This window comes from Xyrauchen texanus, chromosome 44 (assembly GCF_025860055.1).
Source record: "Xyrauchen texanus isolate HMW12.3.18 chromosome 44, RBS_HiC_50CHRs, whole genome shotgun sequence".
NCBI lineage: Eukaryota > Metazoa > Chordata > Actinopteri > Cypriniformes > Catostomidae > Xyrauchen > Xyrauchen texanus.
In genome coordinates, this window is record NC_068319.1 from 19,296,421 (window position 1) to 19,368,509 (window position 72,089).

The 72,089-nt window shown below is 39.7% G+C and overlaps 2 protein-coding genes across 4 annotated transcripts; one reads left to right on the plus strand and one right to left on the minus strand.

Moving 5' to 3' along the window:
* The first annotated feature begins 8,333 nt into the window (after nucleotides 1-8,333).
* On the plus strand, nucleotides 8,334-25,232 carry LOC127637114 (protein mono-ADP-ribosyltransferase PARP14-like). Of its 3 annotated transcripts, none has more exons than XM_052118027.1 (17): nucleotides 8,342-8,830; nucleotides 9,000-9,118; nucleotides 9,429-9,459; nucleotides 12,752-12,955; nucleotides 14,365-14,589; nucleotides 14,916-17,371; nucleotides 17,925-18,161; nucleotides 18,377-18,586; nucleotides 18,711-18,819; nucleotides 21,212-21,361; nucleotides 21,514-21,576; nucleotides 21,705-21,887; nucleotides 22,060-22,266; nucleotides 22,344-22,949; nucleotides 23,107-23,243; nucleotides 24,092-24,266; nucleotides 24,356-25,232. In XM_052118027.1, exons 1-17 carry the CDS (start codon nucleotides 8,650-8,652, stop codon nucleotides 24,634-24,636), a joined length of 5,574 nt encoding a protein of 1,857 aa, XP_051973987.1. In that variant the 5' UTR covers nucleotides 8,342-8,649; the 3' UTR covers nucleotides 24,637-25,232. The 3 variants fall into 3 exon arrangements, with proteins under 3 accessions (XP_051973988.1, XP_051973987.1, XP_051973986.1); XM_052118026.1 differs by having other exon boundaries at nucleotides 8,343-8,830; nucleotides 21,209-21,361; XM_052118028.1 differs by lacking the exons at nucleotides 23,107-23,243; nucleotides 24,356-25,232 and having other exon boundaries at nucleotides 8,334-8,830; nucleotides 21,209-21,361; nucleotides 24,092-24,235.
* A 7,611-nt stretch (nucleotides 25,233-32,843) lies between these two features.
* hrh2b (histamine receptor H2b) lies at nucleotides 32,844-42,579 on the minus strand. Its single transcript, XM_052116832.1, has 2 exons — nucleotides 41,962-42,579; nucleotides 32,844-33,248 (listed from the first exon to the last, which is right to left on the minus strand). The coding sequence occupies exons 1-2, from the start codon at nucleotides 42,577-42,579 to the stop codon at nucleotides 32,844-32,846; spliced, it is 1,023 nt and encodes a 340-aa protein (XP_051972792.1).
* Nucleotides 42,580-72,089: the final 29,510 nt, after the last annotated feature.

Genomic DNA, 72,089 nt, shown 5'->3' on the forward strand with positions numbered 1-72,089 from the left:
ATTTTTTTTTTATTGCAAAACGTGTCCATTTGTGTCATGTAGTAATTAAGACTTCTGAACTCATAAGTACGAACTTCCTATGAAGGACGGGAACACAGCATAATAATGTGTTAAACTCAGTCCCATAAGCTTTCCTGTGTTGTCTGCCCTATGTTCTCTGTTTCACCCATCACGTTTATGTCATGTTTCCGTGTTGTCTGCTCCGTGTTTTCCGTTTCACCCGTCACCAATCCTGTTCCATGTCATGTTTTCCCTGTTGCCCGCCCTGAGTCTCACTGTCCGTGTGTAAACTACAATTCCCACAATTCCTGGCCTCTCTCACTGCCTGCACTCTTCATTGTTCTCACCTGTGTCTCGTTTAGTCTTCATTGTGTTTGTGTATTTAACCCTGTGTGTTTCTCCTTTCCCCTGTCGGTCTTTGTTGTATGTAGATGCCTGTTTCCCGTCGATGTCTGCCTGTTTCCCGTCGATGTCACCCAGCCTGTTCCATCTTCGTACGCCTTCCGTGTTTTTGTTTTACTGTTTCCCATTGTGGATGTTTTCTTTGTTCGTGTGTTTTCGTTTTGCCCCGTTGTTCCAATAAAGTATCGCTGCAGTTAGATCCTCATCCCGTGTCTTCATTCACCATCATTCGTGACAGAAAGACCGACCACCAAATGGATCTAGCAGCGGTTTTCCTCGAACTGGCCCAGGCGAACTTTCCCGTCCGCGAGTATTCACGACTCTTCTCCACGGTCGCCATCCACACCGGGTTCGACGACAACGCCCTGAAGACCATCTACTGGGTCGGATTACCGTCATCCCGGCGGGGAGAGGCGCCGGAACCCGGAGACCACCCGTGGAGGGAGTACGTGAGTCTCGTTTTGAGGAAACTCGCGCCCGAGGGACCACCCCTCGTGACCACCCCTGTCGAGCCTGAGCCTTCTTCCGCCCGGAGGAGGAGGAGAAGGAAAGCCTCCGCTCTCCAGCTCATGCCTGCCACGGTCAGCGAGCCAGCGCCCACACCTGCCACGGTCAGCGAGCCAGCACCCACGCCTGCCACGGTTAGCGAGCCAGCGTTGCCAGCCTCGACCGTCCCTGAGCCAGCGCCTGCAGCCTCGACCGTCCCTGAGCCAGCGCCTGCAGCCTCGACCGTCCCTGAGCCAGCGCCTGCAGCCTCGACCGTCCCGGGGCCAACGCCAGTAGCCATGACCGTCCAAAGGCCAGCGCCAGTAGCCAGGACCATCCAAGAGCCAGCGCCAGCAGCCAGGGCTCCGCCTCTCGAGCCTTCCAGGGCTCCGCCTCCCAAGCCTCTCGAGCCTTCCAGGGCTCCACCTCTCGAGCCTCTCGAGCCTTTCAGAGCTCCACCTCTCGAGCCACTCAGGGCTCCGCCTCTCGAGTCTTCCAGGGCTCTGTCTCCAGAACCTCCCGGGCCTCCTACGACTCCGCCTCCAGAGCCTCCCGAGTCGCCTCCCACGGCTCCACCTCCCGAGCCTCCTACGGCTCCGCCCCAGATCCTCCTACGGTTCCGCCTCTAGGGCCTCCTACGGCTCTGCTCTCAGAGACTCCCGAGCCTTCTACTGCTCCGCCTCCCGAGCCTCCTATGGCTCCGCCTCCCGAGCCTCCTACGGCTCTGCCCCCAGAGACTACAGAGCCTTCTATGGTTCCGCCAACCACGGCTCCGCCTCCTGAGCCTTCCTCGGCTCTGCCTCCTGGTCCTGCCTCGGCCCGGCCTCCGGGGCCTCCCTCGGCTCCGTCTCCTGAGCCTCCCTTGGCTCGGCCTCCAGAGCCTTCCAGGTCTCCACCCATAAAGCCTCTTACGGCGCCACCTTCCTCGGCTCCGCCGCCTGAGCCTTGCTTGGCTCCACCTCCTGAGCCTTCCTCGGCTCCGTCTCCTAAGCCATCACCTCCCTCGGCTCCGCCTCCGGAGCCTTCTAGGCCTCCGCCTCTAGGACCTCCTACTGCGCAACCTCCCTCAGCTCCGCCTCCAGAGCCTTCCAGGCCTCCGCCTTTAAAGCCTCCTACGGCGCCACCTCCTACGGCGCCACCTGCCTCGGCTCCGCCTCCAGAGCCTTCCAGGGCTTTGCCTCTAGAGCCTCCTACGGCACCACCTTCCTCGGCTCCGTCTCCCGAGCCTCCCTTGGTTCCGCCTCCCGGGCCTTCCGCGGCTTCGCCTTCCACGGCTCTGCTTCTTAGGCCACCTCAACCAGCCTCTGTCCTGTGGCCACCTCCCAGGTCCCCTGAACCGGCCCTTGCCAAGTGGCCAGCTCCGGGGCCATCTAAACCGGCCTCTGTCCTGTGGCCACCTCCCAGGTCCCCTGAACCGGCCCTAGCCTTGTGGCCGTCTCCCAGACCACCTAAACCTGTCCTTCCCCGGTCAATACCTCCCTGGCCTCCTAAACCTGTCCCTACCCGGTGGACACCCCCCAGGCCACCTGACCCGGTTCCCTTCACACATCCCCAGAGACTGCTTGCTTGCCCTCTCGGCCTCCCTGGTCTGCCTAATTGCCCCTTGTGCCCCCGTGGACTGCCTAATTGCCCCTTGTGCCCCCGTGGACTGCCTAATTGCCCCTTTTTCCCCCACTGACTGCCTAATTGTTCCTTGTGCCTCCTTGGTCTGTCTCTGTGTCCCTTGTGCCTCCTTGGTCTGTCTTTGTGTCCCTTGTGGCCCCTTTGGTCTGTCTGTTTCCCCCTTGTCCGGGCCCCCTCTCCTTGAACCTTTGTTTATTTTTTCAACTCCTTTTCTTAAGACCGTCTGGAATCCGGTCCTTTTGAGGGGGGGGCTATGTCACGTTCCTGTGTTGTCTGCCCTATGTTCTCTGTTTCACCCATCACGTTTATGTCATGTTTCCGTGTTGTCTGCTCCGTGTTTTCCGTTTCACCCATCACCGATCCTGTTCCATGTCATGTTTTCCCTGTTGCCCACCCTGAGTCTCACTGTCCGTGTGTAAACTACAATTCCCACAATTACTGGCCTCTCTCACTGCCTGCACTCTTCACTGTTCTCACCTGTGTCTCGTTTAGTCTTCATTGTGTTTGTGTATTTAACCCTGTGTGTTTCTCCTTTCCTCTGTCGGTGTTTGTTGTATGTAGATGCCTGTTTCCTGTCGATGTCACCCAGCCTGTTCCATCTTCGTACGCCTTCCATGTTTTTGTTTTACTGTTTCCCATTGTGGATGTTTTCTTTGTTCGTGTGTTTTCGTTTTGCCCCGTTGTTCCAATAAAGTATCGCTGCAGTTAGATCCTCATCCCGTGTCTTCATTCACCGTCATTCGTGACAATAACCTCTAAACCAAACCTAAACCTTACAATAAAGTCTAACACCTTACCCAAACCCTAAACCTAACCATGATTTTCACATACATCTGACATTAGTATTGCATAAAAACTAAGTAACAAAATTTGTTCACAGATATGTAATTTCTTAAAATAAAGTATTGTATAGGAGGATAGGCAAAATATGATGTGTGTATTGTTTCATCGTTAACACTTTCCAATAAAGTTCCATATGTATTTATATAATTTTTCTGTAAAGCTTCTTTTGAAACAATATATATTGTGAAAAGTGCCATAAAAATGACTTCATTTAATGTATCAATATTAGTTCAGTTTTGTAAAAATGTTGCTAGTAGTGATACGAACAAAAATATTTTGTCACACAAATATTGCAGAAGTGGTGCTCCATGAGACTCTCCAGTGATTGGACCATCATGCCAGGAGACCCCTTACATCAGCATATTTCAGCTGCCCTGAACAGATTTGTTGAGTTCATTGAAGTTTCACCCTATAGTGAGCAAATTAGAGCACAGTTTTATGATCATGAATAATAAAAGACTGAGAGTAAGCAATGAAGATGCTGACATAATCAGATCTTTAAGAAAGTAAATTCTGTGAGATTCAATGGGTTTAAAGACTTAAGAGAGAGAGAGATTTGTGAGTGTTAGGGTTAAAGTTACATATACAGCACAAACACCAACACTCACACTAACACTTAAACACACAGTGGAGTTACATAACCAAAGGAGACAGACAGCTTTTAGACCACAGTGTTTCATACCTCACTGGGCTGGAGACATTTGCAGTAACTCTCTCTCTCTCTCTGTGTCACATAGTGCTTCTTGTTGTAATATTTGGTTATGACTGCAATAACTCTTCTGCTGACTGATATAATGTGATCCAAACAGTAGTTAGTTCTAATGAGTGTGCATGTGTGTGTGTGTGTGAGAGAGAGAGAGAGAGAGAGAGAGAGAAACAACTAATTCAGCCCAGAGATTCATTTAAAGAGCAACATGCAGGTTGGACACCCCTATATAGCATAGTGTATGTTGATGATAAAACAACTAGAGTTTCTGAACTGGAGTAATATATATTTAGCCATTAACGATATTTTGAGATAAATTGTGATAAAATAACTTCCGCGTCTATAAAGCACTAACCGGAAGTGACGATGGGCGAGGGAGTCTGGTCAAGTTCAAGCTCAGGTTACAATGGATGCGAATGAAGAAACCGAGTTCTCCGGTGTGGACGAACATGCCTATGATGGCCCACAGGCCTATAATTATGAGCAAATTAAGAGTTAAAATAATTAAAAGTAAGACTTACTCTGCTAAGTCCTCGTTTTCGTTGCACAGAATGTCTGCTAACGTTAGCACTTTGTCCTCCAGTCCAGCCCGCGCCAAAATCCGGTGTAAAGTTTGACGGTGGACTTGATTCCATCGAGTGCACCGAGGGAACAGCGTCAGTAATCAGCCTCACGTGGTCCTTACTCCGAAATCCCATCCGAGACTCCAACAAATCTCCAGGTCGATAATTCTCCGGAGTGAAATGTGCGCCACAAACGACCGAGTGTGTGGTAACAGACGCGGCAGTGAAGTCTGCTCTCTTCACCTGCACAAAACGCACTCAAGACCAAAAAGCCTTGTTTTTTCTAGAAGGAAAATGATGGACACGATGTCCTGACAGGCTGGAATTCGTGCAACCAGCACAAACACAATAATTTACCATTATGGCTTCTCTAAAAATTTCTGTACTGCTCTAACTACATCAACACCCACAATGAGAGCTGACCATGAGCTCTTTTGTTTGCCTCAGCCCTACGTCATATGACGCGTTGATAGCGGGAAAGGCGTATTCCAGAGCCTAGCACATTTTCATCAAAATCTCTACATCAAATGAGATTTCATTAGTAATTTCTACATATGTGTTTTTAAAAGACCTCTGCAGACAATATAAAGTATTAATTCAGTTATAAATTCAACCTGCATGTTGCTCTTTAAGACAAAGGTCATCCTTGTGGAGGTCAGCTTTGATTCTGTGCATGTTACCAAGGCTCCATATCTGCATATAGGATGTGTGGAGATCAAGCTGAGCTTCACAAACTACTACAGTCCTCCACTCATGTCATTACTTTCTTAAACCAAAAGCAGAAACTGTGCACAGCGCTCAAGAAAACTTCACACTGACTTCCTCTTCGATCTCTGCTACAACAATGTGTACAAAATCAATGGAGCATAGACTGCGCTCTTTCTATGTGTCTCTGCTTCAATTTCTAAGGATGAGCTGGGTGTGTTTTAGTACATACTGTTGGCAAGATTGTAGGGGAGGAGTTTAATTCAATATTTCATGAAGGATTTTTAAAAGAGGGATCTGAGATGCATGCTTAGAACTTAAGGTCAGGGTTATTTACATAGGTATATTATCTATAATTAAGCTTCAACCACATTAATTCAGTTATATAATTTCCTATTGTGTTTCTATATAATGTATGTCCATATTTTAGTACACAAAATGTGTGAATTCTATTCTCCAGGCTTTTGTATATTAGTGGAGTGAAAATTACAGTAATTTCTGAAGCTTTGTTTGGGCTGGGACTCAATGCTCACAGTAATAATAATTTATTTAGATTAGATTAGATTAGATTAGATTCAACTTTATTGTCATTACACAAGTACGGGTACAAGGCAACGAAATGCAGTTTGGGTCTAACCAGAAGTGCAATAAATACTATTAGTACAAATTAAGTTGGACAAAAACTATCCGAGTAAAAGTGCAGTGGAAAGTAATTGCATATTACAGTTAAAGTACGGTTTTGCAAATGTATATGTAAACAATTGGTACTGTAAATAAACAGTCGGCAGTGCAAATGATATTCCAGTCAGATAAGTAGTGCAAGATGCATATGTAAACAGTTGTTACTATAATATAGTCAGCAGTGCAAATGAACATTATAGCAGTGCAAATAACAAAGTGTATGAGGTATGAGGAGGGAGAGGAGAGTTTATCAGTATATGAGGGGAGTGGGATCAGTGAGGGTTAGAGTTCAGTAAAGAGACAGCTCTGGGGAAAAAGCTGTTCTTTAGTCTGCTGGTCCTGGTCTGGAGGCACCTGAAACGCCTGCCAGAGGGCAGGAGAGAAAACAGTCTGTGGGCTGGGTGAGAGGAGTCCTTAAGGATGCTGCGAGCTCGGTGCAGACAGCGTTTCCTCTGGATGTGCTCGATGGCAGGTAGTTGAGTCCCAGTGATGCGCTGGGCGGTTTTCACCACCCGCTGCAGTGCCTTGCGTTCTGCAACAGAACAGCTCCCATACCACACTGTAGCACAGTTGGTCAGGATGCTTTCTATTGCACAGCGATAGAAGTTCATTTAGGGCCCGTGTCTGCAATGAAGTACTTTACAGCACATGGACAGGCATTGCCCTCATTTGCTGTTCCTCATACCTACATACAATTAGGTGAGTAGAGGTTAATGATCTTGAGAAGCTGTTAATACTTTAACTTAAACTCTAAAAAGGTCACAAGAGATCAAACAACTAATCACAGCCCAAACCTCATGAGGTACATGTTATACTAAAAGTTTGCATGTGCTTCAGTGTGATTGGCTGACTGGTAATTGTGAGATTCCTGCATTGAGGTTTAATTACAGAAGAGTGAGTGAGGATGACAAGCTTAAACTTTCAAACCTGCTCCATTTGACCATGAGAGGAACTAAAAGCCCTGTAATGTTTTATGTAATGAAAGAGAATGGTCCAAGTACCTTAACATACCTGTCTTTCTAAAGCAAAGACCTATTTACAGACATGCATACAGACAGACAATAGATATATGGATGGATGGATGGGTGGATAGATTTCAATGAACAATTTTCTTTCCAAAAGTTATACAAAAAGTGTAAATAGTATGTGTAAGGGAGAGTGGGGTCAGATGAGCCGATTTTTAAGAATGATGTCTACTATACAAGGAAAAATTAGACAGAGGTGAAATGAATAGAATTTACCTTAATTTCAAGGTGTTTATATCACTTCATATCATAAAATTATATGTGACCGTAAGCCACAAACATATTGCCTTTTAAAAAAAAAAGTGATCCACTGGGTCAACTTGTCCCAAGTTAGTAAGATGATTAATCTTCTTAATTATTTCAGTAAAACACTGAATACAATTACACAAATTATTTTTTTTATATATAAAATCTAATCTATAATCTATTTATTGGTTTATTATAATCTACTTTCCCCATCTTTCATTTAACACTGAGGATTGCTTTTGCATGTAAATTATGGAACAATTTGGATCAATCATGCCTAGTCTTTCCCAGAAAAAAAAGAGAAAAGAATTCCTTTACACCTTCTTTTAAACTTCAAACATAAACAGAACAGCTATCGGAACAGATTTGTTTGGACAATCTTGGTGAGAAAAAAATCACCTGAGACTATTTAGCAAGGCTTTGAAATCACTCCTTTAGGTCCTCTTTTTATTGTAAACATAAACAGAACAATTAGCTATAAGAACAAGTGTGTTGCAGCAAAGAGCAGTGTCTCAACTTTCCCAAGATGGTTTGGTTCATTTAGCCCCATAGTGATGATTTTGGAAAAAAGCACCTAGCTTAGTACTTCAGGCTAATATTGTGCTAATCAACTCGTGAGTATTTATACACTGGATATACACATGTCATTTTGTAACTGAATAAATTTGCTTTGGCACAACATTCAAATTTGTTTTTGCATAAATCATACTTTTCCCATGTGCTACTCTTTACAGCCTGATAGCATTGATACTTCCTGCTACAGGGTCACATGACAAAAAAATATGTACAGTTGCCTAGATACATGGGGTGGGTCAACTTACCCACAGGCGCATCTTACCCCAATCTCCCCAAATAAGTGTTTTTAAATACATTCGTACCAATACTTTTTAATATTTTCAAGGCTTATGGCTTTTGTCAGACCAAAAAGTCTTTTATCAGACAGTAAAGTACAAGTAAAGTTATACCGCCCTCTGTTGGTTTTGTGGGGTACTCTTATTGCCCAAAGCAATCTTACGTCACCATACGAAACTCGAACTATGACGCGATGGTCATGAACTACATGCCCCCTCAACCGTAAACAGTAAATAATAATAATAATAATAATAATTATAGTCACCTCACGGCGGTTAATTTGCACAACTCAAAACCCAATGGATGTTTAAAATATAGATTTTCGCATTCTTTTCTAGGGTCAAATGTAGTCTTTATGAACAATAAAAGTCCCACCCCTAACCTCTCTGTCGATAACAGGCCAGTTTCATGGTAAATTATCAAAGAAACAAAAGCGAGAATAAGCAGGAGGGAGTGATTCAAATATACATACACCGACTCGACAGTCATTTCCTCATTATTGTGAAGACGGTTCAGGATGGAGGACTATCCTTTCCCGATCATCGTAGAGGGAGACTGGCGACCTGAACACGCAAAAAGTGTCAAAAATAAACTTCAGATTTACTTTCAAAGTAGGAAGAAATCTCAGGGAGGAGACTGCGTCGTGCAATACGATCAGAAGAGCAGCACTGCTACGATTCAGTTTAAATCATCCGACAGTAAGTGCTAACTCAAACAATCATATAATGCTTATTCATTGGCTAATTTTTGTTATTTAGTTGTTTAAGCAAGCAGTTAAGGCACTAGAGGTCGGTGTATTTGAAGCTGCAATATAGAAAGTGCGACAAGGTGATGCATTTCACGAAGCCAGATTGTTTGTCTTTTAAGTTCGAGATGGTGTTCTCTCCAAAGCGGAACACGTTATTACCATTGAACAATACGAAGTGAAGTTGAAAGTGAGCAACCCAAGCGATGAAGAGAAACAGCCTGACAGAATCGAACAGCCGGTGAGTGTTGATTAGACTTCACCATCATGGTGGGAGTTTTCTTAAAAATGGGCCTCACACTTCACAAATTAACTCTCCTCTCATCTGCTAGTGAAAAGGACTGCCTTAAAATATTAAAGCATACATGGTTAAGAAGTATTTTAAATTAGACACTTCACATTTTAGAGTTTTTCTGGGACACCAGGATTCTTGTTTATGTACACTGAAAAAAAAGGTGGAGAGGAATCAAAATTACTGAAAAAAAAGTTGGAGAGGAATCAAAATTACATTTATGTAATTATACATAATCTGAAAGTTTGTATTGTTTCAGATGGAGCAGGCATGTGGATCTGAGGAACCAAGTAAGAAATCATTTGGATTTTGGCTGCCTGACTGCCTGTGTAGATGTGATCTTTTATTGGTTTGGTTATCATGTGATTGCAATGTACTTACACACATATTTCTCGATATCATAGATTTTATTTATTTGGATAGCCTTACAAAAATCCCTGTCTCAGGTCAGTTAGGATCAATATTTTATTTTAATGTGAAATGTCAGAATTATTTATTTAAGTTTTTATTTCTTTCATCACAATCCCAGTGGGTCAGAAGTTTACATACATTTTGTTAGTATTTGGTAGTGTAATGGTAGCTAGCTGGTAGATAGATGTGCAGTTTGTAAACCTCACACCCCTGGCCTCAAGAGGTACACTAGCGACTGCACCCTGAAGTCAGGGCTTTGTGAAGGTCACTTTAATACCTTGACTTTGTTGTCCTTGAGCCATTTTGCTACAACTTTGGAGGTATGCTTGGGCATTGCCCATTTGGAAGACCCATTTGCAACCGAGCTTTAACTTCCTGTCTGATGTCTTGAAATCAATATATCCACATCATTATCCTTCCTCATGATGTCATCTATTTTGTGAATTTCACCAGTCCCCCCATGCTTCACGGTTGGGATGGTGTTCTTCAGCTTGCAAACCTCACCCTTTTTCCTCCAAACACAACGTTGGTCATTATGGTGAAACAGTAAAACTTTGTTTTATTAGACCAGATCTTTGTCCACATGTGCACTTGCAAACTGTTGTCTTTTTTTATGGCTGTTTTGTTGCAGTGGCCTCTTCCTTGCTTAGCAGCCTTTCAGGTTATGATGATATAGGACTTGTTTTACTGTGGATATAGATACTTTGCTGTTTCCTCCAGCATCTACACAAGGTTCTTTGCTGTTGTTCTGGGAATGATTCACACTTTTCACACCAAACTACATTCATCTCTAGGATACAGAATGCATCTCCTGCCTGAGCGGGAGGATGGCTGCGTGGTCCCATAGTGTTTATAGTTGCATAATATTGTTTGTACAGATGAGTGTGGTACCTTCAGGCATTTGGAAATTGCTCCCAAGGATGAACCAGACTTGTGTTAGTCCACATTTTTTTTCTGAGGTCTTGGCTGATTTCTTTTGATTTTCCCATGACGTCAAACAAAGAGGCACTGAGTTTGAAGGTAGGCCTTATAATACATCCACAGGTACACCTCCAATTTAGTACACCTCCTATCAGAAGCTAACTGGCTAATTGTCTAAAGGCTTGACATACAGTACATCCGGAAAGTATTCACAGTACTTAACTTTTTCCACATTTTGTTATGTTACAGTGGTATACCACGGTTTGAAAATTGATGGGTATCATACCATGTACATTTGCTTATCTACGGTATTGAGAAAAAAATGTAACCGGACGGAGAATCTCACATGCGCATGCACATCTCCTTTATTCCTTGTCTGCTTGTCAGACTCGTCAACTTGCAACACACGCACGCATGCGCGCAGCGGAGAAAATGTCTGAGAGAATCTGAGACGTGAAAGAAATTTGTTTGAAATCTATGCAAATTTATAAAAAATAAAAAGAAGAAAATCACATGTACCAATACTTTGTTGAAGCACCTTTGGCACCAATTACAGCCTCAAGTCTTTTTTTGTATGATGGTACAAGCTTGGCACACCTATTTATGGGCAGTTTCTCCCATGCTTCTTTGCAGGACCTCTCAAGCTCCATCAGGTTGGATGGGGACCGTCGGTGCACAGCCATTTTTAGATCTCTCCAGAGATGTTAAATCGAGTTCAAGTCTGGGCTCTGGCTGGGCCACTCAAGGACATTTACAGAGTTGTCCCGTAGCCACTCCTTTGTTATCTTGGCTGTGTGCTTAGGGTCATTGTCTTGTTGGAAGATGAACCTTCACCCCAGTCTGAGGTCCAGAGCACTCTAGAGCAGGTTTTCATCAAGGATGTCTCTGTACATTGCTGCATTCATCTTTCCCTCGATCCTGACTAGTCTCCGATTTTCCTGCCACTGAAAAACATCCCTACAGCATGATGCTGCCACCACCATGCTTCACTGTAGGGATGGTGTTGGCCAGGTGATGAGCGGTGCCTGGTTTCCTCCAGACATGATGCTTGCCATTCAGGCCAACGAGTTCAATCTTTTGTTTCTCATGGTCTGAGAGTCCTTCAGGTGCCTTTTGTCAAACTCCAGGCAGGCTGTCATGTGCCTTTTACTGAAGAGTGGCTTCTGTCTGGCCACTCTACCATACAGGCTTGATTGGTGGAGTGCTGCAGAGACGGTTGTCCACAGAGAAATGCTAGAGCTCTGTCAGAGTGACCATTGGGTTCTTGGTCACCTCCCTGACTAGGGCCCTTCTCCCCCGATCGCTCAGTTTGGCCGGGCGGCCAGCTCTAGGAAGAGTCCTGGTGGTTCCAAACTTCTTCCATTTACAGATGATGGAGGCCACTGTGCTCATTGGGACCTTCAATGATCCAGAAATGTTTCTGTACCCTTCCCCAAATCTGTGCCTTGATACAATCCTGTCTCGGCGGTCTACAGACAATTCCCTGGACTTCATGGCTTGGTTTGTGCTCTGACATGCACTGTTAACCATGGGACCTTATATAGACAGGTGTGTGCCTTTCCAAATCATGTCCAATCAACTGAATTTACCACAGGTGGACTCCAATCAAGTTGTAGAAACATCTCAAGGATGATCAGTGGAAACAGGATGCACCTGAGCTCAATTTTGAGTGTCATGGCAAAGGCTGTGAATACTTATGTACATGTGATTTTAATTTTTTTTATTTAAATTTTAATTTTTTTTATAAATTTGCAAAGATTTCAAACAACCTTCTTTCGCATTGTCATTATGGGGTATTGTTTGTAGAATTTTGAAGAAAATAATGAATTTAATAAATTTTGGAATAAGGCTGTAACATAACAATATGTGGAAAAAGTGAAGTGCTGTGAATACTTTCCGGATGCACTGGAATTTTCAGGAATTTTCCAGGCTGCTTAAAGACAGCGTTAACTTAGTGTATGTAAACTTCTGACCCACTAGGATTGTGATATAGTCAATTAAAAGTGAAACAATCATGTCAAATTACAATCAAATTACTCATGCCATGCACAAAGTAGATGTCCTAAACGACTTGCCAAAACTATAGTTTGCTAAAATTAAATCTGTGGAGTGGTTACATTTTTAAAATTTTTTATTACGTCAACCTAAGTGTATGTAAATTCTGACTTCAACTGTATACATGTATTGTGTACTATCATATATGTATGTGATATTTGATAAGTAAGTATGTCACTTTTATTTTGCCTGAAGATCAAAGTGCCCCTCAGACTGAGTTGGATGTGGAGGACCCTCACGAGTCAAGTGCTGTAGTCCTGGAGAATGTTCCAGATGATGCTAAGAAAAATTTCTTGGCTCTGTTTGTGGAGAACGTCAGTAATATTCCAGAGAAAGACTTCAGCATTGAGTTAATACCAGAATTAAACACAGCAGTTGCGACCTTTAATAATCCTAGCGGTACGTTGTATTGCAACATGTGTTGTAAGGCCCTGGCACACTCTCTGCAAAGTGTTTCTTAGTTCTTTGCTCAGAGCCAAAAATATGTTTGAAGCCTCACACTGGTTGCAAACATTCAGACACCAGTCACATCACTTGGGGAGGCATTTTAGAGGTAAAATTTAATATGAAGACTTTAAGATGTGTTATCAATGACATGCTTCATTCTATGAGTATAATTCTCTCGAGATCAGTAAAAGAAGTTGTTCTAATCACTAGATGATTTAAAGTAATATGTAAAGTACGCTGTAATGTTTACCTTTTTGCATTCATGGCCTTAAGTAGTATGCACCAATTGTAATTTATAATGACACCGATACTACTGCAAATATAAGTGTATAAAAGTGTGTTAATGGGGAGAATACAGAGAAAAGAATGATTATAGGCACACCTTAATATGGGCAGATTTGTTTATGGCTTTCACTCCGATGGCACATGAATGAATGGGCACTTGGAGTATTTGAATAGATTTGATTACTTTTTAAGACTAATTAAACCAAAAAATTGCATGCCGTTCTTACAGATGTTGGTACGTTTGCACCAGCTCACTAAGAACTGTACGCCAGTGTGATTATAGTTGAATTAGCTGTCAGACTCAAAGTAGGTGGACCTCCAGGTCACACCTAACGATGGTGTGGACCAATGACAATAAGAATGTGTTTAGCAGCAGGTGTTTTAACATCTTTTTGTTTTGTTTTTTTTACAACCCCATTTGGGATGTAAAGCTTCACTTTAAAAGGGGTCATATCATATTTTGTAAGCATTTTATTTTTTTTCCTGATGTCTACAGAATTCCTTGCACCAAAAATGTAATTTAATTTAGCTTTACATGGCGATTTGCACCATCTCTCTTAGAATTAAACGGGCTGTTTTTGTAAAATTAAGACCTCTGTTTCAATGCCCTCTTTCATATTAGCCCTCTTACATGATTTACAATGCTTGCTTACTGGATTTGCTTTTGAATCCAAACAGTTAATATCACGTTTCTAACACTGGGTTCCAGGAACAGCATACCATTTGGAGATTTTCCCCATAATTTTTTTTATAAGTTAAATACCAGCTAGAATAATATTATCTTCGTCTTCAGGTCTTTATAATAATATCTTATGTTTTTCTTTTTTCAAAACCAAGACTGAGTGGGCCAAGTTGCTGAACAATGATGTCTAAATGTGGGCTGTGATTATGCGTTGTGACATCACAAAGTCACAGATTTCAGAAAGATAAAATTTTTTTTATCCAAAAGTTTTACTATTATTGCATAGTATTGAACTAATGTTTAAAATTTCTTTTTTTTTTTTTATGATATAACCCCTTTGTGTTTTTGAACATTGTTTTTATTGCTTCATTAAATGTGTCTCCCACATTGACAGCTGCAGGAAATTTCCTTGAGAAGAGTAAGACACATAGAAATTTCCAGCAGTTTAATCTGAGGGCCCATGCACTAGAGAGGAGCACATGTGTGAGGGTGGAGGATCTTCCAGCTGAGGCCAGTAAGATGCTGCTGGAACTTTATTTTGAAAAATGGGGTTGTCCACAAGAAGTTATCACTGTTCCATCAGAGAAAGCAGCCATTATAACCTTCAAGGAGGAAAAAGGTAAATATAGAAGTGCATTTGCTTGTTACGCTAGGTGATATCCAGATTCATATGAGATTCAAACTTGATTTGTGTGCTAACATGGAATTCAAGTGGCATGTTCTCTTATATCTTATATAGTATGATGTCTATTGATTCTCAAAGCATCTTTTTGATTCTCAAAGTCATCTTTTATAGGCAGTGCCTGTAAACTTTCAAGCTTCCTGCAGACCATTCTACTTTAAATAGACAACCATTCTGATCTAAGTTTTGTGGTCACACATTCTTCCTCTCTACAGTATCAGTACATTTTTCAGTTAACCTGCAGCTTTTATTCTTTTTATCAGCCACAGATAAAGTTTTGAAGATGGACCATATCATCTGCAATGTTCCAGTCAAGATATATCCATATTTTAAATCACTGGGTACAGCATTGTATGGTAGCAACAGGCCAACATGGAAGCTGCCTGAGCCCATCACAGTCAGTGTACATCCTGCAATCAGGGAGTTCCTCCTCAAGAAAGGGCTGATTTCCTCTATAAGAGACCAGATGAGCTCACAGTTCTGCCAAATAAACACGGACAAACCTGAAGTTCTGCTCAGTCCTGATCCAGAATTGCTGAAACAGAAAGGTGTAACCAAAAGACACATTGATGGCTGGAGTAAGAATGCCTCAGATGCCTTCAAGAAAATTATCTCCAGCTACACAGCATTTGAGTGGCCAATATCGAACACCTTGTGGACCAAAGTGGAGGGTAATATTACGGAAGTGGTGTATGATCTTGTTTTTATAGATATGGATGCCTCTAAAGGGATCCTAACACTGGCAGGTGTGGCCCATGATGTAATTGACCTGAAACACATCTTGGAGAAAATTTTAGAAAGAGCAACAACTCAAATGGAGAGAGAGAGGAACCGTGTCACAGAAGACATGGATATGTCCCCTGCTATGTACTTTCTGCTCGTACAAAATGGTATGCAAGGTGCTATGACTGTTTCTCCACAACTGCAACTTGACTACAAAAAAGACCTGAACAGATTGGTTTTATCAGGTCTTAAAATGGAAATTCTCACCTTCAAGAATGGGGTCCTTGAGAACAAATTAAATGTGAAGCAGAAGCATTTAAGTATGGACTGTTCAATCCTGGAATTCTTGAGATCAGTGGATTGTGATGAGATGTCCAGAGATCTGTTCATATCTCATGGAATAAGTGCTGTCTACACAGTCGAAAATGTAAATATTATTTTGTTTGGGAGTACAGACAGAGCACTTGCTGATGCAGAGAAAAAGCTGGGGGCAGTTCTTACATTCAATAACCTCACTGTAGAAGATCAGGGTGTCCTTGCATTGCCACAGTGGCAGGATCTCAATAAAACACTGCAAAATGCATACAATACTTCCAAAAAAAGGACTGTGCTTATAAACTTTTCAACACAGAGAGACAAAGTAATAGTGTCTGGATTCAGAGAACCAGTGGCAGAGGTCAGTGAAAACATAGGACATTTCATTGAGAAACATTCTAGAATTGAAGATATTGTTCGTGTCAAATCACATGCAGTGGTTGAATTCATAAAAGATAGAAAATCTCAGTATTGGAAGAGTTTTCTTAAATCTGATGAGGTGAAAGTGTATTTTGATTCAAAGAGACCCTGGATCAAACTGTCTGGAGAGCGTGCATTTGTTCAGCCAGCTATGTCCTTCTTTGTGAAGATGGCAGACACTCTCCACACTGATACACTGACCATTAAGAAGGCAGGCGCAAAGAAGTACTTCAAGGAGCAAGGCGCATTTATGCTTTTAATGATTTTGAAGGAAAAAGAGTTTGTGGTGGTGCTCCAGGAAGATCACATGTTGGAAGATAAGAAGGATGAATTTAGCGGAGGTAGTTCTGAAGATTTTGGGCAGCTGTCTTGTGAGATTCAGATGCCAGGTAGTGTAACTGTTACAGTCAGAAAGGCAGACATTTGCAAGTTAAATGTTGATGCTGTTGTCAATGCTGCTAATGAAGATCTGAAGCACATTGGTGGGGTTGCTTTAGCACTTCTCCAAGCTGCTGGACCACATCTGCAGCAATGCTGTGACTTATACACTAAAGAAAATGGATCTCTAAAACCTGGAGATGCCATCATCACTGATGCTGGTCAACTTCCTTGTAAATATGTGGTGCATGCTGTTGGACCCCGCTTTAGTGATTCAGACAAACCTACTGCTGTGCAACGCCTAAGATGTGCTGTGAGGGAAAGTTTGAACAAGGCTTCTGGCAAAAACTGCTCCTCCATTGCAGTTCCTACAATCAGCTCGGGTATTTTTGGCTTTCCTCTTGAACTTTGCACTGAGACAATTGCCAAGGAAGTGCATGATTACATTGAAGATCAGAACCGCAGTGGCTCCAGGAACAGCCTGACTGAGATTAATTTGGTTGACAACAATGACAGCACTGTGAAAGCCATGGCGCTTGCTGTCAGAAAGGAGTTTGCTGCTTTTAGCCCTAAAATGAATTCCCCTCATCATCCCTCATATAAACGTCATGGGAATGGCAACCATGGACCCAGAGCTCAAGGCTATCATGGTCATGGTAATCATGGACATAGAAACCAAGACTTTGGAAGTTATAATCATGAACCAAAATATGAACGTGTTAATAGAGTCTTTGTCCCTGAAAGACAAGCACGTGTTAGAGGAGAAACCGCAGACTCCTTTTCTGGTGCCACATCAGAGAACTTTGAAGGTGCTCTCCTGACCAAAACTACACACAAGGGGCTAAAAATCACCTTGAGCAAAGGGAACATCCAGGATGCTTGTGTAAGTGAATCCTAGATTACTTATGAACTGAACTATAGTTCTCATCCATGGGACATTTACACATTTTCAAGCTTTCCCCAAGATGACTTATGTTAAAATAAGTTACATTTACATAACTAACTTAAGATGCTAAAAAACTAAATGTAAAAACACAAAATCAAGATGTATTCTTGGCACCATTCTGTGTAAACTATAGTGACTGATGTGCATGAAAATCCCAGGAGATCAGCAGTGACAGAAATTCTCAAACCAGCACGTCTGGCATAAAGAATCATGCCACAGTCGAAATCACTGAGATCAAAATGTTTTCCCCCATTCTGATGGTTTATGTGAACATTAACTGACTCCTGACCTGTATCTGCATGGTGTAATGCTTTGCACTGCTGCCAAAGGATTTTCTGATTAGATAATCACATGAATAAGTAGGTTTACAGGTGTACCTAATAAAGTGGTCAGTGAGTGTATATACTCTACATATATGCACATACACACGTTGTCACATAAACAACAGTTGATAAACCCTTTATAAGTGCCTCTATTGTTTTACCTGCAGGCTGATGTCATTGTAAACACTGTATCAGAAGACCTGGACCTTTGTAAAGGTGCTGTTTCCAGATCAATTCTTCAGACTGCTGGTCATCATCTTCAGTCAGAAATCACTAGAGTTGCTCACTCAAATAATCCACATTATGGAGATACAGTCATAACTGATGGATATAACCTTAAATGTTCAAAAGTCTTTCATGTGATTTGCCCATTTTGGAATGGTGGATATCTCTCAGAAGATGAGGTTAGAGAGAATAACTATTTTAGCCTTTTGTTTTATCCTTTGTTTTTGTTTTAAAACTTTAATTAACATTTTAAAGATGTAATTGCGGTGTAATTGTTTCATTTTAAATTGTTGAATGGACATTTGCAGATTTACTTATGTATAGGCTTTACATGTGTACTTTGGAAATACTTAATAAAAGAGAATAACAGATGTGTTTCTTTCAATTATAAAAGGTACTAATTCAGATCATTAGAGATTGCCTGAGAAAAGCAGACACTCGGGGGATGGCTTCAATCTCTTTCCCAGCTATAGGTACTGGGAACCTTGGCTTTCCCAAGGATCTGGTGGCCAAGATCATGCTGAGTGAATTCCAGCAATTTAGCCCCCAGAAACTTCGAGAGGTTACTGTGATAGTGCACCCTTCGGACAAGGAGAGTATAGAGGTGAGTGTTTACATAATTGGAAACTATTCAAAACCACTTGACCATAATTTAATCATATCATAATTTTTTTTAAACTAAAGTTTGTTTATGTTATGTTAATGGAATCATGTGCTTCATCTAACAGTGCTTTACCAGCATCTTTAGACATGGGATTCGGGGTCCCATCACAAAAGGAGGAAGTCAAAATTTCTTGTCTAAAGCAAGTCCTTTGGTCAAGCCAGCACAGACCTCTGGTAAACCTGTCTTATCTGATGATCATCACACTTACTTAAAACACAGTTTAACCCTTAAGGAGATAGTTCACCCAAAATAATTGTATGCTATTTTATCATCAATCACCATTGTATGGAAAAAAATCCATCCATCCATCCATCCATCGTCAACCGCTTATCCTGTGTACAGGGTCGCGGGGGGCTGGAGCCTATCCCAGCTAACATTGGGCGAAAGGCGGGGGACACCCTGGACAGGTCGCCAGTCCATCGCAGATGGAAAAAAATATGCAGTTAAATTAAATGGTTACTCAGGGATATGGTTCTTCCAGAATTATTTGTTTTCCGGCCTAAAAATGTGACCTGCATGTAAATCTGTAAAAAAAGGGGAGGGCCTGTTAATATTTAATTGGTTGTTCATATGTTATCGACAGTCAGTTGTTGAGAAAGCGCGAGACTAAGGCTTCTGATTTTCGGTGTCAGGTCTTCATTCAAGTAAGTCAGGTTTATTTTAATTAAGTGAAATAAAATGGTGGGATATCAAACAGCTTTGAACGGTTACCCCTGTTGCTAACAGGTTAAGAATAGCTCTACAATTACAGCGTTACTGATGCAATATTTGCAGTGAAATCGTGACAGTTATCTTTTCCCCTTTTAGATTAGCTTTTTAAAATGATCCCCGGCCAGATGTTGGCTATAGGTTTCCTAACATCACTCAGTTTGGATGGATTTGTGCTGATAAACAATTCTATGTGTTAACGTTAGTTAATGTATTAGGTATCATGAACTAACAGTTAACAATATCCTCTTTATTTTTTTTATTTATTGATTTTTTTTTTTTTGTTTTGTTTTTTTTTTACTGCATTTATACATTTTTGTTAATGTTGGGAAATAAATATAAATTTTTAGTTCATGTTAATGGCTAGTGCAGTAACTTATGTCAACATATACAACATTTCATAAAAAATATATAGATATATATCTTGAAATTAGCATTAACCACGATTAATAAATGCTGTAGAAGTAGTTTTAATTGTTAGTTCATGTCAATTAATGTTGTTAACTAACTGCTTTTTTGTGCTTCGATCACATGCCTGGTATGCTTGTGCTCCACAAAAGAGAGAAAGTCACAACATGAGGGTGGGTAAATGACAATCATTTTCTACAAACACAAAAGAAGATTGGGTGAATGGTTACTTTTAAATGTTGTTTGTATCCTGGGGAATACAGACATTTGAGAGGCTGTGGTATGGCCAGTGATTCAGTGGTCCAAAGTTCGGAGAAAATTATTAAGAATGGAGCCCTGATACTACTTTGTTCAAGTGCCACAAAAAAACTAAAATTGGGTTTCGAGAATAGTCTAAATGTTTTGAGAATAATCCAATAACATGCTTTTTATCCAAATAAATTTATAAAGATTTAAGAATAATGGTGAAAAATGGTGAGAGTAAAGCTGTAACATTATGAGAATTAAGTAGTATATTGCATAAATAAAGTAGAAATATTTAGAGGTAGAAAGTCGATAGAATGGACATCGAGCCAGCAGCTTCATCAATGCATGAAATGGATGTGGAGGATTTTGTTAAATCATATTTTAGGATTTAGAAATCCTTGGTCTTTTGGCGAATCAACACTGAGTTATTATTATTATTCGAACACTGCAACGGTTAAGATGAAATGTAATTTATTCATGAGAAAAAACAGATAGACATTTGCGAAGTCCCGCACGGCATGAATGATGCTTGGTCTGTTTTTTTTGTTGGCTTTTGCTCTCAAAACAAAAATATAACAGGAGATATTACCACATACAGTACAATGTCTTGAAATGGACCAATACAATTCACACCAGTTACAGTTATTTTTCACTTCAATTGAGTGTAAGCCAATAACTTGTATGTCCCTTGATAGGCGCCCACAGATTGAAAACACCTGTACTAATATCCCATGTTATCTCCTGGTTCGTGGTGTTTACTAATTGTAATGACCCAGATGCACCACTTTGCTGTTGTCCACCATATAACTTTGATGTTACTTTCATTATGACTTGTTCTCAAAATATTACAACTTTGATTTTATAATGATACAAATTTATTCTCCTAATTTTTACTTCATTCTCAAAATATAATGTTTTTATTTTTTTGTGTGGCACACTGTCGTACTACAGCCCTTAGTAATCACTTGGGGCAGTACGGAAAAATTCTAACGAAGGGTACATGACAAATTAGGATGAGATTTAATTACATGCACTCATAGTATCAAATAAACAAGTTTAAAACCCAAAATTACATTAAATCTAATGTCACAGGACATACACTACCTTTTATCACAGGAAATTCTGTAATCAGGTTAGTGATAGAATAAAAATTTAGAAATGTTCCATATATTTCTGTTTTTTCTTTTCCCTTCTTATCAGTAGGGCTGATTGGCAAAGTCTCCACTCCCTCTCTTGGGGTTCACACAATGAATATGGGTCAAGTGATCCTAGAGGTTTCATCAGGAGACATAACTAAAGAAAAAACTGATGCCATTGTCAACTCCTCAAATAAGACATTTTCTCTGAAAGCAGGTTAATCCAACTTCAAAAATAGTATTACTTTTTTTGATGAATGTTGGTTTAATTTATAATGTAATACATTTAAATTCAATGAAAATATAATTATGTTGCTACTAAGATGTACGTTACATTTATAATGTAAAAAAATTCCCTTTGTAATCCAGGTGTTTCCAAGGCCATTTTAGATGCTGCTGGATTACAAGTGGAACAGGAATGTTTACAGATTGGTTCGTATTCCATTTGATTTACTATTTACTATGATAAACATTGGATTAAACACTTTTTGTTTTATACCTTAAAAGGGATCTAATGAACCTTGTTTTTAAGGTGCTATTGATGAATTTGATTTCCATAGTGAGTTTATCAAACGTTCAGCAAACAGAGATTGTGACCTCAGCTGGGCAGCTCCCTTGTCGAAACATCATCCATATTATTGGACGTAATAGTCCAGCTGACATTAAGGAAGTTGTTTTGTCTGTTCTTAAGTTATGTGAGGCACGCCAGTTTACCTCTGTTGCCTTTCCAGCTCTTGGCACAGGTAACTGCCAACATTCCTTACATTCTGTGTGTGATTTCATTTTTGCTACATAGATGCAGTATCAGTGATTTCTTTTCTAGAAAACCTTTCTTCCTGCTTGCATATGATGTGTATATTACCAGTTTTACCTTTGCATCCCTACATCTTCTGAAATATACCTCTAACCCTTTAGGTCAAGGTGGTGCAAATCCAGCTGATGTTTCAGATGCAATGGTTGATGCAGTTGTTGACTTTGTCAAGAAAAAGAATGTAGTGTTTGTAAAATGTGTAAAGTTCCTTATATTCCAGACGAGCATGTTAGCAAACTTCCATCAAAGCATGCTCAGAAGATCTGGCGAGAGAGTCGAGGAGGAGAAAAGCCTGTTGGGCAAGATTAAAGGTCAGTAAAATAAAAAATTGTCAATTTGATCCATTCTTGTTAGTGAGTTTATGATTGATCCCTTTATGTTTCTTAAGGTTTCTTTTTTGGGGAAAGTCCTGAAAATCCCACAAATGAAGAGTTTGTGATGGTGAGCGAGGAAATTGAGCCAGTTGTGTTTCAACTATGTGGGGAGACACCAGAGGACTTGAGAAATGCCAGGGACATGATCAACAGCTTGATAATAAAGGAGCACCTGAACGTCCCCATCCGGGATCCTGCCATCGCTCATTTCAACAAAGAGGATGTAGAACTACTGAACGCCATGCGGAGGGAACTTACAGTCAGTTTTAAACTTGAGAAGAAAGGCCAAGACTCTGTCATTACTTTGGAGGGACTGACAAGAGACGTACACACAGCAGAGAATCGTATTCGGGACATGATACGTAAGGTGGAAAGGAAAGAAAACCGAAGACGTGAGGCATTTATGGTCAGCAGTGCGGTTGAATGGCAATATCTGGAGCGTGGGCACAACCTCAGGCCCTTTGATATGTTCACCAATTATGACCTGGAAGAGGCCTTTCAGAAAAAACATCCTTCAGTGAAAATCAAGATTGATAATAATGAATATGATGTCAGTTTAGTTCAACGAATGGCCACAAGAGGGAGAATGAGGATTGAACTAAAGAGAGTAGATCTTCAAGGTGAGTTATTTTATAATAAAAATTGAAAGTTAAAGCTGGAATTAAAGTTAACTGTTAGCTACAGTATGTGTAGCAGTGCTGAAGGTGAAGACACTGATTATAAGGTCATCATGTGCAAAGATTAGTTACTCAAGGTTTTTTTTTCTGCCTGCTACAGTAGTTCAAAACAATTTGCCTTCACATTGGGAGGACATGAAAGGAAAGTCAGTTGTTCTGGTACAACTCACGGTAGGCTCAAAGGAATATGCATTCGTGGAGAAACAGTTCAAGAAAACTGGACTGACCATCATTCAAGTAAGACTAAGGAAGGAAACATCTAACCCTCTAAGGTTTAAATATGTTAAAATATAGGGAACTACCATGAATATATTTTTCATGGTAGGTTTATTTTTGAAAGTCAGTTTTTGTGAAGGCACATACCTTATAGAGTATGCAAATTCTGTCATTAACTCACCTTCATGTGTTTGGAAACATGTATTACTTTCTTCCTCCTGTGGAATGGACATCACAATTTACTTTCATTGTATGCAAGTTATTCTTTTAAAGTCTTGGCTACAAAATACAAAAACAAAGCTCTGGGCATTTCCACTTTTATTACCAAGGGAAAAAGATACAACACCATTTACCTTTTGGAACAATAGTGGGGCATGTTGTCACTCTATTAGGGGTAAGTTGTCACAATGGATTCAGCCATTAAACAGTCTATTATAGAGTTTTAAGATAAAATTAAACGGAAAAACACAAAACGTCATGAAACAGCAAAAATTAAAACTGTATAAACAACTAAAATATCAAACCATTATTTTGGTCAATGAACATGCAATTAATAAATTGCATATATATATATATATATATATATATATATATATATATATATATATATATACCATTTAAGACACATGGGACCGCTTTCTGCGATATCCATCTATCTTACATTTTTTTTTTTTTTTTAAATGTTGTAATCATGATTACATATATGTTTGACCTAAACTCTCTTAATAAATGTAAATGTATTAGATTTAAAAGTTTCTGATCCGTACATTCTAGTGCTGTAGTACTATTTTGTACTACTTTTATTACCTTGGTGCAATAGGGATGTTTGCTGAAAAGTTATTCTGCATGCTCGTGTGTTTCATACACAGATTGAAAGAGTTCAAAACAGCACACTTTGGAAGAACTACATGATCAAAATGGAAGAACTGGAAGAAAAAAACAAGCACAAAAACAACGAGAAGCTTCTCTTCCACGGCACAGGCCCTAATACAACAGATCAGATCAACCATCATGGCTTCAATCGCAGCTATGCTGGGATGAATGGTACCAGCCACAATTCAGTGTTTTTTTGTTTTGTTTTGTTTTTTAATGCATTTGTCTTTTAAATTAACTGGCTTTTGTTCTGGTTTAAGGAGCCATGTTTGGGAATGGTACATATTTTGCTGTTGATCCAAGTTACTCAGCTCAAGGCTACTCTAAACCCGATGCCAACGGATACAAACGCATGTACCTCGCCAGAGTGCTTGTCGGAGACTTCACTCAAGGAAAACAAGGTCTTGCCATTCCTCCTGCGAAGAGCTCAAACAGCGTTGATCTTTATAACAGTGTGACTAATAACCTAAACAACCCAACCATGTTTGTGATCTTCAGTGATGTACAGGCTTACCCAGAATACATAATCACCTTCCAGTAAGGATTCAGAGTTCTGTCAGTGAATGTTTAAGGACTGTTTTATTACACTGATTAGATGAAACTGAAAACACAGGTGTATATATGTAATGTATGTTAGCAGGAATTATTAGGAAATAATCATAAAAATGAAGGCTGTGGAATATTCTTCAGACATTACAAACAACTGAGAGAACACAAAAGGAATCTCTACATCTGTGCTGGAATATAATCCTGAGAAAAGCCTAGTCCTTAGCTGAAGACTGTTCATCTTTCGCAACCAATTGTTCTCTTTCTATGCCTTTGTATAACTCTAATCAGGCTCTGTTTTTATCTTTCTTATTACATTGAAATACTTCAACCTTTTTTCAAAGATTACCCAATACACTCCCATTTTCTATGGCTATATTTACATCTCAAATTTATCAGAAGTTATAAAAACAGTAAAAAACAGTTACATTTGAATAGTTTAACTAATTACTGTCTGAAATACCCCCCAAACTGACTTTGTGTAATTTTTCTCTGTGTAATTAATGACTATTGTCACTAAATCCAATCTGAATGCAGGTGTACGGCAATAAATATTCTTATCCGGCTTTGACCATGGCATTACAATTATTCTTTTAATTTTTTTTCACTAAAAACGTTACACTCATGATGTGAACTATAACAATGTTAAAAGATGGGTAGCACAGTTTGGCAGGCAGAAAAAGGAAAAAAAAACTACAGCCAGAGAATGTTTAGCAGCCTTGCTGAAGTACCCTCAGATCATCACCGATCATCACAAAATTTCACAGTGGGTGCGAGTCACTGTGGCTTGCAGGCCTCTCCAGGTCTCCATCTAACCATTAGATGACCAAGTGGAGGATCAGTGATGATGGGGTGCTGCAGCAAGGCTTGATTCAGGCAGATTTATCTTTGTGAAGGACGCATGAATCAAGCCACGTACAAGGTTATCCTGGAAGAAAACTTGCTTCCTTCTGCTCTGACAATATTCCCCAACTCTGAGGATTGGTTTTTCCAGCAGGACAATACTCCATGCTACACAGCCAGGTCAATCAAGGTGTGGATGGAGGACTACCAGATCAAGATCCTGGATTGGCCAACCCAATCTCCAGACCTGAACCCCATTGAAAAATTCTGGAATGTGATCAAGCGGTAGATGGTTGGCCACAAGCCATCCAACAAATCCGAGCTGCTTGAATTTTGGCACCAGGAGTGGCATAAAGTCACCGAACAGCACTGTGAAAGACTGGTAGAGAGCATGCCAAGACGCATGAAAGCAGGGGTGACCAGGCGTCCCCGTTTTCTAGGGACAGTCGCTGTTTTTGATGGTATGGTCTGGCCTGACTGGAGCTGTCCCCAGAAATGTCCCAGTTTTTACTGCGTGTTCAAATCAATCTGCAAAGTGAAAATATTTTTTTTTTTATGCATTTGGCAGACTCTTTTATCCAAAGTGACTTACATTGCACTTATTACAGGGACAATTCCCCCAGAGCAACCTGGAGTTAAGTGTCTTGCTCAAGAACACAACGATGGTGGCCGTGAGGATCGAACCAGTGACCATCTGATTAACAGTTATGCGCTTTAGCCCACAATGCCACCACCTCTCTCAAGAAAGACAATATTGAAGCCTACTCCAACCATGTTAATCACATGCTGTTTATTGTGACCAACATAGGAGGCTGCTCGATATAGCAGCTTTAAGTCATCCGTCTTCCATTACTGATTACCTGTCTGCAAAGAACAACAATAAATAAATAAGTCAGCATATTACAGCATAGATTACATTGTGCTTTGCTGGAAAAGAAGTGACTGAAAAGAAGCATCATTACGCATAAGTTTACATATAATTAATAAAAACAGGTCCATAGGAAATACCATTTAACAGAACTGATGACAGGTGAAATAGTGTAATAATAAATAATAATTATTCTTATACAATATTCAATATCTTTGTGTCATGACTACAAAGGAAAATTATTTTCAGAAATTAATTTCAGGCCCTGCTTGTACATAGTGTAAGTGCGTCATATGATTTCAGTTATAATGCTGAGGGAAATGGTGGTCAAGTGAGCTCATTTCATTAGAAATTTCTCTGCCAGTTGCCAACAAGCAAGTAAGCAGCATACCGTCTTACTTTTATGAAAGTACCAGGTAAAGGTGAAGGAAAAGAGGAGAAGAGAAGGAATTTTAGAAGAGAGTTAGAAGATTGATGTAAAGAGTGACCAAGGGCATGTGTCCCTGTGTTGTGGAGTCAGCTGCAATAGTTCGTATAGTCAATCATTGTTTATATATGTTTTATTTTGTTCACATTTATGCCACAATGTCATTACTGTATTCAGTGTAGAAAGAATGAAATGCTGTATGTAAATGAAACTATCAACTTTACCTCTGTATCGGAATTTCATTGAGACATATTCAGTAGAGTATGATATAACATAGTTCATGACATTACATTCACCATGGTCAAAATAGATCAAATCCAAATTGTCCAAATTTTTTGAATTCGTAATGCGAATTTTCAATGGCATATTTACCACTGAACTAGAAATCTGGTCACCTTAATGAAAGACTTGATTGAATCAGGGTTATTCCACCAAATATTGATTTCTGAACCCTTCCTAAGTTAAATCATTAGTATTGTATTGTTTAAAAATGAATATGAACTATTATTTGAGATCTTAAAACACTGCATCTTTTTGACCGGTTGTCATTTGTTTTTGCAAATAAATGCTCTAATGACAATATTTTTATTTGGAATTTGGGAGAAATGTTGTGAGTACTTTATTGAATAAAACTAAAATGTTAATTTTACGCAAACACATAACTATAAATAGTGAATCCAGAGAATTTGATAATATTTCAGTGGTCTCTTAATTTTTTCTAGAGCTAAATATCTATACACAAACATATACTGCACATATATATATATATATATATATATATATATATATATATATATATATATACACATACAGTACATATACGATACATATAACGTGTACTATAGGCTATATTGTATGCATTAAAATGTATAATAGTTCTAATAATAATCCTATTAACAAACATGATAATGATGAGTTTGATGATGATAAGAATAATAGAAATCATGGTGGTGATATAGTTTTATTTATGGGTTAGAATATTATTGTTCAGGGGTTTATACAAATATCTACATACACACGGGGTGTTAATTCACCAATCAAGTCACCACAAAGTCCAAGGCCTGAAGGAGTGGAGTGAAGACTTGAGTGAATTTGTGTAATTGCATCTTGTCTTTCTTTAGTGACGTGTTCTTTTAATGCATGTATCCAGATTGTGATAGAGATTTTCCAGTTGATCAGAATTATTCTTTTTGCGATGGCTAATTACAGTAGGATGGGAACAGTATATTTGTGAGAGGTCTCCTAATAAGCATAAGGATGGCAGGGGGGCTGGGATATTTTGATTTGAAAAATTTTAATTGTGATAATAATTGGTTCTATAAATAAGCAAATAGAAGCGAGGAAAGCAGACACTCTTGTCTAGTTCCACATTGTAGTTGGAATGTTGGAGAAATACCATTCGTGATAACTGATGCAGTTGGTGTAGAATATAATGTTTTGATCATGTGAATAAATTATTTGCCAAATCCAATTTTTTCTAGTGTGGTAAAAAAGTTCCAATTTACTTTATTAAATACCTTTTCAGCATGAAGAGATACAATAATCAAATGTTTGTTTTGTTGTTTACAGAAGTTTATGACATTGAGTAGGCGTTGTGTGTTGCTTGATGAGTGTTGTCCTTTTATGAAGCCTGTTTGATATGGATGGTTGAGAGACGAGATAACAGATTCTAGGCATGTGGCTAGGGCTTTACTAATTACATTCATATCTGTGTTAATGAGAGATAATGGTCAGTAATTTGTTGGGTCTTTATTTAGTATGAGTAGGACTAAGATTAATGCTGTATTCATGTGTATTGGAATAGATGATAACTTTTTAATTTCTTCAGTCATCCTTAAAAATTGGGGTGACACTGTTGGCCATGGTGGCTAACAATCTAATCCAGGAGCTTTATTATATGAATATAGAGCCTTTTTCTATTCATCTTCTGTTAATGGTTCATCTAGTGCTTTCCTTTGGGAGAACAAAACCTTCAGGATTTGTTATTGTTGTTAGTGATTTTTTTCTTTGTTACGTTTAATCAAATTGGCAAGATATTTTCCTAATTTATCATTATATTCAAATTCAATGCATCTTAGCAGTTGTTCTTAAAATTGTGGGGTTTTTTTATGTGCAATTTATCTTGTGCTGTGTTTAGTTTATTTAATATTTGTTCTGTGAGGTTTTTGAGCATAGGCAACTCAGCCAAATATATCAGCCATATATTTTTTGATGATATCGGAAAAGTCTGGATTGGTTGATTTGTCAATTATTGGATTCAAAACTGTATTAAAATATCCTCCAATTACAATAGTAGATTCAGAGAAATTGGATAGTGATGAAAACTAATTATGGAAAAATTGCTGATCATCAGTGTTTCGCCCATATATATTAGCATTAGTCAGACATTATTGTTTATAGAGATATTAATATTAATGTAGCAGCCTCCTGGGTCGGCTATGCAAGTTTTATGAAACATTTATATATTTTTACTGATTAATATAGCAACTCATCTTTCTTGTGTTTTTTAGTTTCTTATGTTGAGTTTCCAAAAGTTGAGTTTCTTGAAGAAGGTAACAAATCTGGATTCAGTTTTCTTAGATGGCCATGTACTTTGGTTCTTTTGATTGTTGAACTGATGCCCTGCACATTCCAGCTTATGCATTTTAAGTTTGCCATATATATTTAGACTTCTTTCTAAACAACATCCAGTTACATATTCTGATGTACCAAAAGAGGAAAGAATATACATAAGATTCAGAGTCCAGAAAAGCTTTGGGCAAGTACAGAGAAGATATACTATACATATAAGACAAAACATGAGATAGAACATATAAAACAAACACACACCTTTTGTGTCTGGATTGGCTGATTTGTCAGAACTTAATAGGTGTCTATTGCTGCGGTGTGTTGGTCTATGTGTGTTTTCATGAGAGTGAAGGTGTGTTTATTAATTGTCTGTTGTTTGTGGCATGGATAGTAACAGCTCACTCCAAACACTGGAAGTACACTGAGGAAGTATAGCATTACATCATATCTGAATTCCTTGTTTCTTTAAATACAGCCATGGAGTGGCATTAGAGTTCCTATACAGCTGCCTGTATGAATATATATACATACAGTATATATACACACACAGCCGTGGCCAAAGTATTGGCAGTGACATAAATTATGTCTTTTAGTTGTTGTGGTGTTGATTCACATTGTTTCTAGATTATTGTGTAGAGTGATCAGATGCATTTTAAATAATTGCAAAAAGCTTCATTGGCCAAAACTTTATCACAAAAACCCAAATTTCACTGTTTTTTGGCCCTGGCACAAAATGACCAGCTAATATAATTTCACGAATCATATCAGCAGCACCTGGGAAAGTGTGAACGAGTTCTAGTCAGGTGAAATCACTCTATCATTCTGATTGGATTATAAGAGCAGACTAATTATAAAAGGAGGGAAGAAGTGCTTCCAATCATTGCGTTCTTGTTAGCAATGGTTAAATCTGAAGGAAGGTGTGCAGCCATCATCGCTTTGAATCAAAATGGTCTATAGTGCAAGGAAATTGCTGCAATGAATATTGCACCTGAAAGAACCATTTACAGGATCATCAAGAACTTCAAGGAGAGAGGTTCAGCTGCAGTGAAGAAGGCTTCAGGATGTCCCAGAGTGTCCAGCAAGTGCCAGGACCGAGTCAGCTACGGAATTGTGTCACCATCAGTGCAGAGCTTGCTCAATATTGGCAACAAGTTGGTGTGAATGCATCTGCATCTGCATTCACAGTGAGGCGAACACTTTTGGACAATGGCCTGGTGTCAAGAAGGGCAGCAAAGAAGCCACTTCTCTCCAAGAAAAACATCAAGTGCAGACTGAAATTCTGCAGGATGTACAAGGATTGGACAATAGAAGACATCTGGTGAAAAGTTATTTTCTCTGAAGACAATAGCCCCCTTCCGACTGTTTGGGACATCTGAAAAATCAATAGTCTGGTGAAGAAAAGGTGAACGTTACCATGAGTCCTGTGTAGTGCCAACAGTGAAGCATCCTGAGACCATCCATGTGGGGTTTCTTTTAATCCAAGAGGGTGGGCTCTCTCACAATTCTGCCCAAAAACACTGCCACGAATAAAGAATGGTCAACTTCTCCCAACGATCCAGGAGCAATTTGGTGGTGATCCGTGCATTTTCCAGCATTATGGAGCACCATGTCACATGGCCAGAGTGATAATGAAGTGGCTCGGAGATCATTACATTGAAAATCTGGATCCGTGGCCAGGCAACTCACCAGATCTTAATCCCATAGAGAACCTGTGGTCAATCCTCAAAAGGCGAGTGGACAAGCAGAAGCCTGCAAATTAAACTCAGAGAAAAAATAAACTCAGAGAACTATTAAGGCAAGAATGGATCACCATCAGTCAGGATTTGACCCAGAAGCTGATATCCAGCATGCCAGAGCGAATTGCAGAGGTTATGAAGAACAAGGGTCAACACTGTAAATATTGACTCTTTCCATATATTGAATGTTTTTGCCAATAAAAGCCTTTAAAAGTCATGAAATGCTTATCATTGTTTTTCCAGTATACCACAGAAACATGTGAAAATTATTTACAAATACTGAAGCAGCAAACTTTGCAAAACACTAAATTTATGTCACTGCCAATACTTTTGGCCACGGCTGTATATATATTCTCTTATTTCTCGAAGTAATTGGTCATCGAGTATGAAGGCAGTCCCCTTCAGGTCCCTGTCTTTGTTTTTCACAAGATCCTTTTATAATGTTTGAACTTGGCGACTATTGGCTGAGTGGTCTTTTTTTTTTTTTTTTTTTTTTTTTAAGTTGGGAGCAGAGAAGATGCACAGGTTACATGAAAGGTAACGTTCTTGACGATATCAATGGGAGTTTCAGTTCACGGTGAATTAGGTTTTGAATTGTGGATTCTAGTGTTTCAGTGTCATTCTCAGGAGTGCCATAGAATATAAGGTTGTCTCGCATGCTTCTCACCTTAATGTCCAGAATATTTGTTTAATTTCTTTATTAAATTTTTTTATGATCACTATTTGCGAGGAAAACGATAGCATGGTAGTTATGAGTTCTTTGTCTCTATGTAGATCGTTGATTTGTTGGTGGGCAAATTCAAGGCTAGATCGTAAGTTTTATTTCTTTTATCTCTTATACTCCTGAGTACGTCTAAATGGTTTTTGATGGAATTCAATACACTAACCTCAGTGCCTTTGGAAATCAGATCATTCGTGTTAGTGGACGAGTGATTTTTTTTGTTTTTGCATTTGGCTGAGTTGTGTAGTTCTTCCCGTGTTTGAATACCAACATTCATCTCGCGGTAGTAGTAGTAGTCTATGAATTGTTATCCACGGTAAGAGGTATGTTGGTTGTATTATAGAAAATACTTTTTATCTGTGTGGTATTGCAAATATCCGAATGAAATGCAAAGAGCAGCACAGTAATACAGTCTAGCAGCAGAGCTCCGGCATGTTGAACGCACCTCCGTGTTCACGTGAGCTCACATTTGACGTATCCCCATTTAGACTAAGCAATTTTAAGTACTTCTAACTCAAAAAATCAAGAACAGAACTGAAGCTGTGGGGGAAAAAACCCATAAGCCTTTGTGCTTCACTAAATTAAGCATGTTTTTAGTAATTCATAGAGATTTTAGCTCTTTTTAGTATTATTGATGTTATTTTACTGTAATTAGTTGTTTCTTGTAAAATAACCATTAGGGCGATTAGTGTTTCCTTTTATTAAAGTTGTATCCTGTTAAAGCCACATAATCCTACCAACTAAATTGCAGCTATATCTGCACTTCTTTGGGGAATAAGTTGTTTAATGAGTAACCTTAGTCATCGTTTTTATTTTAAGGCAATTAAATTAGGTTGAAACAATAATACTAAAGTAAATTTAATAAGTTGTTAAATCTTATTTGTGTGACACACCTTTTAAGTAAGTAAAGTTAAATGAACTGATACATTTGTGTATATGTAACAAAGAATTTCTAGTTATGCTTAAATAAAATGACCATAAGTTGATTTTAATTAAAAAGCATGATGCAAAGTAAATCCAACACATATTTTTCTCATTGTTAAGATGAGTCTGTCTGCTTTGGGTCATTCTGGTGCCTGTGAATGATGAGAGTCTGTTTGTTTTGGAATGGAGGGAAAAATAAAAATCCCCCTTGATTTGCACATCTGCAGCGAAGCAACTGGCCATATGCCCGACGGAAATCCCTGTTGAGTGCCGGGTAGAGGATGGGGTTCAGTGCAGAGTTGAGGTAACCCAACCAAAGAACAACAGAGTGGAGGAGATTAGATGGGGTTTTCTCTGCCCACATGCCCATGCATATAAGGTAGGTGAAATAGGGGAACCAACAAATTACAAAAGCGCCAAGAACCGCGGCCAGGGTCACTGTAGCTTTATGTTCCCGCAGAGTGGCGGCTGCAGAGTCAGACTGAGCAAAGGACGGAGTGGTTGCCCTGATACGGCGCACCTGAATATGAGATATGGAGGGAAAGAAAGAGAAAGAGATGAAGGAAATAAAAAAAGTACAAGTTTGGTGACAATACATTTTGTCTTTGGTAAGCAATGAGACATCTGCTTTTTACTTAGAGGTGGCAGAAAACGACTCGGTTACTAACGTAACCTCGGTTCCCTGAGAGGAGGGAACGAGTATTGCGTAAGTAGCTTACGCTATGGGAAAACTCAGTTTCTTGAGAAATATTGAAGTCTTTATGTAAAACGCATTGCAGCTGCACAGCAGACAGCAATGAGCGAGGCAGCTCGGTCATTGGTTGTGCTGCGGCAACTTGCTCGAACCAATGACGGGGGGACTCTGAACGCGTGACCAATGAGCGCGCGCTTCGCACCCGCGCGCTCCAGACATATCCAGCTGCAGACCCGCAGCACCACCAGTTTCAGAACCCCAGTTTCAGAACCCCAGCGCCAGAACCTGAAGTGAGGGGCGGAGTTATTGACAATGAGACAAGCATGGCGGAGAGCATGGTGAGTCGTGTAACGTTTTTGACATCATGTTGTGAAAAATTATCGCATATATTAAGTTCAGCTTTATCTGCTAAATATTTAATTTGTGCATAACTTTATCATCTTAATGAAGCTTGAATATGTTGTCATACTTTACTGTATTAAAAAAATATACAGAAAAATTCTACGGATGGTTCGATACATTTTTGCGTGTTGTAAATGAGCCTTGCGGTGACGTTTTGAAGACATCTTGTGAAGGTGTTAAAGTGTTTGTTCCACGTTCCTCTGTTATATGCATTGTTTGTGAGTTAATGTTACCTTATAGTTGAGGGTTTTTTTTTACGTTGAGATTATTGTGTGGTGCTTTCATCTCTTGTAGAGACATTTCGAATGAATGAAGACCACAAGGAAAAGGCCCAGAACAATCTCCTGGAACAGTCAGAAGCTTCCAGAGAGCCCTTTCTATTTCATTTTGTGTTCAGGTATGACATGGAGTTATTTTAGCAAGAATGTAAGGACAAAATGGGCCTGAGAGTGAATTCCTCATTTGATACATTTTAAGTTTAATTTATACAGGATTGTCATGATAAAATGGGCCTAGGGGTGAATTGGTCATTTGTTGTATATATTTTTATTGTTTCTTTTAAAATTATGCTGTATTTTCTCTCTTTTTAGTTTTTTGACATGTTTTATTTTACATAAAGAAAAATGCATGCTGCACATGTTCTTGTGAAATAAAGTATATTTTATATAAAATGCCCATAAGTTTCAAGCATTCTTTTTCACCATCATGATCAGGAAGTAACTCTCATAATACAATGAAACGGATAACTATATACAATTATATTACACAAGATCAATGTTTTAAAATGCTTATTGTACTGTACCTTAAAGAATCATTATAACATACATGATAAAGTATGATGTTTCGTTTGTAATAAAAGCAAAGTACTCTCCAAAACGTTAGGTGGCACTACTCGGTTTCGAACGTAAGCTCCGCCCCTCACTTCAGGTTCTGGCGCTGGGGTTCTGAAACTGGTGGTGTAGCCTACTCTCCAAAACGTTAGGTGGCGCTACTTGGTTTAGAACGTAAGCTCCGCCCCTCACTTCAGGTTCTGGCGCTGGGGTTCTGAAACTGGTGGTGCTGCGGGTCTGCAGCTGGATACTATTGGCGCGCTCAGAGCCAGCCAAGATTAGCATGGCTAAGGCTATATATTAGGCGCCCCGTCATGAGAGTTCTTTAGGTTCAATCGACTGAAGCGAACTGACCAAGCATAAGCACGGCAGCTTACGCAATACTCGTTCCCTCCTCTCAGGGAACCGAGGTTACGTTAGTAACCGAGTCGCTCCTCTCGAGAGGTCTCTCCTATTAGCGTAAGTAGCTTACGCTATGGGAACACCATGCAAAACGCCGTGCGTGCTGACTTCGCTGTATAAAGCCAGAGGCGGATGCCTGAGCCTTAAAGCAAAGTGATTATCCAACAAGCCGCCAACGGCGAGCTATATAATGGGAAAATACAGAGCCTTTGCCCCAAGGAGGTCCATGGTGGGGCGCTCATTGTAAAAACACAAGCACATAACTTATGTACTGATTTTTCTATGTATTGATATGCATAAAAAAGTCAGTCAGAGACGGACCTATAAGGGAGGAGATAATGCTCAGCATATACATACTCCAGTCCATTCTACAGTCAGGCTGATAGAATGTTGGAATGCAATGAGGGGACCTGTAGGTTATAAAACCTGATAAATGTCGAAGGCGAGGCCCAGCCTGCCGCCGCACAAATATCTTCAATGGGTATCCCACTCGACCACGCCCACGAGGAGGCCATGCTCCTCGTAGAGTGAGCTCTGACGCCTAAGGGGCATTGAAGAACCTTGGCTTCATAAGCCAGCGCTTTAGCATCCACTATCCAGCGCGATATTCTTTGCTTTGAAACTGCGAGACCTTTAGTGCGGCCGCCAAAGCATACGAATAATTGTCCCGTCTGTCTGAACGGGGCAGAACGTTCCAAATATACTCTGAGCGCCCTGACCGGCAGAGTAAATTAGCGCCGCTCGTCCGCTGGGGACGATAAGCTGCCAGAGATATCACCTGTACTCTGAAGTGTGTGGAGAGCACTTTAGGAATATACCCTTGCTTTGGCCTAAGGACAACTCTGCAGTCGTTAGGTCCAAATTCCAGGCAAGCAGCGCTTGATGACAGCGCTGCAGGTCGCCCACTCTCTTGACTGAGGCGAGCACCAGCAAGAGCGCAGTTTTGAGCGAGAGCTGTTTAAGGTGCACGGTTCGGAGAGGTTCGAACGGGCACTCTTGAGTCGCCCAGGACCGTGGCCAGGTCCCAGATCGGCACCGAGGGGGCGAGGGGGTTCATCCTCCTAGCCTCTTAGGAAACGTAATGATTAGGTCGCTTTTCCCTAATGAACGCCCTTTATCAGGATTGTGTGATGCCGCTATGGCAGCCACATAGACTTTGAGCGTGGAGGGTGTGCGGCCCGCCTCCAGCAGCTCTTGCAAAAAGGCGAGTACACTTGGTATCTCGCGACGATTTGGGGTTCAAGCTCTTGGTATCACACCAGTCACTGAACACTTTCCACTTTTGGGCATATAAGCTGCCTCAGAGGGCGCCAAGGCCTCGTGATGGTCCTCAAAACTCCACTGGGAGGTTCTCGGAACCCGCTGAGGGGCCATGCATGGAGGGCCCACAGATCGGGCGGGATGAAGAATCATCCCGCTGGCCTGCCTGAGGAGGTCTAGCCTCAGCGGAATCGGCCATGGGGCAGATTGCATCATCTGCATCAGTTCTGGAAACCACGCCTGGTTTTTCCAGAGAGGGGCTACCAGGAGCACTGCATATTTCACTTCCCTGATCCGACTGATGACCTGAGGTAGCATCGCGATCGGGGAAAAGCATACAAGGGGCGGCTCGGCCAGACTTGGGCGAGCGGTCCATGCGTCTTTGAGAAGAAAAGGGGCAGTGCGATTTTCCCTGGAGGCTAAGAGGTCGACCTCCGCCTTGCCAAAGGTTTGCCATAACCACTGAACCGCCAGGGGTGGAGAGACCATTCTCCTGGGAGAACCTTGTCTCTGGACAGCATGTCCGCTCCCTGGTTCAGGACGCCTGGCACATGCGCTGCTCTCAGCGAGCGCAAGTGCTGTGACCATGAGATGAGCTCCCTGGCCATAGAGTGAAGGGAGCTCGACCTGAGTCCACCCTGGCGATTTATATACGATACTACCATCATGTTGTCTTTCGGACCAGGACGTGTTCGTTTTTCAGGTACGGAAGCAGGGCTCTGAGAGCCAAGGCGACCGCTTTCATTTCCAGACAGTTTATATGTAGGCTTTTCCGGTTTGACCAAAAGCCGGAGACAGGCCTGCCCTCGTAAAGGGCCCCCCATCCTATTTTGGAGGCATCTGTCGTGATAATATTTCTCCGTGTGTTCACGCCCAGACTCACGCCGGTTCGATACCAGTCGACGGCTTTCCAGGGCGTCAGGGCTTTTATACAGCCGTGATTTGCTCTGATTAAAAAGTGGCCCGAGCGCCACGCGTGAGTGGGGACACGGCTCTTGAGCCAGCGTTGGAGAGGACGCATGTGCAACAATCCTAGCTGGAGTACAGCTGATGCCGAGGCCAAGAGCCGAGCATCCTTTGAAATCGTTTGACGGGGCACGCTACCGGTCTGAATGATGTTGCAAGGCGCCGAATAGAGAGCGCGCGCTCTGATGAGAGGCGCCGTCATCTGTACTGAGTCTAGCACTATTCCCAGAAAGGAGATATTCTGGCTGGGGATAGCACGCTTTTGCAAAATTGATTCTCAGACCCAGGCATTCTAGATGGCTGATAATCCAAGATCTGTGCGTCGTTAACTGACTCTCTGATTGTGCTATGATTAGCCAATCGTCGAGGTAATTCAGTATTCGCGACTCCCGCTGTCTCAGGGGAAAGTGCTGCGTCCATACATTTCATGAATGTACGGGGGCCAATGATAGGTCGAATGGTAGTACTGTGTACTGGTATGACTGTCCCTCGAAAGCTTAATCTCAGAAAAGGCCTGTGATGAGGCGCTATCGAATGTGAAAGTAAGCGCCTTTCAAATCCACTGATAGAAACCAATCCCCGGGCTGAACTTGCACGAGGATATGTTTGGTCGTTAACATTCTGAACGAGCTGAATCATTAAAGCTTTGTTCAGATGTCTGAGATCTAGGATGGGGCGGAGGCCACCGCCCTTTTCGGACGAGAAAATAGCGGCTGTAAAAACCTGCCTCGCTCATAGAGGGAGGAACAGTTTCTATAGCGCCCTTCTCTATTAGTTTGAGCACCTCGGTGCGTAGAACATGTGACACATCTCTCCTCACTTTCGTCTCGACCACCGCTGAAAAGCGGGGTGGTCTGCGAGCGAATTGAAGCGAGTAACCGTGTTTTATTATGTTCAAAACCCATTTCGGCATGTCAGGGATTTTTTCCCAGGCTTTTGCTCGCACAGATATGGGCTAAATGCTGGCTGGGGGCGTGTCGCAGTGACGTATGGGCCCCACCGGCAAATTGCCTTGTGCTAACACTGAGCTTACAGCTGTCAGAGGCGCGGGCGCGCGCTGAGCAGCCTTGTTGAGTGCCGAGTGCAGGGGTGCATGTGAGATTACAGGCACGCACGCTATCTCCGAAATGTCGCAGCATGAGCTGGAGAAATGTTTGAAACTGTATGGACAGTGTTTTCGGGTGGGGGTGCATACATTGTAATAGGCAGGCGCGCCACTGTCATAAAGCTTCCCGCTCTTAGCGGGGAGTTTCTTGGCTCGCGCGTCGCATCCGTGATGCTTGCGGCATGAGACAGAGAAATGTTTGAAACTGTATCGACAGTGTTTACGGGTGGGGGTGCATACATTGTAATAGGCACGCGCGCCACTTTCATAAAGCTTCCCGCTCTTAGCGGGGAGTTTCTTGGCTCGCGCGTCGCATCTGTGATGCTTGCGGCATGAGACAGAGAACTGTTTGAAACTGTATGGGCAGTGCTTATGGGTGGGGGTGCATATACCGTAGTAGGCATGCGCGCCACTTTCATAAAGCCTCCCGCTCGCGGCGGGGGTTTTTTGGCTATGCATACAGTGTTTGTGTGCACAGCAGGCACGCGCACTACCTTTATAGTATTTCCCGCTTTTACTGGGGAAGTGTTTATAACTGTGGGAACAGTGCTTGCGTGTAGTGGTGCATACATGACAATAGGCACACGATCTACATATATGGTGCGTCCAGCTGGAGCTGGGGAAGTATTTGGCACTGTTTGGACAGTATTGATATGTGGGAATGCGCTCTTTAGTTTGGACACGTGACCCCTTAGTGACACAGGCAGAAAATGACTCTTTTTGTGATTTCTGTGTGTTGCCGTTAAAACGGCGTTTGATTGCAGGTGAGCGAGTTCTGTGATTGGCCCATTGACTTCTGTACAGACATTTCCAGCCGCCTGTAAGGGGACTGGGTAATGTTTCACACGTTTTAGAGAGAGTGGTCCGGCTTTTGCGAGACACGCACTCTCTCTTTTTCTTCCTATTGCTAGGAAGACTTACGAGGCTCCGGGTTCAGCACGATCTTGGGCCGAGGACCCGTTGCTCAGGCGGCTTCCTTCAGTTAGCGGAATGCGAGCAGCGTCGAGCATCCGTTTCAGGTCTGCTCTTTGGCTGGGAGACGGGAGGCGCCGCCCTGGCTCGCTGCTGCTGCTGAGGCAGTCTCTGGCGGCTCTGAGACGAGCTGGAGCGCTTGGGCAGGAAGTGACGCATAGCCTGCGAATCCTTCCGAGCTTCAGTGAAGCGTTCAGCAAACTCTTTTACCGCCGGTCCGAACAGGCCGCTTGGAGCGATAGGCGCGTCAAGAAATGGCGCCTTATCCGCGTCCTTCATCTCTGTTAGCGTCAGCCACAGATGGCGCTCAAGGACAGTCAGGTTAGCCATGGCCCGGCCGATGGATTGGGCGGTGGCCTTTGTGGCTCACAGGGCTACATCAGTGGCGCTGCGCAGGTCCTTGAAAGCCTCAGGTTCAGGTCCCGACTCGTCCATGGTGCGGAGAAGTTTGGCCTGATAAACTTGTAGAACAGCCATGGAATGAAGCGCTGATGCAGCTTGGCCGGCGGCGGCGTATGCGCGGCCGGCGAGAGCTGAGGTAGATCGGCAGGGCTTCGAGGGATGAGAAGCTTTGGCTTTCCATCCAGCAGTGGAGGGTGGGCACAGATGGTTGGCCACAGCCTCCTCGAGGGGCGGGGTTACCTCGTAGCCTCTTTCTCTCGCGCCGTCCACCGAGGAGAGCGAGAAAGAGAAAGAAGGCTTCAGGTGAGCAGAGTGCGGGGCTTTCCACGACTTTGTGAGTTCGTCTTGAACTTCGGGGAAGAAAGGGGAGGGTCTCTGTCGAGGGGCCTGCCGGCGCCCCTGCAGGAATCACTCGTCCAGCCGGCTGCGGGCGGGTTCTTCCGGAGAAGACCAGTCGAGCCCGAGGTCTTCCACGGCTTTGGACAGGATGCGGACGATCTCAGAGTCCATGCTGGTGCCCGTGCTCGTGTCCGCTATTGTCGATGGCGCGGGGTCGAAGGCCGAGCCCGGCCAGTCGTCGGATGCAGCGTCAATAGAAAGGCTGTCATCCTTTTCACCGTCGTCCCCTGACGCGCTGAACGAGACGAGACCCACCGCTCTGTTGGAGGGGTGCTGGTCCGCCTGCGTGAAATGGACTGGCGGCGGGAGATCCTGGGTAGTGGTGAAGCACGCGGGACTGGCCCGGCGTGACGTCACTGAATTCGCGTGCTCTGGCAGCCTCTGTGAGCGGCACTTTTTCTTGCGCGGCTCGAACGGAGGAGACGGCAGCACGGTGGAAGCAGGCTCGATTGCGGCGAAGGCGGCAAAGCGAAGCGCAGCTCGGCGAGGCCCAGGGAGTCACATTCGGGCATCCGCCCTGAATGAGAGCAACTTCTGCGTGGTCAGGTCCCAGGCAGCGAGTGCAGATAACGTGGACGGTCCCCGCCAGGAAGAGGGCCTCTGCACGAGGCGCAGGTTAAAGGCATTTGGAACAACGCCTCGAAAATTGCTCTTTTACTTAAATCAAAAGCGTCGCAGAGGCGAACACTTGTAAGTAAAATACCATCAGTGATGCGCGCCGGATGGCGTAGCAGAAGGCTTCGATGGCGGCTGAAGGCGCCGGCGTCCTCTTAGCAGTCCTGCTGTAGGCTTGTCAACGGCGGGCGAAAAGACTCCAACAATCCGGAGGATCCAGCGAAGAGAAGGTCTTCGCTGAAGGAGATTAAATCTAAAGAACTCTCATGACGGGGCGCCTAATATATAGCCTTAGCCATGCTAATCTTGGCTGGCTCTGAGCGCGCGGGCACGAAGCGCTCAGCTCATTGGTCGCTGCTCAGAGTCGCCCGTCATTGTTTCGAGCAAGTTGCCGCAGCACAACCAATGACCGAGCTGCCTCGCTCATTGCTGTCTGCTGTGCAGCTGCAATGCGTTTTACATAAAGACTTCAATATTTCTCGAGAAACTGAGTTTTCCCATAGCGTAAGCTACTTACGCAATAGGAGAGACCTCTCGAGAGGGAACTGTACATTAGTAGTTGACCTGACATGTAATTTACTTTTCTTAAAGACAAAGGGCAATATTTTTCTGTCCTCATCATGAACTGTGAAATACAGATATATATCAAAATGAAAACTGTGAATAGAAATGGGCATTACCCATGAATGGTCATGAGCTACATTATACCTTAAAAATGTTACCGTAACATTTTACCTTTTTATTTAATATGAAATATTTATGTGGAACTACATCTTGCAGTGACACCTCTATGTAATAAAAATATTATTGAGAGATTTTCAGCAATAATAATAAAACAAAAAGTTTAAGGTCTACTTAAAATGTGTGGATTATATCATATGGGAATTAGAAATGAGTCAAAATAGCCTGATGACATGAAATGTCCTTTAATATGAAAACGGTATCGTCTGGTGCCCAATTGCAACTGAAACTACGTTAAACAGCATTTATCAAATTTTATTATGTTATTCTGCATGCACTTTTATATTGTCATAATAATTGAAAAAAAAAAAAAAAAAATGCTGTCCAGTCAAAGCATTTAAAATATACATTTAGCTATATACAAATACATTTAATTCAAATCATAATGCTGGAAACATAAGATCAAGTCTACAGACTACAGTATGCCCAATCTCTACCCACATACCTGCTCACGTGCAACACAGAATATCCGATGATACATTCCGCATATGACCAGTAGAGGGAGGTAAAAGATTCCAAATGCACCCAGGAGCACATAGTTATTATTCCATTCATAGCGGCACGTTCTGCCTTCCTCTCCCTCGTCCCACATGTCCCAGTGCTGATTCTGCAGTCTGAAGTCAGGTGTGTTCCAGCCTAGGTGAATGGACAAAAAGGACACAGCCAGAGAGCACACCCAGATAGCTGTTAGGGTGATCGCCACACGTAAAGGTGTGACTTTCCTGGGATAGCAGAGAGGACTGCAGATGGCAAGATAACGATCAACACTAATGGCCAGGAGAGTGAGGATGGATGCAGTGCAGAGCATCACATCTAGAGAGATGTAGATGTTACAAAGGACTCCCCCAAGAGGCCATCTCCCATTGCGTAGTTCCAGCATGGCAGAAAGGGGCAGTACCAGCAAGCCCAGCAGCAAGTCTGTCACAGCCAGTGATACTATAAAACAGCTACTGATCTGGTGCAGATGGCGGCTAGTTGCCACAGCCAGACAAACCAGCATGTTTCCACAAATCGTCAATGAGATGAAGGCCACCAGCACTACCCAGCGCAGGGCATTAGACATTATTGGTACCTGCTTGGAGCTTATTTTACCACAGGTCAGAGTGATGTCAAAAATAGTCCAGTCATCAATACACTCCTCATCAGTTTATCTCAAATATTTAAAGGAACATTTTGAAGACTTTCTTATTGGAAATTGATGTTGTAGTGGACAAAATGGCTATAAAACTGGCATTAGAAAACCTCAGTCACTTTCCTGATTTCAGACCAGGTTCATTCCTGCAAAAGAAAGAACATAGTTACTTGCACAGCAAGCAGATAAGCTGTTAATCAGGTTATAAAGTGAATTTATTAACACAATGTAGTACTAGACATTTTCATCTGAGGTTATTCTCTGCCATTCATATTTAGCAACGTGTGTTTGCTCCAAGAAATGTTAATGAATGCACTTGTCTGACATGCTGTGGCGTTATGTCTTCTGGAAGGTCACCAAATAAATTTAATGCAAATCTAAATCTAAATTGAATGCAAATTGAATGCAAAGCTTTGGCCCATGTTTAATGCAAGGACAAAAAGCCCTGAGTTATACAGGACAAGTCCTCACAGAATCAGATGAATCTCTCTTAGCTGGGCTATCTTCTGATTTAATTTGTTTTTTTATCTACTGTATATGAGTTAAGGTTATCTGTAACTAGTCAACGCTACTTAAAACATTTCAAAGTTCAGTTATCTTGAGCCAAAAAAAGTAAGATTACTTAGAAAAAGCATGCAAGCCGATTGCCTTAAAAAGTTAAGTTCAACTAATTATATTTTACAGTGTAAACTAAACATGTATCCTTTTCAGCCTGAAAAGACAAATATTTTAAATATTTATCTAATTTCCTGGGTACAGTGCATCAATTTTATTGTCCATCGTTCTTTTTAATTTTTATATATATACTTCCTCATAAAGTTAATTATATTGTTTTTGTCATATTGTCAGACTGTGTTGTGCATTTATGTGAATGAAATATTGAGTGGTGTTATTCCCCCATGTGACTGAAAATAAAAACTATGCTTAATCCAGACCTGGGACATTCAAACTACTATGTTCTGGAAGTATGCTATAATTAAAAAAAGGTAAAAAGGCTCAGGTAAAAAAAATACAAATAAATACACACACATATATACATATTATCATCAAAAACATTATAATGTAATGTAATAATGATAAATTTAAAAATCACAACCAGTGGCGACGCGTAGGGGGCACGTACTGGTCACATGCCCCCCATATTTCCAGACTTCTGCCAGGTTTTATAAACAAAATTTAAATAAAAAATAATATATATATATATATATAAATATATTATAATATATATTTTTTTGTTTGAATGTTTTTCAGTAAGTGGGTAGAGAATATGTAGTTTATTTAAAAATGTCAAAGGTATTAACATAAACACACCTTTATATTTTTTCTCGCGAGAACGACCGTTCACTGAATGAGTGTTTTCAGTCAGTGCGCGGCATTCAAAAATATTTTTTAAATGGCAAAAAGACAGCTAAGTTTGGAGTTTTTCTACAACAAAAAATCTAAACCACCAACGCCAGAGACATCAACAGACACAGAACCTGACTCTTCTGTAGTTTTGAATGTTAGCAGCAACGAGTGTGACGATACTATTTCATACGCTCAGCTTACTGCGGATGCAACTGTCGAGTCTGTCGATAAAAGAGACCCTTGCCTTGAACCGGAGGCAGATTTGGAATATATTAAAGAAGGCCCATATCAGCCAGTAATTAATTTTCCATCCAGTGCCTGCGGGATCAAAAACTGAAAATTCAGGCAAGTGTGGTACAATGAGTATAAATGGCTTGAATACAGTGTACGTGATGACAGAGCTTTCTGCTTTCTGCTTTTGCTGTCGAGCATTTGGCAATGGGCCAAACAGTGACCTGGCATTTCGAGTTACTGGTTTTAAAACATGGAAGAAAGCAAATGAAAGATTTCGGGAACATTCAAAGTGTGAAGCTCATCTAGAGGCCGTAGCTAAATGGAAGGGTAGGCTGCAGTCCTGTAAAACAGGGAGCGTTGCGTCCCAGCTTGATAGTCAAAAGAAAAAAAAACAGTGGCGGACAATAGAGCATATTTAGAAACTGTAATAGAGAGTACTTTATTTTGCACTTGCCAGGGTATATCTTTGAGGGGACATGAAGAGGGAATGGATTCCACAAATCAAGGCAATTTGCGGGAATTGATGAAACTGCGGAGTACAGACAACGAACTGATTCAACGATTTATGGTTAACCGTGAGAAATACTTCACCTACCTACACAGCTTGTGTCAGAATGAAATAATCAAAATCATGGCTTTACAAGATCGATAGTAAATGAAGTAAAAAAAGCTGAAGTGTTTTCCATCATTGCAGACGAAACAATGGATCTGTCAAGACACGAGCAAGTTGCTCTCATAGTGCGTTACGTAAACCAGTCATTTGAAATACAGGAGCGGTTTATTGGCTTCTACAGGACGCTGCAGACGGACGGGGTTTCACTTGCCACACTGATCAAGAGTACATTATCAGCTTTGGGACTTGATATTTCAGCTCTAAGAGGTCAATGTTATGATGGAGCCGCCAACATGAGAGGAACCTACAAAGGTGTGAACACACAGATACTTAACGAAAATCCCCTCGCTCACTGTGTTCACTGTTATCATCATATATTAAATCTCTGCATAGTGGACATGGTTTCCTGCATTCCAGTTGTCCGAAATGCTTTCGGAATTATCCAGGCTCTACGAAATTTCATTGAAGTAAGCTCAAAGAGACATGCTGTGTTTGAAAAATTTATGTCACAAAAAACGTATTCTGCGGGGCCAACTACACTTAAATCACTCAGCGACAATCGTTGGAACTGTCGAGTCGAGGCTATCAGAGCTGTGTTGGAAAATTTTGATGAAATGGTTCAAGCTCTGAACGAAATTGCACATGGGGGTTCAAAAGCTGGAACTGAAGCTTATGCACTTCTCAGAAACGTGCAAGACTTCAACTTTCTGTATTGCATGTTTTTTATACAGAGAGTGCTAATGCAAACAAAAAACCTGTCCAAATTTCTTCAATCAAAAGACTTTACATATCAAACAGCAATGGCGATGGCTAAATCCGTAGTGTCTGTACTAAAGGAAATAAGAAGTGATGATTTTGCATCCCAAACCTTTAATCACGCCTTGTGTGCCATGCAAACAGGTTATTTCCACAAAACTGGGAGGAGGGGTAAAGTCCTCATTTGAAAAGCCCGAGGACTACTACAGAGTTGAAATACTACAATTCTTTTGACAAGGTAAGGTTTTTAAAGCATACATTTGTTATTGTCATTTACATTTGTTATTATTTAGTTAATGGTAAGTTGTCACAAAAATAGGATTAGGTCATATGTTTGTTAAGGCATTTCGCAAGGTGGCGTGGCTATATTTATTATGAATGGAAAGTTAGCACGCCACCTGCTAGTTGTCTCATTAATGTGATGCAGTCGTCGCTGTGTTTTTTAAGATTTTTGGGGAAAACTTGCTATGTGGTTAACACATACCCGATAGATTTGGGTTAATTAAAACTAATTTTTCTACTGATCCTGAACACTGCGTACCACCAGGAACTATAAATTGTGCCCCCCCACTATCAACAGTTACGCATCGCCACTGATCACAACCAATGACATTTCTCTTCTAAACATATTTTATTACAACCCTGTTACATTTGAAATGTTTCAGGGTCAAAGGTCAGATGTGTAATGGCTTATAACAGCCTTAAGTAAAGTCAAGTGTGCATTTTAACAAGTGATAATACAACAAAGAGAACAATTAATGATGATAAAGCATGAAAGAAACATTTATTCCTGTATTTTTTTTTGTCAAAGTTAGACAAATCGAATGTTAGACAAAGCAAATAAATAAGATTAAAGGAATCAATCTGTATTGTGTAATTTCTCATCTCTGCATTATGTTTAGAATGTCTCTGTAGTCAATACTTCAATCTCTCTGTATCTAAACCATTCATTTGTTACTGTGTTTACACAAGATCAATCATTTCTATTTTTGGAGGAAATTTTGCCTGGCATTTCAATATCTGCTTCAGCTTTGTCTGGACTGCCTTGGACAGTTGGACGGTGACCACTTCATCTCATGGCTATCGCTAGAAGTACCATATCAATGGGTTTTGTCTATGAGCCCTGACTTTTCAGTTCAACTTCCATAGCCAGGAAGCCAGCCTCATCTCCATCGAGGTGGAGTGAATTAACAAAACTTTTGTCCACTGTGTTGTGCATCAGGATTGCTCTGGTTAATGCTAGAATGACACTAATGGCTTAGAATCCTTATTCAAATACAAATTTTGGATGTCCTTACATTTTTTTTACATTTTAAATGAGAGTAAAACATGGATCATTGCATTTGGGCCTTTAGATATTTCTGACAGTATCACGCTCAACCTCAGTAATTTGGCATCCTATGTTAAACCCTCTGTGAAAAATGTAGGTGTTGTATTTGACTATGCACTGAAGTTTGACAAAGAAATAAAGGCAGTAGTCAAGTCAAGATTTATTCATTTAAGACTTTTGGCTAAAGTTAAGCCTTTAAGACAAAAAGACAATTTTCATGTGTTATGAGCCAGTTCAGTTGATGTTCATTTGAGTCAGCGCTGCTGGTCAGCAAGTGGTTTATTTGAAGTAAACGACATTGCCACTCACTCGATGATCACATGGATTATTACTACAATACAGTTTACAATTTAGTTATCCTCTGCTGTGCCAGGGAAGGTTAACATCAATTAAAGTGTGTGTTAACAATTTTTGGTTATCCTCTGTTTTATCAGGGAAGGTTAACAACAGTTATGAATGTTTTTTCTCTTTTTTATAAATTTTAATCATACATTTTTCAATTAATTGTATTAATTTATTCTTATTTCTTGTTCTTAATTGGTTTTTAAATAAAATTTTATATATCTTGTATTTTCTTTATAATTTTTATATAAAACACTTTGAATTGCCATTGTGTATGAAATGTGCTATACAATTGCCTTACAGATGGGAAATAGAGTCAAAGTAACAGCTTCAGCATTAAGGCTTAATGCAGCTGAGATTTCTGCGTTGAGAGGAGACGTAAACATTCAACATGACGGAAGAGAGAACGAATCTGCAAAACATTTTCAGGGAGGACCCCCTTGGATGGCTATTTTTATACATAGAAAATAGGATGAATTTCACCAAATTTCCATTATCTTCAGCAAGCTGTCAAACTCTACAGCTGAGGAATAGAGTTAAACAGCTACAGCTTTACTGGTGTTGTGACAGACACAGGTAATCACACACGCTCAATCTCTCTCTCTCTCTCTCTCTCTCTCTCTCTCTCTCTCTCTCTCTCTCTCTCTTTCTCTCTCTCACACACAAACATTCCAGAAACAAACACATCTTTGTTTCTCCAATAACTTGTAATAAAATAGCCGAAGCCATCATTGCTAGTTCTAAAGTATGTTTTTTGTATTAGTATCGGGGGCTTGGGCGCATCATTTAATCTAGCAAGGGCAGATCCTGATCCATGGCATAAGAAAGTAGCTTCATGCAAATGTGTTTTTTTGTGGCAGTCCTTAGTTTTTCCTAATTTATTTATTTAGTTGTTCATCGAACTGTTTTATAAAAGCAATATCACAATCGCAATCTTGCTGTATTTCCAGATATCAGCACGGCTGTGATTACCTGCAGCCGAATCACAGCCATGCTGATATAGGGCTATACTGAACTCTTGCTTGAGTGATATTGCTTTAATATCATTAAGGTCCCCAGTGTCCTATTATACCTTTCAAAAGACTTGTTTCTTTACCTCTTTGTTTTGAATGGCATGCCATGAATAATAATAGATTGACTGATGTATCAATCACATTACACATGTACCACCTCTGCTGTGAGATCACATGCATTGTGTGTTTATGCACAGCACTAATTTACTCTTTTAGTAAATCACGCCAAAATAAATGAGTGGTATATTCTCCAGGAGTGTTAAAGTGTGAGGTTGATGAATCTTTCAGTAGTGTCTCCTTTAATAAGAAGTGAATCAAACCACTTGTGATAAATTGGCTGCCAGGGTAAGTAAAGACTGAATGTCCCTTCTACACTCTCTGTCAATCTAATCAACCTCCAAAACTAACAAGCCATCTTCTAAAATAGTAGCCTACATTTTTTTTTAAATGTGCAGAAACTTTATTGGCTGATGTGTAATCACAAATTATGGCCATGCAACCATTTAACTGATTCTAGGTGTGCGGTCTCATGTCACCCAAATGATTTACTGAAGTGTAGTGATGTTATCTCATACATCCTTAAACAATGATGAGAACTAATAATTCTTTCGACATTCCAACCAACAATCTTTGTCAATGTTTAGCTTCTTGGCTTGAAATCTCAAATAAATTATCAGGAAGCAGTCTGCACATTTTCCAAAACATAGGACACACAACTTATATTTTATCATGCATATGGTAAACATAGCTACATATGGCTTTAGAGCTATATGGTACTGTTCAGAATGGTGTTCACAATGATAATGTTCACCAAATCAGGACATTCCACTCTCAAAAAAGCCCCAACCAATTATTAACCTTAAAAAAACAATTCTGGAAATGTTACAATTTAATTTCTTTGGTAAAATAAAGTCATATTTAATAAACTACCCTTCATCTTCTAAATATTAAACGTTTGAAATGCAAGCTTATTAAATGCATAACTTTTAATGTCTTATGAAATTATGAAATCCAAAGACATGTATCAATAAATTTAACCTTGAATCCGATTTCTGCTTTCCACAGACATTACATTTTAAATGGTAACTTTCTTAATAAGAAAGGAAAGGAAATAACTCACATTCTGCAGGTGGATCATGTGCACAGTGTCAAAACTCCAGATTGCTTCTGGTGAGCACAGTACTGTAACAGTGATTGTGAGATAATGATTCTGAGTTTGTGACTCTCTGTGCTTCTGTCCCGTTTCTCTCTTTTTGCCCTCTTCCCTTTACTCACATTTCTTTTCCCTCCCTGTGTCTCCAACTTCCTCTGTCAGTCTCTTTATTTACAATCTGTTTGCTCTTTTCTATCTTATCACTGTCCACTTTCACTCATTCTCTTTTTCTCATGGGACAACATGCTACTGTTTTTTGCATATACAGAATCTCTCTCTCCATTTCTTGATCTTATTAATGCTGATCTTATTACCTTCAAACTCATATGAAGGAAACATTTAGCATCAGGGTTAATGGGTTCCTTAGTGGTAATGGCGCCAATGTGAAAAAAGAAAAGCTAAAGTCTGTGACATGATATGCTGCCTTTTATGAAAATCAGTAACCACAAAATCCAGAAACATGTCTCAGTCACTTCATATGCAAGCAGGCGATTATCAGTGCCCTCAAGAAAACAATCGCACAAAGAAGAAATTTACCGGCCGATGTGATAATTAAAAAATTCTGAATATTGTCAGATTTATCTGCCTCAGCGATATATCAGTCGACTACTAATAAATAACATGTAATTAATAAAGTGCTAAGTGAGTGTATCTGCAAGCAGCACATTATGGGGCCAAGCACACCAACAGCATATAAGGTAGCATGACTGGATATCACTGATTATTATTTTAAGAAAAGCAGCATAAAAAAACAAAAGTAGTATTGGTTATATTACAATGCAATTTCTTCTAACTTTTGACCAATAGGTGATACTGTCACCAAATGTATATGATGTTTTCAAGGTGTGGTAGCAATGACACATAAAAAGTTCCATGTTAATTTGCTAAAGTGTTGCTGAGATACAGTCTCAGATCCATTTTGGCATCTTGCCATGAAATTCATTGATGCGTTTCATGAAAATGGTTTGGTCTATCAAAAAGCTTTTCAATTTGTTTTGCCAGGAGTGTCCTTAGATGATACACAGCACATTTTATGCAAATCATATGTATGGCCTAGGATATGTTTGAAAAAGTATGTTTTCAATTACATTCAAAATGGCAGACAGGAAGTTTGACCGACCATGGCAAATTGGGTATCATTGTACTCGGAATGACCCAAGGAATCTAAAGAGAGCAGTCACAGGATGAAAGGCCAAATTAATCCAACGATAAGCATTTTTACACATTTCATTATAACTTTTGACCACAAGGTGGGGCTGGGCATGGTGCCGATGATGCATACCAAGTTTCATAACAGTGTGCCAAAATAATAATTGGGTATCATTTGACTCGTTATGCCCCAAGGAATCTAAAGAGACAAGTTCATGATTAGGCCAAACTATTGAGAAGTTATAAGCAAAAAGGGCAATTTTTCACATTTCCTGACTGTTAGATGGTGGAGTGCTAAAACTCTGCAGGTCCCCTCAGGTCATGCATGTGAGGACATATAGCAAGTTTCGTGTCAATAAGATAAAGCATTGCGAACATAGAGCCTCAAGTCCATTTTGGAGTGCTCACCTTCTAATTTGTTGATGCGGTATATGAAAACCACCAAAAAATGTTAATGTACAATCATGAATTCCATAACTTTTTTCATGAGAGTCTCTTGATGATACATGCTAAATTTTGAGTGAATTGGACATACTGTCTAGGAGGAGTTTGAAAATGTAAGTTTTTCAATATGGCGGAACATCTAGTTGGACCGAAATTGAAACTATGGGCTAGGTAGGACGCGTTCTTTGAAGGCTGTGGTATACAAAGAATCCTCCTTTAAAAGGCTTGTTTAAATGAGATGGCCTTCGTAGGACAAACGGAAACAAAACTTATCATGGTTGCTATGACAGCAAGCCACTCTTTAATAAGCACTCGCTCTTTGAGTGAGAAGGGAACAAAGTCCCTTTGGAAGGGAATTTTTGAGGTACATTTTAGGAGAGTTATAATGATGTAGAGAGAAAAGAAAATAGATTTTACAGGTGTATAGACTTTTAGTCTATAATACTTTATTTTTATCATATATTACTATAATTATACATAATATATACTCTGCATCCATCTACTGAGGTACTTCAACTTGGGAATTAACATTCCTTGCATCATATTTTGAGCAAATTGGCATCATTTTATTTAGACAAATGATGTACATTTCCGTTGAAGCAAAGAATTGTGGGTTGTGAGTGCCCATGAAGGATAAACCTCATGCATCCTCCGAATTCCTGTGAAAGAAGGTTGCATTCGAAGGTCGCGTTTGGAGTGACCTACTCGTTTTTACTGAAACGAGACAGCCTCGATGATGTATGCGGCCAACAAATGCGACCTCCAAAGGACATAGACTTCAAAACTAGACGCAGACAATGATATGCATTCGACTTGGCATGAGCCAAGGAATCTAGTTATGCGCATAAAAATAAGTGCAACTTTGAACAATTGGTGACGCTAGAGGGTGTGAGTTAGAGATCCCAAAATTAAATCAGTTACATTTGAGAGTGTCCTCTATCAGTGTCCTCCATTCAGTATTTTCTACAGTAAATATGGTTCTATGGACTGCCACTGACTCCCAGCCAGAAAAAGAACAATAATAAGACATCTAACAGATACAATAGTTGCACACACCTTCTTTGATACAATTCATTCCTTTCATTTATGTGATTACAAATGATTTACATTTATATAAAACAAGTAAAGAGTTATATATTTATACAAGTAAACATGGTTCATATTAATTCCAAACTGTAAATTTCTATATATAATAATATTAATAAAATCATATTAATGACATAATCATTACTGATATTATTGATAGAAGACAAACATGTGTTGTCCTGGTTTAAAATATACTGTTTTTTTTTTCTTCTGTGTGTTGCTTCTCTCTTAAAATGATAGTGTTTTAACACTGTGACAACCAGTCCAGTAACCTGTGCCAACCCAGAACCTGGGGTTGTTTGGCACAAATGCACAACATAATTCTGACTATTAATTAACAAAAATCAGTAAATATTTGGTGATCTTGAATTCTGTGGCAGGGCGGAGGGAGGGGCCGGGTCCTGATCCTACATACCCGGTCCCGTATTAGTCTAATCAAGCCTACAGAGAGGGATAAAGGTCGACTGCAGAGGATCGTGCGGGAGAGAGAGATCGTTTATGGACATGTCCATCATGTGTGTGTTTGTCCTTTGTTTCAATTTATTATTAAAATATTATTTATGTTGAAAAGCCGGTTCTCGCCTCCTCCTTTCCATTGATCACTTTACAAATTCATTTAAAAAAACAAAAAAAAAATGTTTTTGACCTAAGAACTAAAGCTTTCATTTGTACCTACTTGGGGTATCTTAATGATTGTTCCAGCAGAGATATTCTGAAAAGTGTGCCAACCAACACAAGTCTCTCCTATTAATAGATTATTCCAGGTTCAGTACAAGTTAAACTCAATCGAAAGCATTTTGTGACAATGTTGAACCCAGAATATTCCTTTTTAAATAAGATATATGTTCAGTAAATATGCTTAACTTTCTAGTATAAAAAAGTATATACTTAGTTCAGTTACTATAAAGCAGATGTTGCTTTGCAATTTGCAAAATTTTATTGTTTGGAACTTATGAATTTTGTTTAGTAAGATCATACTACTAATCATAAATTTAAATTAAATACTAATAAATTAATTAAAATGTATGCTATTTAAAGATTACTCAATTCAGTTTGATGAAAACTGTTAAAAAATGGAAATTTGAATCTTTATTTAAAAAAATATTTTTAATCTTAAATATAGACTGAAATATCTTTTGATTACTATATACAATGTTTCTTATATCTACTGTAAGTTTGAACTCTCTATCGAGTGTTTAATTTAGACACTCCTCCACAATGCATCAATGTTGGTTTAAATGGCTACATAACAATTATTAATTAATGATTAAGTAATCATTTAGCTGACGCTTTTATAGAAGGTGATATTTTTTAAATGTGTTTGTTTTAAATCAAAATGATAAGGATTCCACAAAAGATTAAACAAAACATTTATTAGTCTATAAGGTGTTTGACATGACCCTTAATGATTGACAGTCTGATGGTGAATTACTACTCTGTGCTTTAGTTTTATTAGTGTAATTAAGCAGCATGCTGTATGGACTGATAAGAACATATAGCATTACATCTTTCATTAGAGAAACGGAAGTGCTGATATTTTCCAGGCTTATATGATTGTTAAAACTTAAAGGACAGATGTTTCTGGTGTTCATGATACTCGCGCTTAGAGGTATTATCAGCAGGCCACATTGTTGTCAAAACTGATTTGGGAAGGAGTTAGACTGCCTTTGAAGAAATGCAATAAATCTTATACAGATATATAGGTATTTAATTAAAATACAGTGTGCTGGATATTATAGGCCATGGTCAATGTAAACATATGCTGTAACAAAGAAGATCTATAAACAACTTGTGACAGGCCGGTATAAATACATACTGTCAACTTGAAGGAGATTTTGCTGTTTCTTTTTTTACACTGGCCCTTTAAGAAACTAACAAGTAGGCCCAACAGGAAGTTGTCAATGGCATGGTGATGAACAAAGAGAGTGTGAACACCAAACTCTGGACACTCAGTACCAGCTTGAATGTCACTATAGTGGATTACAACTCCAAAATCACCTCTTCATGAGCGGGTTTGATTGTTTTACCTGATGCTTCTTGGATTTTGTGAAGAAATATGTCTCTTCGATAAGAGTGTGGGCCGGCTGTTTGTTTGAAGATGAGTTTTCACCTGCTTCCTCCATACTGCTCCAAATACCTTTTGTTTTAACTCCAATCTGTCCCTCCAAAGATCCATAAACACCCACTAAACAATTCTCAAAAAAGAAAAATCAGAAAACCTTTTAGAATTTATGTTTTGAAAATGTTTGGTTTGAACTCCAGTGGCCAGTATTTTTTTAAATTTTTATTAATTAATGTATTTATTTTGCTTTTGGGTTCAAATTGAACATTTGTCTTGAATTTAATTTACTGATGGACTTGTTTGATGTTTACTTTAGGGCCTAAATATGGACTTCATGGACTTTGTAGTAATTTGGCCTCTCAAACCTGAATTTTTTGGTGTTGAGTTTATGAAATTTTCTGTTAACAGGGTTATTTTTTGAAAGATTGATTCAGTGAAGAGTGATTTTTTTTCATGTTTGCTTCTCCAGGTTTGTGTAGCATGTGTATTTTATTTCTACAAAAGGTCATAATTAGACATAAAAATTTTGTCAATAAACCAAATCCTTCCTGTCAGCAAACAGTGAAATTGTTCACCTCTGTAACTGCAGATGAAAATACAAATAAATAAAAACTGCTAGACTGCCGCCTAGTGGTAAAATTCAAATGTTCACAAGGTTCTGTGGAGTCATACGCAAAAACAAGAGTTGTACCAAGACTAGACTCAATCAAATAAAATAAGACCATTTTGAGAGGATGTTTAAGTAACATGTTCAATTTACTTCATAAAACATATGAATTGGTTCAAAAGGACAGTAATGGACTGTATCTAATAATGAATCAAATACTGAATCAATGTTGCGGGTGTGTGTTTGATTATTTGAAGGACGTTTCATGCCAGCAGAATTATTTTCGCTCTATGCCTCTTCTAGGCCAATTAACAAGGATTCAAAATATCTCCTGGTGCTTGAATCCTGTCTATGTATATCATTCTCATCTGAGTGTGGATGTGTGCGCAAACAGGCCAGAAGGAGCCTCTGTTCTTTGTCATTAACAAATCACAGATTGTCAAGGGTCTATAGTCACGTCTGTTCTCTAATGTTCCTGTCTAAAGTCACCTAGCAATTCCAGACTCCCACATGCCCCTTACACTACCTCTCAGAATGTGGATTGCAAAGATGATTTGAGAAAAACCAGAATAGTTCTTCCACTCTGTATCATGTTGCCCAGAAACATCATATGAGGAGATCTTGAAAGCTGTTGTTTCATGTTCATGTTCCATCGTGATGGCATATCATAAGTACATAAAGGCTTTTAACCAAGACGAGAGAGGAGAGAGTTTCTTCCCATCTAATCATTCTGGTGACTTCTTTCTATTATGGAAAAGGGACTTTGCTTGTTCAACATGATTAAAGCTGATGCAACATTAAGAGAAGAACCAAAGTACAACAGAACCAAAGTTTCCTCAAAGGAGCTGTATGTATTTTGTTACATGTATGTTAAAAAACTCTGGGCTGTGTGGATAGTGCTTCACTTAAAAAAAAAAAAAAAACACTTAAAGAGTACCGAAAAGTATAATAAAAGTTGTCCACGTGATTCCTGCATCATATTCCAAGTCTTCTGAAGCAACCCGTTCTCTCCCAAGGCATCAAGTATTGAGTCTCGTTCAAGAGACCCAAACATCAATATGTAGATGCCAAAAGGAGCCTTTGGCATCTGTTTTACTCAAGCGCATTACTGTCAGTGAGAAACCTTTGGCGTCAGTAGACTGATGCAAAGTGCGTCAGAATTTCATCATGGTGTAATTATATGTTGACAGTTTTATCATCGTGACATGATACTGTATGTTAGGATATGATTTTCATTTAATTTGAACTTTGATCAAGATTTATTTACATTAGTTAATGTTTAATCAGCAACATAGTTTGCCTTGATTAATGTTTAATCCATTGTTTTCTGTACACATTCCACTCTGCCGAAGTGACCTGTTTAAGTGTAAGTCTTTATTAAACACTTATGGTCCACCAGCATCTGCCGTACCAAAACCCAGACTCGTTTTAACAATCAAAACTTGCCAACTTAAGAAGTGATACAACAAAGATTTGACTACAGTGATGTCATATATCATTGACTTTCTTTAGTCTCGTGAGTGAATGCGCAGGGGCGGGTCTACGGGGTGGCCAGGGGGGGCACCGGCCCCCCTGAAATTCAATTGGCCACCCCAGGTGCCCCCCCTATAAGATGTCTTGTGATTGGTTCATTTTACGGCCAATCAGTGTATAGACTCTACTGAAGTTTGTGATTCAAATAAGTTTTTTTTTTTTTTTTTAAAGCTTAATAAAGTCATCTTTATTGCCAAAAAAATATGATACAAATAACAAGTGACTTATCAAAATATACATAACAATTTTCTCAAATAACTACTGTCTACAATTGCCGTAAATTGTTTCGACATACTTTTTTTTTTAAATTTTATTATCCTTCAACAACACAAACAAACAAGGTACATCAACAAATCTCTGAATATAACCTCAATTGTTCAGCCATAGGTTGAGCATAGCTAGTACAAAGAACAGAAAACACACTATGAACACTATGAAAAAATATATAAAAAGGGACTTTTTAAATTAATTTAAACGTATCCAAAAGAGAAATCAGTTTAAGGGCTTTCTGATTTTTAACAAATTTTAAAGATTTGCACAAGAGTTTAACCTCATTCATCCAGTGATTAAAGTTGGGTTTAGATTTAAACCATCTGCATTTATGCATGAAAAACTTTCCAAAACATAACAAGAAATTATAACAAAATCACAATCTTTGTTTTCCAGACAAATTAACTTCCATGTGAGAGGTGGGAGTTCAACCCTCCTAGACCTTAACCAATTCTGCACCTCACTCCAAAAGGGTTGCACCAGATCACAATCAAAGAAGACATGCTCTAGATTTTCAATATTTGTTTCACAAAATACACAATTATTCACATCAAAATTCAATTTCAATCTTAAAAATTCTTTAGTAGGATAAATCTCAATTAAAATTTTGAAATTCACCTCCTTAGCTTTAGGAGGGAGAGGAAAAGACAAATAATTTTTCCTAATTTTTTATATTTCAACCTTATCAAAATCTTTAAGCACGTATTCCAGTCTAATTGGGTTTGGGTAATAAGCCTGTAAAAAAAAAATTCTAATGACTCTATTTGTACATTTTTTATCACAAAAATCATAACCTTCTAAGGAGAGCTGTCTCTGTTACGGATAAGATGAAGGCAGACATGGAGTGAGGATCTATTTGCAGGTTTTATTGAAAAAACGTGAAAACAGACAAAACAGGAACAAATGAAATACCCGCAATGGGGAAATAAAACAAAAACACAGAAAGGTTGTACAGGCAGGAGAACCATAGAACAAGCACAGAAACAGGCATCCACAAAAATCAACAATTGACAGGGGAATGGAGAAACAGCAGGGTTTAAATACACAGGAGACATGATGACAAACGACGATCAGGTGAGCACAATGACACAGGGCTGGCAATGATGAGGGCCGGGAATCATGGGAAGTGTAGTTTTTACAAATGGAATAGGAGTTTGAGACAAAGACTATTGAAACACAGGGCAGACAACAAGGGAATCGTGACAGTCTCAGTACTGGGGAGATTTTGGAGTACAACATGTCTTCTTTAACCATTAATCTTAACGGAAGTGGTATAGCTCTAATCATTCTATTAAAAATATTAACGGTACACTGTACTTGGAATTTCTCACAAAACACTCTATACAGTAACAAATTTCCATTATCATCCAAGAAATGGGCAATAGCCCAAATCCCTTTAGATATCCATTCCTCAAGATATACAGATTTTCTGCCAAATTTTATATATCTACTATTAAAAACTGGAGTGTTGTGAGGAGTGAAGTTATGTTTGAACAATAGTTTCCAATAGAGCAGCACTTGCTGATGGAAGGCTGAAAGTTTATCTGGTAACGAGGTGCACTCAAAGTCACAACATAACAGAAAGTGTATTCCCCCCAGTTTGTTAAAGATAGCATTGGGGACAATAAACCAAAAGGAGTGGCTATTTTGAATGAAGGATTTTAACCATTTCAATTTCAAAACACCATTCATAATGTCAAAATCGATAGCATTCACCCCACCGTCTTCATATTTTTTAATCATGTCCTCCTTTTTAATGTACTGACACTTATTTCTCCAAATAAATTTTAAATTCACCTTATTTATTAATTTAATCATTTGTGTCAATATGGGCAAGGAGAAGGCTGGATAGATGAATCTGGACAAACTATCCATTTTAGATAAAAGAACCCTTCCAAAAATGGTAAGATCCCTCTACAGCCATCTATTCAATATGGACTTACATTTATCTATGTTATTCAACACATTGTTATTCTCCATAACATCTTTATCTTTAGAAATAATAATCCCCAAATATTTAACTTCTCTTTTAATTTGTATTTTAGATAATGACTGCAAAGGAAACTCATGCAGGGTTAACATTACACATTTGTTTAGGTTTAAATGTGCCCCGAAGCTTTAGAAAACTGGTTAATAGAATGTAAAGCTAATGGAATTTGATATTCATTCTTTAGAAACAATGTTGTATCGTCAGCAAACTGGCTTATAAGTATATGTCTATCCAACACTGAAAGACCTTCAATACCATTATTTTTAATCAATATAGATAATAACTCTGCAACCATTATAAATAATAATGGTGAGCTTGCCAGTCACCACCGAAACAGAAGAATCCAGCTGTTTTAGTTGAAGTCTGCCTTCTTTCTTTTTCGACTGTTTTCCTCTCTTTCTGCTACTGTTTTTATTGTTTCTAAACTAAAGACTGTTCTTTAATATATTAGCAGAGCACAATGTAATGGTTCCATATTTTAGTTTTAAACTGTGGTGTTTTCATTTGAACTGTTACAGTGCTAAAACTTTAACTCTGTGTTACTCAGCTTTTTTGTCAATTAATCTGAAAGAAATGTTGAATGAAACACTGTGATGTTTTGGCCAAACCATTTGAATTATTACAGTGGGGGAATTTTTTTTATTTTGTATTATTATTATTTGAAAGAGATTGTGAATAAAACTACTGTATATTGTAATGGCCAAACTAATTAAAAGAAAATAGTTGACATCGTTTCTGATTCTGGGTTTTTAAAATTGCTCATTATTAAAATTGCTTTTATTTTATAAACTTGTTAGTTTTATGAAAACACTAAAAATAATAAACACTGGCTCTCAAATTTAACTTAATGGATATATACAGGGATGACAAAAACTAAATTAATCAAAAATGTGCTTTATAGCTACATTTGTTTACAAGTAACTTTATTCAAGTTAAAAAAGAATAAAATCAATAGGATTTACGTAATATACTGTAGAATTTAGCTTTTTTTTTTGGTCACTGGCGGCCACACCGTTTGGAGGCAGTGCCCCAGCATGGCCCCCCCCCCCCACTGAAAATGCTCTAGACACGCCCCTGTGAATGCAACGAACTCAAGTTCAGATGTATCTTTTGATTTATACTGTATGTGACTGCCTTCACGAAGGGGGAAGATTTTCACCTATTAAAACCTTCTTTGCTCACACAAAAGCTATTGTATGGTTTGGAATAATTTACAGTGTTACTTTTATTTTTTGGAACAAATGTTATGCTTTTTACGTCTTTTATGTTGCTGAGAATTGGTTAGGTTTTGGCGTAGGGTGTTCAAAAATAATAATCTAATGTAAATAAAATTATTGTGAGGAAATTTGCCAGTCTGTTAGATGTTTTATATTGTTGAGAATTGGTTATGTTTAGGAATGGGGTTGGGATAGGGGATCAAATATCAATATGATTGTATAATGTAATACACAAAAATGCCTTGGGATTGAGATCAGTAATTTAGCAGTGAAAAACTTGACATCCTTTGCGAGTTCATGAGTGCTATAGGAGAAGCTTGTCCACAATGGTTTCATGCTTTCACACAAGAACTTGTTTAGAGCTAAAAACAATGCTAGATTTTTGCATATTGTATTGAAAAGACTACCTGCGTTGTTCATTAAATGTTCTCATATTGTGTTGCACATAAGAAAGTCATATGGGTTTGCAACTAAATGAGTAATGAGTAAATTATGAAAATGTTTGTGTACTCTGATGGGGTGGAAGGAAGAGGAAGAATTACTCAGATCACCAGATGCACTCTAAACTTTCCAAACAGCTTCAGGTGATGTAGATTGCAAAGTATGCAAAAATACAAAATAAGTAAATACAGAAGCACTCTCGTTGTGGAATAAGTGGAGCTCTTTAAAGGAAACACCCAGGCGTTACATCTTAAATGCAGTTATATTTAATGCGTTATAGCTTTATTAAAGTTCAAATAGTATGTAGGCTGGTCATGTAAATAACTACAAACTCCGAAACTGGAATTTCTCTGTGTGGTCAGCACCTCTTCTATGAGTTGCGTGAAGTGTCCCGATCTAAGGGGGAGAGGTTGAAACTGCACCCGGCTGATGCACACTGTCTCGGGGACGCTCGTCCCTCGACTGCTTGCTTGCTGCAGCTAGATTATAACATGATGGCTCGCAAGTTATTGAATCATAATATATGCATCACTGTGCATTTCCTATCGTGAAGAACATTGGCAAAATGCAGCTTTATTAATTAGTTCAAGATGGATTGACGTGAACAAAAAGGTGAGAGAGGGTAGCCCCCATTATACACTGCAACAAAATACACTTTTGATTTATTTTTGTTTTCACTTGTTTTCCAATATAAACAACTAAAACAACTTTTAAACAGGAGTTGTTGAATATAATATTAAAAATACAAATATTTTAAAATATCTAAAACTCTTTTAAAAAGATACATCTGAAAAGCAGCATATAAGATATTTAGACTTGCTTTTGGAGAATAGATCTTGAATATACATATATTTTGTCTTAACAGGACTTGACGAAGTATAACCAATTGAAAAAAATAAATTTATATTTAAGATACATTCTGTTAAAGCAAGTTTAAATATCTTATGTTGCTCCTAATCTTGTTTGAAGCATTTGTAGACATTTTTAAATGGAAAACAAGACAAAAACACTTGATAACAATTTAATTTATTGCAGTAAATGTCTTTGCTGAATTAAACTTAAAAGTATTTTCCCCCTTTAATTCAGTGAATGTCATTTAATGGTATTTAAAGATTATGTTGTCCTCTATTGTTAGTAAGCATGCTTAATAAAACCTTTTAAGTAGGGCACACGCTGAATAATCGGGTAAGAGCTAATGAGTAATCATTGCAATAATTGCTGAATAGTCGAATGATCATTCTAATAATAATGATATTAATCGATTATCAAAATAATCATTAGTTGCAGCCATACTCTTCAACTGCTGGTTCATTCTCACATCTTAGCAGCCTTGACACCAAAAGTACAACCTCTCCAGAAACAGCTTGAGCAGTAACAAGTAAGCTATCATCAACCCCCCATGCCTGTCAAGACCTGCCTTTGAATATTTAGATATTTCGAGCAGCAAAATGAGTTACTGATTTCAGGTTATCCCCTGCAATGATGCAACTGTTTGTCAGTGGATGTGTAGTCTTGTGCCCTTTGTGGCTTGGCAGCTGTATGTGTGCATGCTCTTGTGTGTCAGTATCTGTGAGCATGTGTGTGGCTCTAAGTGTGTGAGCTGTGGCCCTCCACTGGGATCTGTCATGTCATATTATCATCCTACTAAAGGCTGACCTTATATATCCAGACACCATGCTGCTCAATTGCCCCTCCCTCCGGAGAATACCATTGTGAGAATAATAGAGGGAGTTGTTGCGCTTTACATGTCCTAGCCCACACAAACACAATCTCCCCTGGGAGGGGTCAGAAAAAACACAGTCAGTCTACAGGCTTCTTAGTTACAGAGGCACGTCCGCTTCCTTTTTTAGGAGAAGTGATGGGAAGACACTGCTCTACTTTTCAAATACAGAGAGTGAGAGAGAGAGAGAGAGAGAGAGAGAGAGAGAGAGAAAGTGACAAAGAAATAAAGAGAAAAGAAAGATTAACAGACTAAAAGTGAGAAAAGAGTGAAGAAGAGAGAGAGGGAGAGATAAAGTGAAAAAGAGTGTAATCTGAGATGTTCAGTGTTTGAGATGTTTTTTCTCACTTGTGTTCTGCACTTCACTGCACATCTATTGACTAACAGACCAATAAACAGGAACACAATTTCTCACCCATCTGGAAAGAGTGGAGTATAATCCATTTCATCCTTTGGTAATTGCTGGCTTACATCTTCAGGACTTTAGTCTGAAAATTCTATAAAATAATGTGAAAAAGATTTGTATCTGAATTCCATTATTTGGAACTAATTCTAAATTATACTAATTAGAATCTTTTGGATTTCTACATAACACAATATGGAAAACAGGAGAAACAGGAAAAATCTTCAAGGCTAGGTATGTAGCAAAGGGATACAACCAAAATGAAGGCATAGACTACCATGAGACATTTGCTCCTACAGCAAATCTCACCTCAGTATGGGCATTAATGCAGATAGCTGCTCAGAACAACTTCTTAGTTCATCAGATGGACGTCAAAACAGCATATTTACATGCTCCAATAGAGGAAGACATATATTTAGAACAACCAGAGGGTTTTGAAGAGACATTTGACATAGGAGACAAGTTAGTATGCAAGTTGAAGAAATCTCTGTATGGTTTAAAACAGTCTGGAAGAAACTGGTACAAACGTTTAAATGATCATTTGGAACAAAACAACTTTGAGAGAAATCAGTCTGATCACTGTGTGTATAGAAAGCAAATTGAAAATGAGACAATCATAGTGATCATCTGGGTAGATGATTTGATAATTGCAGCAAGCAGTGAGGATCAGCTCAACAGTTTTAAAGAAATAATGAAGTCCAAATTTAACATGAAGGATGACAAAAATAATACTAAGAAGTGAATAGGACTTTTATTTTGACTGGAGTTTTAATAAAACTTGCTGCTCCCTCAGGCACTGATGTTATGCCGGTGTATTGAGATGTTAACCAACAAATAAATAATACTAAGAAGTTATATCTGGATTCTTCTTTAATGGATGGATGACAACAACATATTGTACATAGACATGACGGATAGAAATGAAACCTTAACATTCAGTCTATTAGCTCAGGATTTCTGTTATGAACATTCTTGGCTACAGTACAATACAATGTTTGAAAGTAAACTGTAAATTATTCATCTTTTTAATTAAACCTTATCAAACCATTCAACAACACTAATTTGTTGAGTTCCAGAGACACTCAGACTCTCTCTGTCTCTCAGATGAGGGTTTGCTATGAGGTCCACTTGCTCTTTGTCATGGAGAGAACCCAACCCCTTGAGCGCAGCTGTGGAGAGATGCTGACATTTGGGGCTCCTGTCACATTACACGCACTGCAGAATTTCACTTTGTTGTAGATTCTAAGTTGAGACAGAATCTAGTCCAAAATAGTGCACAGCCCAAGGCAGCGGCTTAGTTATCAAAGGAAGCTACAGTACCAGGGCATGAATACTGTAGCCCTGAAGTCGATTTGTGTTTAACAGTGTGTATCATTATATAAAGCTATAATAATATAAAGTGTGTTGGGAAAGACAAAGTTTAAACTCAACATAGGCTCTTTGTGGTTCACTAATCACTTCCTAGATGTCATTGTTTGACTTTCAGTAGTTTGCAATTTAATGTAATCCTGCCATGAAGATAGTGTAAACATGTCTTTCTCGCTGTCCCTGGAGGATGGCTTGAGACTTGACCCAAGCTCGAATACCCCTCCGGATATGTTATTGATGAATAGATGGGAGGAGTTGGGGTGGTGGAAGGATGCTAGAGGAATCGTCACATCATGGATGCAAGCAGCTGCAGAGTATATATGTGCTTACTCTGGCGATGTGATTGGACAGATTAAATGAACATGCTCCTCCCAAACTTTGTTACGAAACTCCATTTCAGTAATTTGCTAGTTACAGTTTTCCCAATTGTTTACACACATTTGCTAAATCTTTGGATCTTTGTCCTAAAACTCTAAACACAAAACACAAAATTGAAAACTATACAAATCTCTAACAAAAGCAAAAACTGCATTCAAAACAGTTTTATCTCTTTCCAAAATGTTTTTTTTTTGCATCAAAATGACACACACACACACACACACACACACACACACACACACACACGTAGTGTTTCCATGTTTTATGGGGACTTTCCATAGACATAATGGTTTTTATACTGTACAAACTTTATATTCTATCCCCTAAACCTAAACCTACCCCTAAACCTAACCCTCACAGAAAACTTTCTGCATTTTTACATTTTCAAAAAACATAATTTAGTATGATTTATAAGCTGTTTTCCTCATGGGGACCGACAAAATGTCCCCACAAGGTCAAACATTTCGGGTTTTACTATCCTTATGGGGACATTTGGTCCCCACAAAGTGATAAATACACGCTCACACACACACACACACACACACACACACACACACACACACACACACATATACATCAACAGATCTGTCTACCAACCAACATCACACACTACTATGAATATCCCATCACTAGGTTGCCGCCTTTTGCATTGTCAGTGTTACACTGTAGCCGGTTGTAAAATATTGTTATGTATATGTAATGTATACTTGCTCAAATATACATAAATAAACACACACAAATGCAATACAGTAACAAAAACATTGTCATTTATTTCCAAATTGCAGTATTTTTGAATATTTGTATGTTTTTTTATGTAACACATTCCATACCCTACAGGAGAAAACAGGAAAAACATGTTTTCTGTACAAAAATTACAAATGAAAGTGGCTCATTCTTTCAAAATTCTAAACACAAAATCATGCAAAATATAAGAAAAAAGAAAGTAGGCTGCATCCTGCCTCCTATTTTGGTCAACCACAGCACCTCATCTACATCACAAGTGAGGTTCTCTCTGACTAAACAGCAGGGAAAGAATCTTCTGGAGTGATTGAACCGGCCGCCAAAAGCCCCCACATTAACTTCACCACATGCATCCTCCATTGCCTGGAAAAGAGGCATGCATGCGAGGGGCTGGAGGTCATACACCTTCCAACTCTTTGATTGGGTTTAGGAATGGGGAATATGGTGGGAGGTATAAAACAAGGTATAATAAATTGTGGGTTGTCAATTAACCATTTGCAGACCAGAGCAACCTGGTGGAAACTCGTTGTCCCAGATGACAACATACCTAGGCTGCTCTGGTCCACCGCTCTGCTCGGCTGGTATGAGGATGCCATGAAGTGTGTCCAGGAATGTGATGAGAAGGGACCAATGTTGGCATGGTGATGGAAGACACCTTGCTGGCTAACAGCTATGCACATGGTAATATTCCCTCCATGCTGTCCAGGGACATTCACAATGGCATAGTGGCCAATAATGTTCCATCCCCTTCTTTTGACTAGGTTGAAGACAGCCCCAACAATGTAAATATAAACGTGCTGAACTGCAGTGGCATCAGGCTTCAAGACTCTCTGAAACAGACAACAAGACAGTGTGTGAAATAGTCCTAGAGCAGTCAATATGGTGAGGCACAATACACCAGATTACAGTACTGTAATGTGTCTTTACAGTGCTGATATGATAGTAAATTCACAGTATAGTACTTACTTGCACATATTCATAGCACTATTCTTTAACCTCTCTAACTTTCACTCAGATGGCACCCTGTAGACCTGTTTCATCAGGATCCAGTTGTGCTATAATACATGGCCCAATCTAGATATTGAAAATTGTGTTGTCTGCTATTGTCTGGTTCTGGATTTCTCATAGTCTAATGGTATTATTAGCCACCAACATTTTCAATATGAAATTACTGTAAAATTGGCCAGTATTCACTGAGTTATATAGGCCTACTGATATGTCAGACTGTGGTATAGTACAGTATACATACATAAATAGCATGGTGTAAATGGTAGGTAACTTACCATTTCTCATTTCTGAATGTACAGATGATAGATGCAAACGTGTAGCAGCTCAGGTTGGGCTGAACTCTCTGCCCAGCCTCTCTCATACGCAATACATGGTCAACCAGTGTGGCCCTGATCACACCTGAGACAACTGTACTTTCTTGTCCTCTTCCTCCTCTTCCTCCTCTTGCTCTCACTCCTGCACCTCTAGCTCTTGCTTCACGATTGATTTCCATTTTCCTCTGAAACAGGAGAGCTCATCTGTGGCATTTTATAGTGCTAAAGCTCTGATTTCTTCAGCAACTAGTGTTTACACCTGTGAGAATTGGGTGTTGCCAGTTGGTGTATATAGCTTGGCATTGTGACTTTCCAAAGGGAATAAAGAGATTTTAATTTTGAATGTTGTGCCTAATGTTGAGTGCATTGTGTAATGTTTTCCATACAGAATTGAAAACTGAGTGTAAAGCAGGAATTGTTCATGCAATTTTGCAGACTTGGTTTAGGGATTTGGTACATGAGTTTCAGGTTTCAGTGATTGCGTTTCAAGTTCCAATTTTAGTGTGTAAACTATTGGGAAAAAATGTAATGTAATCCTGCCATGAGGATAGTGTAAACATGTTTGGTTCACTGTCCATAGAGGAGGGCTCGAGGCTCGACTTGACATAAGTTTGGGTACCCTCCAAAAGAAGCCTTATACTAGGGTCTGCTTGGGGGATTTTAAACTGAGAGCTAAAGGATAGGTAGAGAATAAGTAGAGTGAAAATAGGTGGAAACACTGCAGAAACCATGGCGGTTGCTGCCTCATGCGAATTAGCTCTCATGGGAGCTGCTGTTGACTCCGCAACGCCTGTGGCTGGAAGGCCACCCCCCAGGCCCTCTGGAGGAATGGGGTAAACCTCCCACTGCCTGGGCAGGTCTGCCCATAGCAAGAGTGAGCCCCTGTCGCCTTAGGTGTTCCCGCCCTGGCCGGACTCCACCTTATGCTACCTCCAGACGCAAGTCATTCAATGGGAGGGGCCCGTGCAGTAAACAGGCTAACACCAAGGGTGTGGGGCTTGGCTACCTCTCGCATGGGTGAGCCCATCATGCAATCGAACGGGGCCCCTCACTGCATTCAAACGGTGGGGACCTCACAGTGATACGAACAGGAGAGCCTACGATAAAAATAAATGTGAGTTAGCTCACACAGTATTTGCACGGGAGAACCCTCACTGCCATTCAAATTGAAGGGCCCTTGAATGCATGTATGTGGGAGGGCCCTCACAGCACCAAACAGGAGGGCCTTTCATGTGCATGGGAGTCCTCCCGCATTTGAACGGAAGAGCCCGTGCTGCATTTGAACATGAAAGCCCATGCTGCATTTGAACGGGAGAGCCCATGCTGCGTTTGAACGGGAGCGCACGTGCTGCATTTGAACGGGAGTACCGTACTGCATTAACAACTAACAATTATACTAGCAAAGCTGTCTGGCCCAAGAGAAGGTTTTTGCTCCGTCGTCATTTCAGGGATTTCTAATGGTTCCACAAAGATTATTATATCTTCATCGGTGGACGAAGATGAGGGACTATAAACATCAAGATATAAATCTTTAAAAGCATTATTAATATCCACAGCTGATGTAAATATTTCACCACCAGTAGATTTAACTGAGGAAATGGTAGAAAAAGACTCTCTCTGCTTTATATATCAAAAGATACCCTGCTTTGTCTCCCGACTCAAAGTTTGACCGTCTTGCCCTGAATAGCCAAAACTCCAACTTCCGTGACATAATTTCAGTCGGGTCAATTTTCTGAGGCCATTTCAGACAACATTCGGTGCTTTAGCTCTGCCTCAGCCTTTTTAATATTCCCTACCAACTCCACAAGTTCTCTTGCTCTTTGCTTTTTTGACGAATGACGCATAGTGTATGATCCGACCCCTAAGAACTGCCTTAAGTGCCTCCCAAGCCACGCCCACAGAGGATTCTGAGGACCAGTTGGTCTCCATATAGACATTGATTTCAGCCTTTAACTTTGTTGGAACTCAGGATTACGCAAAAGGGATTCATTAAAGCGGCAACTGTATGATTTCTTTTTCTCCATGTGTGGCAACAACTCTAAACTCACCAGGGCGTTATCTGAGACTAAAATGTTTCCAATTGAGCAATCAACAACAGATGAAATCAGGGACTAGATATCAAGAAAAAAATCTATTCTAGAATAAATCTTATGGACTGATGAAAAAAATGTATAGTCCCTCTCCAAATATCTGTATGACTAAGATGTGTTTTACACATCCTGTGAAGAGTCAATGTTGATCTGGGGGGCTTGCACAGCGTTAGAATTATGTTTGAATTAAATTAATATTTTGATTCCCTCTCATTAAATTAAAGCTGTAATAGAGCTCAAGTGGCATGAAGCTGGAGCAGCGCCCATTCACAGAGGTAGCCACATGCTATAGGGACCACCCCGGGTTGAAAATCAGGATGAGAGGACCTGTGTACAGCCATAGGGGGCTGTACGACATGTATACAGTGATGCAGTGGCCTGTGCGAAGGCAGCCTCAACACCAGGTCTGCTTCAGTGAGGAAAGATGAGAAGTGAGAAAAGAAAGATAATGGTTAAATTGGCAGCCAGCATTGCCACGAAATATGAATAGTGGCTGCTGCAGCAGCTTGGTGAATAACTTAATGACTGCGATGGAAGAGCTTATCTGATGAGGGCAAATGCTATATGCAGAGTAGTGTGTCATTCAAAACTGTCGCATGGATCTGTCGTGGGTAAGTTGGCGGAGCCGAATGCTGGAGGAATCGTCACAGCATGGAAGCAGCTGATTATATACTCTTTCACTTTGGCTACTATTGGTCGGATTAAACGAACATGCTCCTCCCGAATTTTGTTATGAAACTCTATTTAAAGAATGCCTGCAAGGTTACAGATTATTTGGGGCAGTGGTTCTCTTCCTTTTTTTGACGAACGCCCCCCTACTTCATTCCCTTACCCAATTTTTCATTAAACATTATTGCACAGGGATAGAATTACATAAAAAGTAATATTTTATATATGTTAGCATTTATGAAACCCAGACAAAACCGCCAATTATATTACATTATACAATAGTAATAATATATGCTGTATTTCTGTCTTAAATTCTTCACTGTCTCACTTTATGTTAAGGCTCTCCAATAAAACCTACAAGCCCTTATTTCGAATGAAGGAACACATTTGAAATTCTAAATGCATTTGATAATATGTTTCTTTATCACCTCGAGAGCAATGGAGCAAGCAAGCGTTTCCTCCTGCGTGTCATTTACATTGTGTGTATGAACCAAGAACATTTGCCGTTGCACAAATAAAATGAAAGTGAAACTATGGCAAAAACCTCTGTAGATGGTACGCCCATCAGAGCACTTTAAATTGGTTCATCTTAATGTACTGATCTGCTCTGAATGAAGCCAGTACGTTCATTTTAGGTGGTCAAATAATACAACAAAAATGGAATATGAGACACAAAAACATGTCATGGTAATCATGGTATATCTATATTCACTTAAAATTCCCATATGTGGACAGTAAATTGTGACTGGAATATGAAGTATGGACAGTACTGTGCAAAGGTTTTAGGCACTTGTGATAAATGTTGCATAGTGAGGATGTCTTCAAAAATAATGACAAATAGTTTTCATTTATCACTTAATGTCATACAAAGTCCAGTAAACATGAAAAAGCTAAATCAATGTTTGGTTTAACAGCACCAATTTTCTTAGGTACACCTGGACACTGTATTTCTTGTACATCTTGTTGGATGTTCCAAGATTCTTGGAGAATTTGCATCAGTTCTTCTATCTATTTAGGCTGTCTAAATTGCTTATGTCCTTGTATGTAATCTCAGATTGACACGATGTTCAGTGGGAGGCTTTGTGGGTGCCATGACATCTGTTGTACGGTTTCCTGTTCTTCTATTCTAATGTTTTCTATTTGCAAAAGTAATGTTTGGGAGTCTAACATTTATATTTCCTATCAACACAATAAAGCTGAAGATATAAATAACCATCTTAAGACAAATGCTTTTGTGAAACATCTTATGTGCCTAAGACTTTTGCACAGTACTGTAATGCAGCCATGTATGGTAAGCCATGAGGTACTTATGTCATCAAATGTAAAGCTGACTTGTACCTCTTTGCTTTCACATCGCACAAATCAATAGAACCACAAAAGGAACCACAAACGAACATAAGAACCTCAGGAGGTGGTCCGCTTTTGGGTCCTTTTAGGGGGGGGGGGGAGTCACATATACATGTTATATCACTCTGAGAGCGCTTGGAGTGGTCAAATGAACTAGGTGTGAAAACGTCCTAAGTGTTACTATAGTAAATTCAAGGGTGGTGATGTAGAATTCTGTGCCGAATTCAAATGGTTTCCCCTTATTGCGTCTTGTTTCTAACTGATTCTCGCAAAGCTGCAAGTTTAAGAGCTCGAGCTTTAAGAGCGTTACACTCACGCTGCTCAGTCAATTGAGCCGTATCCATCTACAGAGCAATACAGGTGCATTAGACGAGGTTGTGCCTCTGTATTTGATGCTGCTAGACCAGATACTTCAGATGCGTTGCTAGACTTAAAAATCAGATGATTGTAGACGGTACAAATGTGTACCAATACATATAATTGAGAACCAACTGATATAATCCAAGTCTAGATAAATGTAAACATTTACGTTTTAGTGCAAAGTGGAACTTGATGATAGATTCGATTTTTATGACCGATAAACGCCCCCAATTTGTAACATAATGCCCCCCTTGCTAATAATTTGCTCTCAGCACCCCCTGGCATCCTTTGAACACCCCTTTGTTTATCCCCTGGTTTAGTGCTTTGGAGAATTGGAGCAGGCATCCACTTCCCTTTGGGAGCACCATGGGTGAAGTTGATTACTTTGAGATCAACTGCCTGTCTCTCTTCATTGTGTACCAAGACTGTCAATTGGTTGTACAGTAGGCATGTGCTAACTAAGTTTAACTGTGAGAGTATTGTATGAATATTTGAGCATATGTGGGGAGGAAGGAACATTTGCATTAAAAGAGATAAGGCAAAACATCCATCTTTGTTGCATAACCTTGGATCTGTGGTTTATTTAGCAAAATTCAGTCACTGAAGCTCCATATATCAGTCTCATAGTACATCATAATGCTGTGACCTCTAACAGATGATAGCTGTCCTTTTGGAAGATTAAGAGTGAAGTGAAGTGTACCACAACCTCACATCACATCATGTCCTTAAATGTTCATTTACATCTTAGGGGCAAAACCCTTCGTAATCAGTAATGACAAGCATCATGTTCATTTTAACTTTGCATTTATAATTAAATAATAATGGTAATGTTGTAGAGTTGTCTTCGGCAAGGAAAATCTAGTTTCATATTGTAAATTCTCCTTGGTAGTTCACAGTCACAGTTGTCATGGAATAATGCTCCTTTATGAAAAATTTCAGAAGTCAGACTTCAGACTGCATTAAAACAAAAAGGAGCTGTGTCTCCGAATACCAGAGGGTGGAGAGTCAGGCATGAAAATCAGATACTTGGCATGATATAGTAATTTCCTTTGGACTTTGTGCATTAGCCAGCCAAACAGCTTCCCGCATAATTTCTTCCTCATGATTTTAGCCTGAAACCGGGACCGATTCTGGGACTGGGAATGAGAATGAATCTGAGGTTGAATCTAAGACATAATCTAAAACTGAGACGGAAACTAAGGCATAATATGAGATTTAGACATACTGTAATCTGAGACTTGAGTTTGAGAAAACTGTGACTATGCATACCAGAAGGTAAAGAGTCAGGCATGAAATCAGATACTTGGAATGATACAATCATTTCCTTTGGAATTTATGTGGTATCCAGCCAAACAGTTTTCTGCATAATTTCTTACTCTTGATTTTAGTATTGAAATGGGACTGATTCCGTGACTGAGAATGAATATGAGGCTGAATCTGAGATTGAGACAGAATC

Bases quoted from the DNA above. Each gene is read 5' to 3' on its own strand.
- LOC127637114 (XM_052118026.1), top strand. From the start codon at position 8,650: ATGGAGGACTATCCTTTCCCGATCATCGTAGAGGGAGACTGGCGACCT. The intron at 12,956-14,364 runs GTACGTTGTATT...CCACATTGACAG, and splicing joins GACCTTTAATAATCCTAGCG to CTGCAGGAAATTTCCTTGAG. The intron at 23,244-24,091 runs GTAAGACTAAGG...TTTCATACACAG, and splicing joins CTGGACTGACCATCATTCAA to ATTGAAAGAGTTCAAAACAG.
- hrh2b (XM_052116832.1), bottom strand. From the start codon at position 42,579: ATGTCTAATGCCCTGCGCTGGGTAGTGCTGGTGGCCTTCATCTCATTG. The intron at 33,249-41,961 runs GTATGTGGGTAG...TCTCATATTCAG, and splicing joins TCTGTGTTGCACGTGAGCAG to GTGCGCCGTATCAGGGCAAC.